The sequence below is a fragment of the Marmota marmota genome, unplaced genomic scaffold (assembly GCF_001458135.2).
Source record: "Marmota marmota marmota unplaced genomic scaffold, marMar, whole genome shotgun sequence".
NCBI classification, from domain to species: domain Eukaryota; kingdom Metazoa; phylum Chordata; class Mammalia; order Rodentia; family Sciuridae; genus Marmota; species Marmota marmota.
This window is the reverse complement of record NW_026000205.1, coordinates 6,828,745-6,895,374: the sequence shown is the minus strand read 5'-3', so window position 1 is coordinate 6,895,374 and position 66,630 is coordinate 6,828,745. Positions and strand designations below refer to the sequence as shown.

The following is a 66,630-nucleotide window of genomic DNA, read 5'->3' as shown; positions in this document are numbered from 1 at the left end:
AACCTTGGTTTTGTTGGGGGTGCTGGGCAAAGAATCCAGGACCTCATGCATGCCAGTCTCTACCACTGAACTACTGCCCTAGTCCTGAAAGTCTTGCTTCCCATGATATTGCTGCCAGTAATTTGTCCTGTGACCCTGCTGGGCACTAAGTCTCAGTTATTTTGTCCAGGTAGCGAGCACACATCATGATACTCAGCCTGAATTCCTTAGCAGTGTCTTTCCTATCTTCTAAATTAGTTGAACCTTGCTCCTTTATTCTTTCAAGCCAGACCAGAATGGTGAGAACTTATTTCCTCCTTTTCAGAAACACACACACGTATCCACTCAAAAGTTAGGGTCACCGACTCCAAATTACAAGGAAGGGGCAACATTTCAATAGGAAAATCCTTTCTTAAATACTGTAATTCAATAGAATGTTTCATTAACAGATAAATTTAAAAGCTCCCTTTTAGTTAGTATCCTCTTTGCCAGCCCAGGCTTTTCTTTCTTTCTTCTTCTTTTTCTTTTTTTCTTGGTACTGGAATTTGAACCCAGGGGTGCTTGACCACTTAGCCCTATCTCCAACCCTTTTTATGTATTTTATTTAGAGACAGGCTGTCATTGTATTGCTTAGGGTCTTCCTAAATTGCTGTGGCTGGCTTTGAATTCTCGATTCTCCTGCCTCAGCTTCCTGAGCTGCTGGGATTGCAAGTGTGCACCACCACAACAGGCTAAACTAGGCATCTTTGTATGTTAAATCCTTCAATCCTCACAAACATTCCAAGGGATGGGTAATATTTATCAGTTTTTTATTTAAGATCAAGAAATTAAGAAGAAAAAAAAAAGAGAGGCTGGGGTTGTGGCTCAGTGGTGAAGTGCTTGCCTAGCATGTGTTAGGCACTGGATTTAATTCCCAGCACTGCATATAAATAAATGAATAAAATGAAGGTCCATCAACATCTAAAAAAATCTTAAAAAAAAAAAAGAAATTAAGGCAAAATCATGGGCCTGAAGCCAAATTGATCATAGATGGCCCTGACCCTTTCCCTAAACCTTACATTCTGACCCTATGCCATCCTGCCTTTTTGATAAATGTCCCTCGGTATTATAGAAATATGAATATTATGCTTCAGTGACATCCTAAGCTGTCATTTTCTACATCCAACCAGTTATCAAGTCTTGTCAATGTTCCTTCTTTTAAATATTTTCCTTCAATTGGTTTCTTCCCCACTGGTTGATGTGAGTGACTAAGAAGTGGTCACAAGTATATTGCCAGGGCTTAAATCTTGGTTCAGTCCCTTCTGTGTGACTTTTAGCTTCTGTGTGCCTCAGTTTCCTTATCTGTAACAGGAGGGTGAATTATAATACTCAATCTATAGGATTATCATCAAATTTAATTCATTTAGGCTGGAGATATAGCTCAGTTGGTAGAGTGCTTGCCTTGCATGCACAAGGCCCTAGGTTCAATCCCCAGCAACACACACACACACACACACAGATTTAATGAGTTAGAGCCTCAGGCAGGAGGATCACAAGTTTGAGGCAAGCCTCTACAATTTAATGAGACCCTCAGCAACTTATCTAGACCCTGTCTCAAAATAAAAATATGGGCAGAGATATAGTTCAGTGGTAAGGTACCCCTGGGTTCAATCGCCAGTGCCCACCCCCCAAGAAAAGATTTTATGTGTTAATATATGAGGCTATTTTAAAATGTCCAAAAGTTTTAGGGAGCTCCTTTAAGTGGGTGGAGACTCTCTTTTCATGTGGCTGAACTTAATAGCCAATAGAATATTGTAGATGTCTTGTTCTGTGACTTCCAAGATTAGGTCATAAAGGGCATTGAGACTTGTATCTGGTTCTTTCTTTCAATCTCTTTTCTGTAGCAGGTCAGCCTCTATGTGGTGAAGACAGTGAAGCAGCCAACTGAGAGACACAAATGAGGATGAACAAGGGTGTCCTGTCAACAACCATAACTATCTGAGCAACCCATCCGGGAAGCAGATTTTCCAGCCCTAATCAAGTCTTTGGATGACTATAGCCCTAGGCAACACTTTAATCATATCTTCCTGAGAGACCCTGAACCACCAGCTAAGCCAGACTCCTGACTTACAGAAACTGTGTGAGATAATAAATATTTGTTGTTTTAAGCCACTAAGTTTTGGGAGTGATTTTCATGCAGCAGTGGATAACTAATATAAATATGTAATAAATTTGGGACAGTGCCTTGTGTATAAAAAACACTGTAAATGTTAAGTTTGCTATTCATGGTTTTTATTAATATTGTTACTGGAATGGCATCATGTACATCTTCTTTTTATAAGAAACACATTGCATTTATCCATTTACTTTATTGTTTGTTTGTTTTGTACGAGGAATTGAATCCAGGGCCTCCTGTATCCTAGGCAAGTGGTCTGCCATTGAGCTGTACCCCAGACCTTTTTACATTTTTGTTTTGAGGTAGGGTCATGTTAAATTGTCAAGGCTCATCTCAAATTTGTGATCCACCTGCCTCAGCCTCCTGAATAGTTGGGATTATAGACATGTGCCTCCTCACTTGCTGCCTTCAAACCAGGGGCAGGAGGACTTGGTTCTGCAGTAACCGCTACTCAGAAGCTTGAACAACAACTCCGGCTGCCTCTCTCACTTCCCTACAAAGGCAGATAACATCCATTGCCCAAGTTTCATTACAGCACCGTGGAGCCCTCCATCTCCTGACAGCAGACAAAGGAGGAACCTGTCTATTCCTGAAAGAAGAATGCTGCTATTATTTCAATGAAACTGGATTGGTCGAGGGCTGGGGATGTGGCTNGGCGGAACTCCATCAGACCCACAGAGTGGACAGGAGGAGGGGCTGAGGGGAAACCCCATGGGGTTTGACAGGACTGGAATTTGATGGGGCAGGAAGGGAAGGGCTTGGGACAGGAAAAGGGATTTTTAGAGTCCCTTGTCCCAGTGGAGTTAGTCAGGAGAACTGGCTGAGATCCAGGATTGGCCAGGAGACCCTGCTGATTGACAGGTGGTTCCATTGGTGCCTGATGTTTCTTTTGCACCCACGGGCTGCTTGGTACTTTGTTCCTAAGTCACCGCCACCGACTTTACATTCAGGCCTTTTTGATGATATAGGGTGGCAAATTTCATCTGCCTACTTCTTGCTGGCTAGGGGCTTGGGGTGGGGTGAGGGGAAGGGGGTGGCTCTGGTGTCGGTTCCTTGGGGAGGCGACTGTAGGGGTGTAGGAGCATCTGGTTGTAGGTCACTCTGGCAATTTCACTCAAGCTAACCTGAGGAGGCAGGGAGCAATCATTAATAGAAATCCTATTACTAACATAGGAGTGAGAATGGGAGTCAGCCATGTAATGAGGGCAGAGTTTAGCCAGCCTGGCCAGGGGTCGTTTGTTGCTGTTTAAGCCTTTCACCCAACCGACAGAGGGTGTCGACATTCTTTTCAACCAATCCAGTTTCTTTCTTTTTTTTTTTTTTAAGAGAAATTTTTAATATTTATTTTTTAGTTTTCGGCAGACACAACATCTTTGTTTGTATGTGGTGCTGAGGATCGAACCCCGGGCCGCACGCATGCCAGGCGAGCACGATACCACTTGAGCCACATCCCCAGCCCTCGACCAATCCAGTTTCATTGAAATAATAGCAGCATTCTTCTTTCAGGAATAGACAGGTTCCTCCTTTGTCTGCTGTCAGGAGATGGAGGGCTCCACGGTGCTGTAATGAAACTTGGGCAATGGATGTTATCTGCCTTTGTAGGGAAGTGAGAGAGGCAGCCGGAGTTGTTGTTCAAGCTTCTGAGTAGCGGTTACTGCAGAACCAAGTCCTCCTGCCCCTGGTTTGAAGGCAGCAAGTGAGGAGGCCAGGGAGAGTCCAACCCCTATTGCTAGAGAGACGGCCCATCTTTCCCTGGAAAGGGAGGTGGTAACAAGCCATGTTAATTCAGCCTCACTGTACAGAGTTAATTGGGGGAAGGAACACAAAAAGCAAAGGGCATGTTGAGGCTTAGATTTTTTGTTAGGGTACCACTGCACCAGGAAAAGAACCCTGGCAGAACAAAGGTTGGGGAAGAAATCTGAAAGAATGATTGGGTCACAGGGTGCTGAACCAGAGGCAGTGTAGCAGTAGGGGAAATTCCCTGATGAATTACAAAAAAGAGGGACTTCCTCAAAGGCTGGAGAGAGGGGTCCTTAGGGTCTAGTTGAGGTGTTGAGAGAAGATCAATGGGAATCGCAGTTAACAGAGTACGACCCAAACCTGCGCAGAGGAAACAGTTGGAAATGTTATTAACTTTGCGTAAATTGAGAAGCTGAAGGCCCTGATATATTAGGGCCAGCCAGAGAAAGGGTCAGCTTTAGGATGGGCAACTGCATCCAGCTGGGGTTGGAGTTCCCTCTCTTGCTCCTGGATGGTTATGTGAATTTGAAGGAATAGTTGTATATAAGTTTTCCATAATCTGATAGGGGCTGAGGGGTGCTTGGCAAAACCCCAAGAATAAAATTTATCATCAACACCAGAAGCCCATTATTATAAGAGCACCTACCATAGGTGTCAGGCCAGCACTTGCAAGATTCCTCAGTTTGATCTGATATAAAGCACAGCATTGCTGAACATAAGTGGGACGAGGTGGCCTGCTTGAACCCAGTAATGTTAAGGGTGACCGCCCGATTGCAGCCAGTGGAAGGGCAATCGCCTTAACCCGTAAACTGAGAGCAAGTGGTGCCATCCTGCTTCCGTGTCGCTTGGGTGTAGAAGCGCCATCTGTGGGTTGGGATAGAAGCTTGAGAGAGATTAAGGATTAGTAAAAGAAGAAGAGGGTTGGAGAGAAAACTTGAGTTTGGTGGGCCTCAGTGTGGTGGAAGTCCAGGACTGGACATTTGGAACGGTGCTTTCTTAAGGCAGGAGACATGGCACCAGGGGGAATGGCCCAGGAACTTGGCTGCCGTTGAGGGAGTAAGTATAACTGTAGGGGGTCCCATCCATCGAGGTTCCAATGATTGAGGATGCAGCTGTTGAAGTAAGACTGCGTCACCCGGTTGAAGAGGGTCCAATTCAGATCCTGGTGTGGTGCTGGGATAGAGGTAACAGATGGCACAGGAAGACACTGGTCTGCATGTTCTCTTAGGAGTTTGTGTAGAAGTGTGAGATAGGGCAGGTAGGACACAAGGGGAGGAGAAGTGACTGGAAAGCTTTGGTTGATTAAGGAAGGGCACCCATGGAGTAGCTACAAGAGGCTAAGGCCTGAGGGGGTTCTAGAGGCTGCCTGAATTCGGGTGAGGGCCAATGGGCAGGAGATTGGGCCAGGACAGCCTGAGTTCAATAGTAAGATTAAAGGGATGATCCTTGAAAGTGCCATTAGCCCTCTCAACCTGACCCAAGGATTGGGTTCAGTAGGGAATGTGGAGCCTCCAGGTGATGTTGAGGCCTTTGGAGACTAGTCAAACAACCTGAGAAGTGAAGGTCGGACCATTGTCTGACTGGTTGGAGGCAGGAAGTCTGAACCTGGGAATGATCTGCTCGATGAGGATGGAGGCGACATTGTCAGCAGTTTTCCTGGAGGTAGGAAAGGCTTCTATCCAACTGTAAGAGAATGCTGTCCCCAAGTCATAAGCAGTTAGATTCTGTGCCAAGGCTTGCCCAAAGAGGGGGGAACTATCCCTGAAGCCTTGGGGTAGGACTGTCCATGTCAGCTGTTGAGACCTGAAGGATGTAGGGTCTTCCCATGTGAAGGCAAAGAGGTAATAAGGGTCAGGATGGAGGGGCACTGTAAAGAAGGCAGCTTTAAGATCCGGGATAGTAAAGTGAGTGGTCGAAGGGGGGATATGAGAAAGAAGAGTGTGAGGGTTGGGAACCAGCAGGTGGATGGTAATAACCGCCTAGTTAATTAGGAAGAGATCCTGTACTAAGTGATAGGCTCCTGAGGGTTTGTGCACCAGCAATATGCGGGTGTTGCAGGGGGAGTCAGTAGGGATGAGGAATCCCTGGGCAAGTAACCCATTCCTCTGGTGATAAACCCATCAGTCTATGATGGGTTTAAGTCCCTCCCTGTGGGTTTTGGTGATGGGAAATTGGGAACACGAAGGAAATTTAGTTTGGGGTTTCAGCTGGATACGGACTGGCTTGTGGTGTGAGGCTATGACCAGCTTGGAGATGTCCCAGACCTGGGGATCAACTAGGTCAGGGGGCAATGGGACAGTAGGTACTGTCAGGTTTTTAGAGAGGGTAAGGATTAAAGGCAGAAGGAGATGGGTGGTAGTATTCTTGGGGTATAGTTGGAGGGTGGCTCCTAGTAATTGGAGAACATCTCTGCCTAGGAGAGGAACCGGACAGGATGGAACGACCAGAAAAGAGTGTGTGAAAGGGTGTCCCTCCAGGGTACAGGCCAGCTTAGTAGTTCGGTTTGGGGAGGAGGGTTTGCCGTCAATCTCCATAACTGAGACCTGGGAATGAAACAGAGGCCCAGAGTGGGTGAACAAGACAGAATAGGTAGCTCCCGTGTCCATAGGAAAGTTATGGACACCCGCTACCTGGAGCATTAACTTGGGCTTGGTGAGGGTGATGGGGGTCCTCGAGTCGGGCTTCTTCAGTCTTCTGTGAGCCCCAATAGTTCAAGAGAAGGGACTGCCTGGCTGGTCATACCCCTGCATGGAGGCACTGAGGAAGGGCCAGCCATGGGGCAGTCACTCTTCCAATGTCCTGTCTACTAACAAGTGGGGCATGGCCTGGAAGGAGGCCTTGGGTTTAGGCATTAGCGAGCCCAGTGACCTTCGCATCCACATTTGAAGCAAGCCGCCCTGGTGGAGAGGAATGCTGGGTCCCCTGTGGAGCTCTTGCTTGAGCCTTAGGCCTCAGGGCCGCTGCCAAGGCCTGGGTTTGGAGTGTTACCTTTTTCTGCAATGGAGCCTACTTGGCTAGTTCAGCTGACTCCTTCCGGACATGATAAACTTTAAAGGCCATCTTCACAGATCTCAGATAGGGGACTGAAGGCCCTCTTCAGCTCGTTTGAGCTTTTTTCTAATATCATGGGCCGATTGAGTAATAATGAAATGGGTTGCTCACACTGTAGCCCCAGAGGGAGTCTCAGGATCCAGTTTAGTATATTTGGTGAGGGCCTCCATAAGGCGGTTGAGAAATAAGGCTCTCATCTGGATCCTCTGTGATTTCTCTCAGCTTATCAAGGTTAACCACTGCCTGCATTGCTGCTATAAGGTCGGCGACCTAGTTGGCCATCTTGATAGTCCCAGTTGGGTTCGGTTAGGGGAATGGCTGCTTCACCTGTGGGGAGAGTCATATCTGTTAAGCGAATTTGATCAGGATGATCTTATGCAGGCTGCTGGATGTGGGCTCACTCATCAGGGGTAAGGGTGGAGGAAGAAGGACATAGACGTCATGCCAGGTAAGAGTGTAAGTCCGGGAGAGGTATCAGAATTCCTTAATATAACTAGAAGAGTCAGCAGAGAAGGCCCAAGGTGCTTTTCAGTCTGGGAAAGATCTTGACGTGACAATGGGATGTGTACTGGGACGATCCCTTCAGCACCAGCCACTTCCCTGCGAGGACAAAGGAGCTTTGGGTTATCTGGTAAGAGGGTCTGGTGGGACCGGGTGTGGGAATTGACAGGAGAAGAGTGGAGTGAGTGGGGGGAGGGGAAGGGTTTGTCAGTAGAAGAGGTGGGCAGAGGAGTCATGGCTGCAGGAGAGGGGGGGGGAGAGGAGTGGGAGGGGATTGGCCAGAGTAGAGGGGGGAGGACAGGAAGGTGAGGCTGAGAGAAGCTCGGGTGGATCTGAGAATGAGGAAGAAAAAGTAGAACAATGGGAAAGTGGTTCCCTAGCAAGGAGGACTTGAGCAGAGAACAGAACGGAGAGGAGAGGGAAGGACGAGAGCAGATCTCAAAAAGCCAGAACGTTTTGCCCACTTCCCTGTCCGGCGACAGAAACTGTGCAATTCAGTGAGGGTTTAAAATCAAAAGTTCCTTCTGGGGCCCATTGTGACCCATGGTCTAGGTCCCACTGGGGCCAGGCCACAGTGGAATAGAAGAGCAGGCGGTTACAGCAGTAGGTCTTGAGTGAGCCCTAACTTGGCAAAATTTGAATGTAGACACCCAAAGGACTTTGGGGTCTAAGGAGAGGACTCTGTTTCCCATGACCTCTGGCACCCTCAGGGGTGGGTGGGAGCAGAAAAAGGCATCCCAAATTCTGCTGGCACTCACCAGAGGCATGGATAAGAGTTGGGCAGGGATTGAGGCATCCCTGCAATTCACTCTGGGGCCCAAATGGATCGGGAGTGGCTCACAGGAGGACTGGGACATCGCCACAGTTCCTGGAGCCCTGAACGGACCCTGCAGGAGTCTATGGCACACGTGACTTACGGATAGATCCCACGGATGTACCCCACGCCTGTCGGCCAGCATGAAGGGAGAGGGAACTAAGGTGCAGCTTAGGAATTTCTTGGTTCCTCTGAAGAGGAGGGTGGACCTCTACCCCAGATGTAAGGTATGGGGGAGGCCCGAAAATGCCTCCCAGGTCTCGGCACCAGATTTAAGGTCAGGCAACAGGCGGCAACCAAAGGAGGCAGATTTAAAAAGGCCACTGAACGAGGCTTTATTAACACTCACTCCCGGGCGGAACTCCATCAGACCCACAGAGTGGACAGGAGGAGGGGCTGAGGGGAAACCCCATGGGGCTTGACAGGACTGGAATTTGATGGGGCAGGAAGGGAAGGGCTTGGGACAGGAAAAGGGATTTTTAGAGTCCCTTGTCCCAGTGGAGTTGGTCAGGGGAACTGGCTGAGATCCAGGATTGGCCAGGAGACCCTGCTGATTGACAGGTGGGTTCCATTGGTGCCTGATTGATGTTTCTTTTGTGCCTGACGGGCTGTTCGGTACTTTGTTCCTGAGTCACCGCCTCCGACCTGACACTTTCTACTTCTATGAATTTGACTATTCTATGTACCTCAAATAAGTGGAATCCTATTTGTACTTTTGTGACTAGATTATTTTATTTAGTAATAATATCTCCAGGTTAATCCATGTTTTAGCATGTGTCAGAATTTCCGTCTTATTTAAGGCTAAATAATATTCCACTATAGGTATTGACCATATTTTATTTATCCATTGATTTGCGGATGGACATGTGAGTTACTTCTACCTTTTGGCTATTTTGCATAATGAACATAGATATATGAGACCCTGCTTTCACCTCTTTTGGGTACATCCCCAGAAGTGGAATTGCTGAGCCATATGGTCATTCTATTTTTAATTTTTTGAGGAACTGCCATACTGTTTTCCATAGCAGCTGTACATACTGTTGTACACCTTGCTTTTTCCACTCAGTAATACATTTTGGAAAATTATCCATGTTCCCATATAAAGATCTAACTCGCTGGTTTTCAAAAATAATTTTTTGAAGTATAATAAATGTACAGAAAAATGCACAAATAATAAATGAGCAGTTTGGTTAAATTTTATGCACTTGGGGCTTGGGTTGTGGTTCAGTGGCAGAACGCTTGCCTTGCACATGTGAGACACTGGGTTCGATCCTCAGCACCACATAAAAATAAACAAACAAGATAAAGATATTGTATCCATGTATACTAAAAAAAAAAATTATGCACTGAATAGGCTACTGACTCACCAGAACTCAATCCAAAATAAGAACATGACCAGCCCCTACTTCATGCCTCTTCCTGGTTGCCCCCAGGTAACCACTGTCTGGATTTCCACCTACATGGATCACTTTGCTTGGTTTCCTATTCTATATAAATGAAGTAATACAATGTGTATTATTTTTATGCCTGCTGCCTTTTGCTTTGCTTTGTTTGTGAAATTCATTGCATGGTTGCAGTAGCTGTAGGTCTTTTATTTGCATTGATCTACAATTTCTTTTGTGTGAACAACTTATCTATCATCCTGTTGGTGGGAGTTTGTCCTTTGGTAGACATATGTTCTATCCAGCTGGGTCCATTGCTGGGTCATGTGCTATGTTCACCTGTAGCAGACACTGCCAACCTGTTGTCCAGGTGGTTGAACCAATTTGCTCTCCTGGTGGAAGTTCCCCTCCTGCACATACTCTAGTGTTCCTTTTAGCAGTTCTGGTGGGTGTGTATTGGTATCGAATTGTGATTTTAATTAGCATTTCCCAGATGACTGGTTGAATTAGGTTTGGTTTATTTGTTTTTGCTCTATCACTGAGCCACATCTCCAGCATCCCCTTTTCTCCTAACCCCAAGGTAATGGATTAGTTGAGTGGTTTTTTTTTGTTTGTTTGTTTTTGTTTTTAATGTGGTGGTGTATGCCTGAAATCTGAGCAACTCAGGAGGCTGAGGCAGGAGGATCATGGGTTCAAAGCCATGTTCAGCAACTTAAATATGTTCATTATTCCCTTGGATTTCCTTTTTTGTGAAGTTTATGTTCAGGCTTTGCCTGCTTTTCTATATGCACACACACACACACACAACTATTTGTCTTTTTTTTTTTTTTCCCCATGCTGGGAATTGAACCCAGGGCCTTGGGCAAGCTAGGCTATCACTACCACCAAGCCACATCCTCAAACCTCATTCTTTTCTTTTGGTACCAAGGATTGAACTCAGGTGCACTTAATCATGAGCCACATCCCTACCCCTTTTCTATATTTTATTTAGAGACAGGGTCTCACTGAGTTGCTGAGGCTGGCTTTGAACTTGCAATCTTCCTGCCTCAGCCTCCTGAGCTGCTGGGATTACAGGCGTGTGCCTCAACGCCCAACCCTCATTCTTTTTTTTATTTAAAAATTTTTTTTTTAGTTGTAGATGGACACAATACCTTTATTTTATTTGCTTATTTTTATGTGGTGCCAAGGATCAAACCCAGTGCCTCACTCATGCTAGGCAAGCGCTCTACCACTGAGCTACAGCCCTAGCCTCCAAATAGGTCTTCACTTTTTTCATTTTTTTTTTTTTTGGTGGTGCTGGGGATTGAACCCAGGGTCTTCTGCATGCAAGGCAAGCACTCTACCAATTGAGCTATATCCTCAGCCTTTGTCTCATTTTTTAATAATTTGGATAATGCATTTTTTTCTTTTTCTTTTACGCTGGGGATTGAATCCAAGGCCTTGTGCATTCGAGGCAAACACTCTGCCAACTGAGCTATATCCCCAGCCCTGGTAATGCTTTTTTTTAAAATAGGAAAACCACAGAAGCATTGTGTCCTCCTCAGTGCATGGCAGGTAGCACATGATGATTTGTCCTTTTGCTGGTGAGGTTAACTAATTTCACCTTGTATTAGTCAGCTTTTTGTCACTGTGACCAAAATACCTGACAAAAGCAATTTAAAAGTAGGGAAGATTTATTTTGGCTCATAGTTTCAGAGGTCTCCATCCATGGGCAGCAGCTCCATTGCTTTGGGCCTGAGGTGAGATACCGCATCATGGCAGAAGGACAGAAGACAATTAGAAGAAAGCTGCTTATCCCATGGAAGCCAGAAGGCAAAGACCCACTCCTTCAATTAGGTCTCACCTCCTAGAGTTTCCACCACCTCCCCAAATGCCATCAAATTGTTAATCCACTGATGGGTTCAGAGCCCTCCAATCATTTCCCGAAAACTTCACCTCTGAACATTGCATTGGGGATCAAGGCTTCCTTCATCATGTAAGCCTTTGGGAGACTTTCCAGATTCAAACCATTTAACCCATCTGGTTTGGGGCATGTCTGCTAGTTTTCTCCATAATACTGTAGTTTTCCCTGTGACTCATGAGTAAGTGTGGGAGGAGGACTCTTTGAGACTAAATAACATCCTATTTCTCTTCCGACTTTCACTGGATGGAGTAAGGCCTCCATCCGGAATCCTTGCTGGGAGCTCACGTTCAACATATCAAACCCATCACAGACTGTAAGCTGGGGCCTCCCCCAGCCCCTAAAAGGGATGGGCTGGGGAGACTATTCAAGGCTGATGATGGCCAGAGGGCTCTAGCAAGATGTGAACTCATGCCAAGGAGGATGGGGACCCACAGAGCTCAGCAATTTGGTGAAAAACTGAGGCTGCTAGGAATTCATGCCCTCATGCCACAAATATGTAAGGATGGCCCGTTTGTACTAAGCACTGCTTTAGGCCCCGAGGCACAGCGGTGAACAAAAGCGCTCCAATCCCAGGCTTGGCAGAGCTGAAGCCGCAGGGAGGATTCAAAAGAGAGACAAACAAGATCTGTGTTTCATTGTCACAGAAGACAACTGGAGCAAGGTTAAGGAGATAGTGACGGGGTATCCCTCCTGGGTAAAACACTCTGCCCCCTCACCCTCTCCCTGTCTCTGTCATCTGCCAGAAACTCTGGCTGAGCCAAGTGCACTAGCAGACGCCATCTGTTCTCCCCAGGACTGGGGCCTGTGCCAGCTCCAGCGTCTGGACTCTTGGCATGGTGCCCCGGAGCCCTGGGGCGAGGGAACTCCGGATGGCCCCACATCAGGCTGGGGAATCCTTCTGTCTGGCCAGATGAAGGGCTTCTGGAAATGGAAGGCCAGTGCAAGCTGGGTGGGCTCCCTGAAGGAGGTGGAGGCTTGCAGGTGGGGGAAAGCCCTCCAATCAGTCAGATGGAAGGATGGAAATAATAACAATAATGGCACATCAGACATGTTCAGAGTACATACTTAGGATTTGGGTAAATACTGGATATTTGTTATCACACCTAATCTAACCCCTTTATGTATGTTATGTCTAAGAGGCAGGGAGTATTTCCCTAATTTTCAAATGAAAAAATTGGGGTTCAGAGAGGTAAAGTCATTGTCCACAGGTCACACCGCAAGTGCCCTGAAGAGCCTGGCAAAGAACCAGCTCTGTGTGGACCCAAACTCTGACTCATGAACATCACCTGCATCACTTGAAAAGCAGCGCAGTGCTCCACCCTGGGTCCCACTTCTTGGCCTCCTTTCCCTGGAAGCTCCCCCTCGGGCTGCCTTCGGCCTCTGCTTCCTCCCCTCCTCTGGGATCAGCAAGGAACTCAGTCCTGCGTTATGATCTGCTGTTTTTGGACCGGTTGTTTACCTTGGCATCTCTGGGCCTCACTTTCTTCATCTGTGAAATAGGAATGAAAACCCAGCTACTGCGAGAATGAATGGGATGATGTAATGTCATACACTGAACACAGGGCTTGGGGCATCATCTGCACTTGATGAATTAGCTGTGTGCTCTTAGGCAAGTTACCTAACATCTCTGTGCCTCTTTCCTGCCCTGTAAAGCAAGGCAATAAATGATAGTGCCTCTCTGGGGTGTTCTGAGGAATAACTGTGAAAGTGCATATGTAAGACACTTAGTGGGCACCTAGTGCACGCCTTGTAGCTGTTATCATTATTTGTTATTATTGGGCAACGGGGGTTGTGGTGGTGGGTGGGGGGGCCAAGCCAGGAAGGCCCTGGAGAATCCGGGGCGCCCCTTCCTCCTACCTGCAGCACTAGAGCCTGGGCGAGGGGAGGAGGGGCTGCTATTTCTTATGCCCCTGCCTTCCCAGGCACCGGCCAGTGGCTGACATCAGCATTCAAGGCCCTCTCCCCGGCCTCCGCGGAGGGGCGGAGCCTGGAGCCCCCGCCCCGCCCCCTGCGGGGCCGGGGCGCTGGGACTCAGCCCAGCGCGGAGCGGAGACCTGGAGCCCCGGCTGGGTCCGAACATCGCTGGGTTAGCACACCGTGCAGGCAGCAGGTCAGAGCGTGTGTCGGTGCGGGGGGCTCAGGAGGTGGGGGCGTCTGACTGTGGGCGGTGAGGGAGGGAGGGAGGGGGCACCGTTCCCCCCCCCCCCCCAGGGTCCTGGCGTTGGAGAGCTGGAGGCAAAACTGTGGCATCGGCTTATAGAGGTTTGGAGTGAGCAGGCGGAGGCTTGGGCCTCCCCCAGGGAGATCATAGGGCGAGAAGAAATATTCTTTGTGGTTGTGTTGAGTGTGATACATACATGTGAGCTGGGGTTGGGGGAATTATGGGGCGAGGCGTACCAGGGAGGACTGAGGTAAACCGGGAGCCGTTTGGAGAACTGGAAGGTGTATGGGGAGTTTTTTTTGGGGGGGGGGTCTTGGGTGCTGGTGGAGTTGGGAGCGGGCAATGAATGTTTAGGGCAGGTGTGCAAAAGAAGAGAGCAGGGAAAATGTGGGCGTGCGTGTGTGGGAAGCCTGTGCGTGTGGAGGTATGTGTGTGGTTTCTGATGCTATGGGGATTAGGAGTGTGCAAGCAGTCACTAGGGCTAAATGTGTAAGAAGGTTGCAAGCCTGGGAGGGGTGTTTTTGGGGAGCTGATGTTTGTGCAAGGAATCCTTTGACAGATCACCTGCAGGGGAGGGGTGGGATTGCTTGGATGGGGCTGTGTTGCAGGGGCCTTGGGAACTCAGAAGTGTGCAGTCCTGGGAATGTGCAGGAGGAGACGGTGCTAGGGTGAAGTCAGGGGCCACTGGTGGTGGGGGATGGGTGTGTGTACTTAGGAAGGATGTGTGAGCCTGGGTGGGTGGTGAGGAGAGGTGAGCCTGAATTAGGGGAGGAGGGAGGGTTCATGGGCAAGTCAGGCATGGTTTGGAATAAGCGTGCAACAGGTATGTGTTTTGCCTGAAGGAGAAGCCCAGAATCGAATGTCCAAACACCTGGCTTCTCTTTATAACTTGGGCCAACCTCTTTTGCTCTCTGGGCCTGAATTACAGATCTGTAAAATGGATCTATAATTCATCTCTTCCTGAGTATCTCCAAAGTCCAGGGTTGGGAGGCGGGGAGGAAGGTAAGTCTTCTTTTTAGTTGTTGATGGAACTTTATTTTACTCATTTATTTACATGTGGTGCTGAGGCTCGAACCCATGCCTTCTTCCACTGAGCCTGAGCCTCAGCCCCAGCCTGGAATGTAAGTCTTTTTACAACTTGTGTTGTCTTCCCTCTGCCCCCAGGAATCCTTTGCCAGAGACTCCTCCAGCCATGGACAGCCCTAGTCTTCGGGATTTTCAACAGCCTCTGCTGGCAGGCACAGCCTGTCAGCCCCCTGCCCGGGAGCCTGTCAAACCTGAGCTAGTGCCCCCATCAAGAGAAACAGCCTTTGCAGAGTCCCTAAGAGGTTGGCAGTTCCCACCACCACCTCTTCCCTCTGTGAGTGGAGGCCTGGGAGAGCCAGGGCCCCCTGTCCTTGAGGTAGGAGCAGCAGATCCTGGTGGGAGCCAGGGGACCGGGCTGGGGGTGAAGCCAGCTGCAGTCAATATTTGGCAGACCAGTGGCTGAAGTCTCACTTCCCAACTGTGGGTGGGCTGCTGGGATTTCTAGTTAGTGTTCTTCCTGTTCTGTCTCTCCTGATTTTCTTCTTCTTTTTTTTTTGGCAGCACTGGGGATTGAACCTAGGGCCTCGCGGGTTCTAGGCAAGCACTCTAACATTGAGTTACACACCCAGTCCTTTTTATTTTTTGAGACAGATTCTCCCTAAATTGCCAAGGTTGGTCTCCAACCTGAAATCCTCCTGTCTTGGCCTCCCAAGTAGCTGGGATTATAGGTGTACACTGCCATGTCCACTTCTAGTTTCTTTATTGGTTTTGTTCCAGATTCATCCCTCCTCTTTCTTCCCTGGTCTTTGCCTTTTTGTTTTCCTTCTGATTTCTGTCTCCTCTGTGCTCTAGCTGCTTCTCTTTTTGGGGGGTTGGGGTAGAGAACTGGGGATTGAACCCAAGGGTGCTTGACAACTGAGCCACATCCCCAGCCCTTTTTATTTTTTTTGAGACAGGGTCTCACTAAGCTGCTTGGGGTCTTGTTGTATGGCTGAGGCTGACCTCAAACTTGTGCTCCGCCTGCCTCAGCCTCCAGAGTCTCTGGGATTACAGGCGTGTGCAACTCTGCCTCTCTCTTCAAAACCCATATATATACCTCTGGACTGTGTGACCCTTTTGTCAAATTCATGTTACTTTTTTACTATTTCTCACTGCTGTACATACTGTCAAACTTGTTCTTTATTTTTTAATGGTTTTCCAATTAATCTAAGAAATTACCCAAAATGTAAACCATCTATCACTATAAATCCTCATCTGTTCATGGTTGCTGGGCTCAGGAACCTGGGAAGGACTCAGGTGGAGGCTCTGCCTTGGGGTCTTCCATGAGCTTGCAGCCAGTGGCTGGAGCTAGACCTGGCACTAGCCGGGGCCTGTCCCTTCCTGTGGTCTCGGGGTATTCCGTGCATTGTCTCCAGCAGCTTTGGGGCCATCAGACCTCCAGAGGGTGTGTTTCAGCAAAGCAGCAGCTGCCCCATCTTTTCCCATCTAACTCAGCCGAGGAAGTCGTGTAGCATTACTTTACCACATTCTTTTGATGACAAGTAAGTCGTGAACCTGCCTAGGTTCATGGTGGAGGGGACCCAGACCTCATTCCTTGATGGGAGGAATACTGAAGTCACACTTTAAGAAGAGCAGATGAGGTGAGCATGGTGGTGTAAGCCTGTAATCCAGTGAATCAGGAGGCTGAGGCAGGAGGATTGCAGGTTCCAGGCCAGCCTGTTATTTAGTGAGGCCTAAGCAACTTAGACCCCGCCCCCTCAAAATAAACAAACAAATAAATAGGCTGGGGCAGGGTGTGACTCAATTTTTTTCATGGTAATGTGCTCCTGGGCTTCAATCCCCAGTACTGGGTTGGGGGAAAGACATGGAATGGAAGATTGTTGTGACCATTTTTGGAAAATGCCACCTGCCACATATAGCATCACTTTAGCTGAAGATTTTGAACACCTTATCAATTTTGCTAGTTCACATTCTATTATCTGCAGCTCTATGCTTGTCATTGTCTTTGAAAAATCATTTTTAGGAACAAGTATTATTATTATTTTTTGGTTGTGGGAATTTAACCCAGGGGTGCTTTACCACCGAGCCATATCCCCAGCTCTTTTTGAGTCAGGGCCTTGCTAAGTTGCAGAGGCTGGTTTTGAATTCACGATCCTGCCTCAGACTTCCCAGCTGCTGGGATAGCAAGTGTGCACCACTGCACCCTGTTTACGAAAACTTATTTTTAGGCCTAGAAGGTATCTTCTTCCAGAAAGCACATGGAGTGGTATTCAGCTGCCTGGATGCACTGATGCAGAGACCATTTGTAATCTTATTAGTTCAAGGTTTGAATTTTCTGAGTGGCAAATTTATCTGCAGGGCAAGAGGGGCCTCCTGTGTTTGTGTAACCAAATTAACCTTGATTAAGTTTTGTCCTTAATTCCTTAAATCTTGTGAGCTATCTGCTGCTTCAGTTTTTGATTTGATGGTGTAGGCCTTGTGCATGCTCCACACCTGCTCTGCTGCTGAGCTACATTCCCAGATTTTTATGATGGGACCTCACTAAGTTGCCCAGGCTGACTCTGAACTTGTGATCCTCCTGTCTCAACTTCCTGAAGAGCTGAGATTACAGGTGTGTGCCACTACACCTGGCTATTTGTAAGATTCTTCCTATAATATACTTTCCATCTAGAAACTGAAGTTTTCAGCAGGCAGTGTCCTAATTATTTAGGACACTGGAGCATTTTATAACTTCCCATCTTTTTGCAAGTTCCTGATGTCTGTCTTCACTTCAGGCACTTTTAACTCAGAGGCTGTAGCATTCTGTTTATGACCCATGACTGGACCTGTCAATCTCCAGAAAATGATGTGCAGGTGGGGCTCTTTCTGAACAGGACCCACAGCTTCTCCTCTAAGGGATCCAGGACAGAGGAGCCCAGAGCCCACCTCTGTGAGCAACTTTCACGCCTCTGGGGAGGTACTACAGGAGTCTTCAGTGGTGCCTCAGGGCAGAGCAGTGGGCAGGGAAGGTGGGTGGAGATGCCCACCCAAGGCTCTCTCCTTCCACAGGATACGTCATCCAGTGACAGCGACTCAGACTGGGACGTGGGCAGCCCCCTCTCCCCCCTTCTGCCCGCTGACCACCTCGGCCTGGCAGTCTTCTCCATGCTGTGCTGTTTCTGGCCCCTGGGCATCGCTTCCTTCTGTCTGGCCCAGAAGGTCAGTCTGCGTGGGACAGGGAGGGTACTGGGCTTAAGGGAACATTTACATCATGTAAACAAGAGGAGCCATGGCCGAAGGCAGCGGGGAGATGGGAGAAGGATCCCCTGAGCCTGCCTTCTGGGGCACACCACTGAACTCCCCTGTGCCTTCTTGTTTTTCTCTATAAAATGGGAATAATTCCTGCCTTGGGGTCACTGTGAGAATCAAGACATATAGTAACATACTTTATCAGTCACGCAGTGTTCCCATTGACCCGCTGTGCCTGATTCACAGTAGGTGCTTGGAGGCATTGGAATGCATGAATTGGTTTACTGGGTGGAGGAAGGGCTGTGGGAAGCAGAGTGGGGATGAGGGACACCTTTGTCACAGTGGCCACTGCCTCTACAGACCAACAAGGCTTGGGCCGAGGGGGACGTCCAGGGAGCAGGGGCTGCCTCCCGCCGCGCCTTCCTGCTGGGGGTCCTCGCCATCGGACTGGGCCTGTGCACATATGCAGCTGCGCTGGTGACGCTGGCTGCCTATCTTGCCTCTCGAGCCCCACCCTAGTTCCCCCACTGTGACCCCAGAGGCTGGTGGCCCAGTGCATCTGTGGGCAGGACACGGAGATTCCTGGTGCTGAAAGCGGAGGCAGCAGCATCCAGAAAGGGGAGTGAGCTGGAGACCCTCTCCCCTTCCTGGCCGCCTCTCACCAGGCAGCAGCAACATGAGAAATTAAACAAGACACCCTTGCAGCCAAACTTGAGTCTGTCATGTGTATGGGGAGGTGGACACGGTGGTGGTGTAAGGACCAGGCAGGTGACATAGGGGTGCAGGGTCCTCACACTGTAGTATGTTCAGTGGTTAGTAGAGGATTGAGCCAGGTCCCAAGTCCTCAGTTCCCCACCCGGCAGCCATGCAACTCGGCCCAAGGGACATCTCTTCCAGCCTCACTTCCTCTCATCTGTAAAATGATTTTCTCTATACATCAAGCTTACATACATCCCTCATAGAAATGGCCACCTGCTCTCTCCCTCTGCACTCTTCCGACACCTGAGTGGCAGAATCAGCACAGCCTGCCTAGGCAACAGAAGTGAGAACGCTGAGGTATAACTGGTCCTGGGCTCAATTAAGGGTCTGGTATCTGCACTCTCGATGTTCCTCATCCACTTCATTCTATGCCAGCCCCCACCACGGGGAGAGAAAACTTCCCTAGTAGCTCAAGACTCCTTTCCCAGGTCCTTCCAAATCAAAGGGACTAGGCTTGGGAAGGATGGGACTCTAGCCAGGTGTAAAGGTGCACACCTGTAATCCAAGCAGCTCAGGAAACTAAGGCAGGAGAATCATGAGCTCAAAGCCAGGCTCAGCAACTTAGCAAGACCCTGTCTCTAAGTATTAAACACAAAAAAGGGCTGGGGATGTGGCTCAGTGGTTAAGCACCCCTGAGCTCAATCCCTGGTACCACACACATACATACACACACACACACACACACACAAAAAAAAAAAAAAGGACTCTAAGAAAAACATGAAAGTGCTGGCACCAGGCAAGCAGGACAGCTGTTTGCACAGAGCTTAGCAGAAGCAAAGGGAGCGCGCACCAATTGGAACTGGCATCAAGTAATAAAAAAACCCTGCCGCTTAAGTCTTCTCACTGTTTAATGCCATTGATGGATTTTGCTAGAAAACAGCTTTCCCAGAGCATCTAACAGAGCACAATTTCAAGCTAAAGATATCTGTGCATTTCCTTCCTGGTTACAGGAGGATGAAGACGCTCCAGGGGGGCAAGTGGGGATTCTGTGAGCTAACTCAAGCATGTGAAGCAAATAGTAGAGGGTCAAGACTCACGAAACCCCCTACCCCAGGGGTTTGCAGACCCAGCCCATGGGGCCTAGTTGCTCTTAAGCTCCCCGCAAACACTAAATACTGCTGGGGAGCAGTCAAAAGGCAAGGATGCCCATGACCTCCAAAACCCTTGGGTGCCACCACCCGACTGGGCATCGTGAGCCTCAACTGCTATTTACAGAGGAGTGATACCCAGCCTGCAGATCTTCCTGGGGTCCCTGGGTTTTATCTAAACAGGAAGGGCTCTGAGACTGGACTGGGGTGGGGGGATGCTTGTTCCTCTGCTAACTAGCTGGTGACCTCGGCAGCTAACTGGCTTCTGAGCTTATTTCCTCATCTTCAAATGAGCCCCACCTCATGGGGTTGCTGGTGGGTTAAAGCAGCACTCGGCCAGATTCCTCCTGTGGCTCACAAGGTCCCACAGGGTCCCTGGTTCATGTTGTCTCCCTTTCCTGCCCTTCTCATTCCACTCACCACACTGGCTGCCTGGCTGGTCCTTGCGGCACTCTCTCCTGTTACACAAGAACTTGTTCCCTTTCCTCCTGCAAGGCTCCCCTGCTTGGTGTCTCCATTCATGTATTACATCTGCCTCTCCCCAAATGACTCTCCCAGTCTCATTCCTTATTTCTTGTTTTTGTCACATTTACCAGCAATTTTTTTGTTTCCTCACCCCACTGCTTCTAGAACACAAGCCCAGGGTCTGTGGTTCACTGCCAGGTTCTCAGCACCCAGCAGGGCTTGATGCAGTAGGTGTTCAGCTGGACACTGAGTGCATACCGACACATTCATCAACACGGGGGACTCCTTTTAATGCTGTCCTTGGGAGGAGGGGTCTATAACCTAGGCCGACTGTCAGGGGCCAAGCCCCTCCCACCTCAATAGAAGCCCTGCAGCTGTGGTGCCGAAGGCCACACAGGCACCCTGGACAGAGAGGGGAGGCTGGGCACTGGCTTTCTCCAGCCTGAAGATGGTGGCGGTGGGAAGGGCGCCCTGTGCGGCTGGCCTCAGCTCTTGGAGTAGCGCCTCTGCAGTGATTCCCGGTAGAAGCGGAAGACGTGCTGTGAGGCGGCCTGGGCGGCAGCCAGGCACTGCTGGAGCTGGCAGGAGAGGCGAGTCAGTGCCAGGGCCTCGCCCCACACCCATCTGCAGCCCAGCAGGCCCAAGAGGTTCCTGGACTCCACTGACTCCAAGCCCCACCCCCAGCCGACCACTCCCCTTCCCACCCCAGGCAAGGCAGGTGGGGAGGGGATTATCTCTAGTGACTTATCTCCCACTTTATAAGCTTTCTTAGTGGGGAGCAGGAGGAAGAAGCTTCAGGGATCTGAGGCTGGCAGCAACCAGACCTGAGACCAATGGGAGCAGCATTCAGACACCCTGGAAGATACCCCAACCTTGCGGAGCCACGGCTTCTCAGAGCTCAATGAGCTGGTCAGACCTTGGGATTTGGAGCCATGGTGTCAAGAGACCTCCAATCTTTACTGCCACATGTTCCTAGGTTTGTAGGAAGGGCCAGGTTGGAAATGCAACCATCTCGCCCCATAGTTCCAAGTTCAGTACCTTAGAGACCCTACCCTCTGAGCTTGAAGCTGAGGGCCCTCAGAAGCTCTGCCTCCCACTTTCAAACCATGTTCCACCTTTTTTCCTATCTCACAAATTGGGCTTCCCTCCAAATTTCCACCAAGGTTTCCATGGTTACAAATATTGAAGCCCCTACCCCCCCCACCGGCTTTCACCCCACCCCATGCTGGTACCTCGGCATCAGAGTAGAGCCCCTTGGTGGTGGACATCAGTAGCTTCCGTTCTACACTGTCTAGAGCAAAGGTCAGGACTGCTCGCGCCTCCTAGGGACAAGAGGTAGAAGGTAGCTGAAGTCCTCGAAGCCCTGCTTCCCCACATCTCAAGTGCAGCTGTTTTGTCTAAATATTACTCTGATCCTGGGTAACAGTTATCTCCTTTGTAGAACTGGCCCCCATGCTTCTGATTCCAACCAGCTGCCACACCTGCCACTTAGAGGAGCCAATGCTAGTCATTTACCGGGCTCCTTTCCAGCAGCCAACCCCCTTTCTAGGCTCCATGCTCTGCAAGGGCTGGAGACCAGTGGATCATATTCTTTAGACTCTCTCGCTGTTAGTTCAACCAGTAAAGAAAATCTCTTGGGAAATGGGGAAGAGCATCTCAGTCCTCATTCTGACAGTAGCAGCTGCTGTAATAGCCACAGAGGTGACGGGTTCTGCACTTCAGCATCCAGGATTGAGGCAGGACATCTTTTGAGCATCAAGAACCAACTGCGACAATGTCTCCAATAGTACTGCAGCATTCCCCTTTGCCTCTCAAGACTCCTCCAACATTGTCCTTACCCATCCCTATATTAAATACCTCCATCCTAAGTACCCCGAGTGTTGTGTGGTTTTCCTGACTGGCTAAGACCATGAGAAAACCCCAAAGAACAAGGACCTTAGGGCACTGCAAGCCTGAGTGGGTAAAGAAAGCTTTCTAGCCTTTGGATTTTTTTTTTTTTTGGTACTGGGATTGCACAGGCCAGGCAAGCGCTTTATCACTGAGGTACGTACATCTCTAACCTGTCCTCCATCCTCTTAATATGAAAGGATGGAGCTGACAGAGGCTACCTCGGCCTCAGGAAAGATGCTGGCCAGAGAGAATGAAGCCAATATACAGAAAAAAAGCAGGGATGAGAAATGAAGTAAGGAAATCTGTTTGAAGTTCTGGTTTTAACTAGACCTCTGTTCTTTTAGGGTTTGGAAACAAAAGCCAACACATTCTTGTTTGGCTTGTGCATGTCTTGAGTTGGGTTCTAGCACTTGCAGCTGAATGAATCCTGACGAACAGAGCAGGGCCTGCCAACTGGGGCTGAGGTGCGTGCGCCAACTGACTTGGAGACAGTGAGTCCTGGAGGAAGGCCGAGAGCCACCCAGCCATAGCCCTTCATACCTACCTTTTCTTGCTTGGCTGTGGGGTCCAGCACCAGGATCCCATCAGAGTCCAGGGCACAGGTGACCCCGCAGAACAGGGCTCGCATGGGCACACCTGCATCCACCAATGCCATGCAGGCAGCATTCAGGCAACAGGCCAGGAGCTGAGCCCAACGGGAACAGTTAAGAAGAACACCTACTGGAGAGCTGGCAGCTGAAGGATCACGGCAACCTGTACCTGCTAATGCCCATGGCAGACCTCACTAGCAGATCCCAGAAAGGCAGCATGGCGGGGGATAAGCAGCTCTGGGATCAAGTAAGCCCTGTTTCACACCTGGCTTTGCTATCTTTCAGCTGTGATCTCGATCAACTGACTTACGGAGTCTCAACCTCATCTCTACATGGGAACCCTGATGATATTAACAAACGCATGCTAAAAGCACACAGCAAGTATCTTCAGGGAAACAGGGTCAGAGGGGAGAAACCTCCCAAGGTGACATGGGACAGGCACTGGCAAAGCCAGGCCCAACACTGAGGAATCTGTAGTCATCCTTGACACCAGGTGATGGAGTCAGGGTGGAGGGAGGAGCCGTCACAGGCTGGAGCTGCCTCAGTTTCCTGTTTTTCATCCCTAGGCTTAGCAGAGCGGAGAACGGCTTCAGTTTTATAATCAATCAGTTCTAGCTCTACCACTAACAGTCACTTCCCCTGGGCTTTAGTTTTCACCTCTTTAAATGAGTTCTTAACAGGTTTTCCCTCCTTCCATCCACACAGTGCCCGCCTAAACGGGCCACACACCAGCAATGCCCTCTAGAAATGCCCATTTCTGGCCTTCATCCTCAACCTCACTTGCCTAAAGCACAGGAATCTTTCAAAGGCAGAGGTTCTGATCCCTCTGCCCTGCCTGCTCAGGGTTCCCCGAGTGTCAACAAACTGGACCCACATTAAGGGGCAGGCTGGTGATCACTGGCACAGACTTGGAGGTCAGGCAGGCTTAGGCGAGTCCTGCCTCTGCTGCTGTCCACCTGTGTCCTTAGGCAAGGCACTTCCCTTCTCTGAGCCTAAGTTTCCTCATCTGAAACATCTGTCAAAGTCCTTGGGCCCAAGTCCTGGACGAGCCACTTACACAAGGAACATGAAAGCATTTGATTTGTGTGCTGAGGATTCAATGAGTTTAAGTATATAAGGTGCTCAGAACAGTGCCTGGCACACAGCAAGCGCTTAAGGTGTGTCTGTCTCCTTCTTTACCAGCTGGTGCCTGCCAAGTGTCTGGTGTTACAAAGCCACCAGAAGAGATTCTGGAGTACTTCCTGTCAGAGGGTGGACAGGGGAAGGATACGGAGCCTGCATCGCTGACTACCTGGAGCACCACCGTGATGGAGGTGCGTGGGTGCAGCGCTCCTAGCACCACCGCCTCACATGTGTTCCTGATCAACCGCTCCCGGCTCTTCTCTGCTACACCTAGGGAAATTGAGGGGAGGTTGTCAGGCTCCTCCCTTCTACCTGGTTCCCCTTCCACTTGCCCCACGACCTGGAGGAAAGCCCTGTGAAAGGGGTCTGCAGGTTCGTCGTGGGATGGCACAGGAACCTGCGTGGACGACAGGATTAGCAGTGGGAAGAGTGCGGGCCGACTGCCACCCACCCCCCTGGCTACCATCAGCACCCAAGGAAGGAATACAGCGGAGTCTTGTGCTGCGGCTCATGTCCATGCCCATGCCCACCGGGCCAGGCCAGACCACAGGGAGTGAAAGGAGACAGGGTGAAACGGCAGAAAAACAGGTTAAAAGAGGAACTGGAGACAGGGAAGAGATGGGGGAAATTGACAGACGCTGAGACACAGAGGCAGGTAGAGAAAGACACGGAAACAGCAGCGTGGCGACCGGCGGGTGTGGTAAAGACTGGGGAAAACAGGCAGGAAGGAGGAGGCTAAGGTCCCAGTGAACTGGACCTTTAGAGGTTCAGCTGGGCCCAGTTACCAGGCAACCCGATCTTTGGTCTCAGGATCACTTCGAGCGTGGCCTTGTTGAAGATCTCTTTGCTGACCTTCACCTCGGCTGGCCCATACACACCCGCCAGGACAGAGGTATCACCTGGGAAGACAGCAAGGGAGGCTTTAGTCACACCTTCCCTGCTTCTGGGTCCCAATTTGCAGCGATGGCTGGGGTTCCCCATGTCGCCCCTGCCATCTGTTGGCAGCAACTCAAGGACCCACTTCACTTCGGCCTCCACTTCCTCATTTATAAAACAGGTTGACACCAGCATCTCCCTCACAGTGTTTTTGTGAGGAGTAAATCACTGAAGCTTGGGGTGCAGCTCAGGGGTACAGCTCTTACTTGCCTAGCACATGCAAGGCTCTGGGTTCCCTCTCCAGAATCTCTCTCTCTCTCTCTCTCTCACACACACACACACACACACACACAGCACTTCACTCACAACTCTTAGAGGACACCGCCTGGCCCACGTGGAGCACACAGGAGACTTTAGCTCATATTATCAACTGACCCCCACCCGGGAAGCTCAGTGTTTAATCTCTGCAGTTTCTTGTACCTTAGAACCATCACAGAGGAAAGGAGGCCTATGTGCCATCTGTCTCCCGCCCCCCCGCCCCCCACCCTGTCTGAACATGAGGCTGAGGCATATTTCAGTATCACCGAGGTTCCTTGCCTGCTTCTATTTAAGAAACAAAAATCAAACTGGACTATAGATCAGTGCTACAAACTGCAAATAAATATGTGGCAAGGAACAAGCTCACAGGCAGGCTCCAGGGGGACGGGGTACAGCAGCCACTCGCACAACTGCCCGAGGCAATGCTTCTTCCATCCTTCACCCCCACAGGCTGAGCAGACGGGTTAGAAAGAACTGGAAGAACCCAGTTCAGGTCCCTACACTTCTGCTGCTTCTCAGAGTTACAGAGAACTGGTTAGTCAGGCTGAACCCAGTCCTCCCCCGTGGGACTAGGGTCTGCACAGTCCACCTTTCTCCATGGTGGCACTAGATCATGACTCTCCTGTCCTCAACAAGAGGCTTGGGTAAGGAGGCAAGGAAGCGGAGGAACCAGCTCACTGTTCTTAGGTCTCCCTCACCCCAGGACTAAAAACCCCATTTTCCAGCTAAGAGTGGGAAAGAGTTAGAACTGGGGAGGGGGTGGTGGTCTAGGCCCCATTGCCTACTTTTTTTTTTTTTTTTTTGGGTATTGGGGATTGAACCCAGAGGCGCTTAACCACTGAGCCAGAACCCCAGCCCCCGATGCCCTTTTTTATTCTGACAGAGTCTAAGTTGCTTAGGGCCTTGCTAAGTTGATGAGGCTGACCTCAAACTTGTGATCCTCTTGCCTTAGCCTCCCAAGTCACTGGGCCCATCTCCTTCTCTTGTCAAAAAAAAAAAAAAAAAGCTGCAGGACGAGGAATTCTTAGTGGACAAGGAGGCTAGGGAAGACAGCTAGAGCAGAAGGAGGCAGGCTGGGAAGCCATGTCCTTGAGCCCCACCTCAGGCTCCTCTTCCTCTCACCTTGTTTCCTCAACATTCTGCTTCTCTCAATCAGTTCTGGGGATATCAGAATTCAAAGATATCATCCTCCTGGTCCCATAGTGTTTGGGTCTGAGAGGTCCGGGTCAGCGGCACAGGACCTAGGACTGTCCACTGTTGCATCCCAGGCAGCTCAGGTGGAGATCTGCGTCACCCTGCCTTTCTCTTTTCTGAGCTTCTGGGCTCATCTGTGAATCAAGCTGCTGCTTTTTCTTTGTGGGGGAGGGGCAGGTACCTGAGATTTTACTCAAGGGTGCTGGACCACTGAGCCATATCCCCAGCCCCATTTTGTATTTTATTAGAGACAGGATCTCACTGAGTTGCTTAGTGCCTCAGAAAATTACTGAGGCTGGCTTTGAACTTGTGATCCTCCTGCCTCAGCTTCCTGAGCCAAGGGATTACAGGCATGCACCAATGCACCTGGCTAATCAAGCTTCTTAAGGAAATCAGAGGCAGAAAGATTGAGGATGGGAGTGGGGGGCTTCTGGTAGGTGTGGGGAGGGCTTCACCACGGGCACGCCCTAAACCTCTCTGGTTTCTTCCTCACTGCTGAGTGTGGCGGGACTTCATCCTACTTAGGTGTACCCCTTCCTCTCCATCCTTCTCTTCCTCAGAATCCCTACCACTGAACAGGTCTCTGGGTTCTGTCAAAATGGGGACATAGAGGGTTTTCTCCGGGAAGATGGAGTCATTAATATACAGGTGATTTGCACCCTTAATTCGGCGGACACAACATTTTGTTTGTATGTGGTGCTGAGGATCGAACCCGGGCCGCACGCATGCCAGGTGAGCGCGCTACTGCTTGAGCCACATCCCCAGCCCCTGCACACTTAATATGGTTTGCACCTGGTATTTGAGTGTTAGTCCAGCTGGGGTATCTGTGGGTTCCAACTGATGCTGCAGATGTCTTTCCCTCACTGGCAAGCAGGCTGAATGCACCAGGCTTCCATAGGAAGGAGCCCATCTCAGGGAATGGATATTCAGGGAATTCCTTTCCCCTTCTATCTCTTCTCCCAAAGACTCCCTACTTTCCCTGACACTATGCCCACCTCCCTCCCTCCTGACTTCTTCCTCTAAGCCCATTACCCTCAAATCTGTCCCTGGGTACTCAGTCCCTGCCACATAGACCTCTGACCTTTTTATTATTTGCAAAATGAAAGACTGGACTCAAACATAATAGTTTCCAAACTTCTCTGACAACTCACACAAATGTGTATAAATGGAATGAAGACAGCATAAAACAATTCTACCCGTTATTGCTTTGATGTGCTCTATGGTTTCTTCTCTATTCCACTTAAAAAATAATACTGGTTGCAACCCAATAACGCAGTAGTTCTCACCCTGGGTGCATATTTGAGTCACTAGGGAGTTTAAAAAGATTCCTATGCCCAGGCCCTTCTCCTAAGGCTTCTAATTTAACTGCTCAAAGGTGGGGCACAGGCACTGGGAGCCTCAAAGTTCCCCAGCTAATTTTAACATTCAGCCAAACCTGCAATCTACAGTGTAAAACCATGAAGCTCTATGGGGGCTGGGGTACAGTTCAGTGATACAGCATCTGCCATACATGCACAAGGTCCTCAGTCTGATTCCCAGAACTGCAAAACAAAATACCCACAGGAGCTCTAGCCCAGCTTCTAAACATTGGCCTGCAATCAGAATCACTGCATGACTTTTTTTTTTTTTTTGAGAGTGGAGAGTGGAAGCTTTATTAAGGGACAGCAGAAAAGACTTCTCCCCGGAGGAGGAAGGGACGGAGGAAGGAGACCAGAAAGGTGGAATCTGTGGAAGCGTGCATGACTTGAATTAAAAATAAAATGCTTGTTTTTGCCAGGTGAGGTGGCACAGGCCTGTAATCCCAACTCAGGAGGCTGAGGCAGGAGGATTCCAAATTTGAGGCCAGCCTGGGCAACTTAGCAAACAAAAAATAAAAAGGGCTGGAGATGCAGCTCTGTAGTGAAGTGCTCCTGGGTTCAATCCACAGCACTGAAGGGGGGAAAATGCAAGGCCAGACTAGGTATGTGGTGAGTTCTGGGGATCTGCATTTTTATAACTTTGCCAGAGAGTCTGAGGCCAGAAGTACTTAAAACACACCGTTTGAGTGTCTGCAAGGATTTCCATTTGCTCTAGGGCTCTGTGGGTTTGGGTTTAGAATGCTGGGCTGCTTTTCTTTCTCTGTTTTAAAAACAGGGTCTAACTATGTTGCTCAGGCTGGTCTGGAACTTCTGGGCTCAAATGATCCTCCAGAGTAGCAGGGACCACAGGGGTAAATGCCACAGTGCCTTGCTTCTCGTTCCTTAGGTTCTAAGAAAAGTCAGGCATCTGAAACCAGCCTGAGAGGTGTGCTACAGGGAGGCCTGAGGGGGAGGAATGGCTAAGCAACTGAGGGATTCTCTTCCTTAGAAACCCAATCTACCCTCACAGGGGGGAATGATGACCTTTGCTCCAGAAGAATCTGCCTTGAAGCCATATTCTTACCCAAATAGAAAACCCCTCGTTGGGGTTTTCATTCCTGTTACTCTAGATGGACTGTTACACCTGAGCACTGGAGCCCTATCCTCTTATCTTCTCCAGGATGTGGCTCCAACAAGTCTCCCCTCACTCCACCCCACAATCATCCCATTTACTTGATCCTGCCACAGCAGAACTCCTGAAGTATTGTCTCCACTTGCTGCCTGTTCTTCCTTACCTTGACCCAATGGCTCCACTGCAGCATCTTGTCAGTGTCACCAATAGCCTCCAAATTATTGACCCTAACATGATCCAGCCTCTCAGAGTGAAAGAGCTGGGCAGTCCTTACAGCTCCAACACTGTTCTCTCTTGGTTCTGGTTACCACCCTCTTTTGGTTTTCCCCTGCCTCACTGGCAGCTCCTTCTCAATCTCCTTTGCTAGCTCCTCATACCCCATGAGCTCAAAGTTGGAAGGGCCTGGGGCCCATCTCTTTTCCATCGCTCAATTGATGGGGGTGGGAGTGCTGAAGGTATTTGTCAACCCAGGTTAGGAACATTATCTTCAATCTGAAAAATTATTTACTTGGTTTATTTAAAGTTATTAAAGTAACCCGCCGCGGTGTAATTATAATTGAGCCTGAGGTGTTGATGTGCTTGTTGAAGGGATATTTACGTAAATGAACATATCTGCCTTAATAGGTGATGTAGGTCCCCAGGATGTGTGTGTAGGAGGTAGGGCAAAAAAACTACTCAAGGGGGAATATTTTCCTTGCTGAGGTTTTTCCCTATTCTGGAATATTCGCTCTTATGGGGTGGTCCGCCCCTGTCTCATCCTGAGAATTACCTAACAGGGTGAAGGAAACGTTCGAATCAGGAGGGAGAAATGTGTATCCCGCTGTATCCACAAGTATTCACTCGGATAAGAAGTTCTGCATCGGTGCGGGCATAAACCAGCTAATATCGCAAGATGGGCACTCCATTGTAAAGTACACCACAGCCGTTCTTCAAAATAAATACGACCTAGGTATACGTGACTCAGACAATTCCAGTTTAAATTCTTACCTTGCAGAAAAGAAGCAGAGCCATCCGGCCGAGACAGCAGGTTCTGTTCACAAGCAAAGTGCCGGAGGCTACAGCCGGGACCTCGAGGGCTGGACTCTGTTCCAGCCTCACTGCAGACCTTGGCGTCAGCCTGTATCGCCCCCTCCATCTCGCCGGAGCCCACGTGCCGGTACCGGCACGGTAGTTTCCGCACCGTTGTTTCCGCACCGTTTCGCGCCGCGCGCTTACGTACGTACAGACTGCGTACCCAGTGCGCACGCGCTCGTCCGGGGCCCACTCAGAATCGGCGCCAGCACGTGTCTCAGCGTTTACCAACAATCTGGCTCCGCCCACTCCCACCTCCTAACTCTAGCAAAGCCATTGGACCATAGCAAAAAGGGGGCGGGCCTTGGCTTGGGCTCAACCTACCCAAGGTCCCCCGGCCCTACACCGATGAGGTTCCCGTCAGGTTGTCCTCTTCTCTGAGAGTTATGGGAGTAATTAAAATGAAGTGATCAGAATAACTTTCCGGAATATGTATTGTCTTATCCACCCATATATGTGTCCTGGATGCTGTTTATCGGAAGCAAGTGTTCTTTTTCTCAGGGTATGCTGGCATTTGAATCAGGCTTATGGTGGGGCAGCCCCGAGTCTGGCCTAGGAGAGGGGCGGATCAACAAGGGCTTGTTAGCCAAGATGGCGGTAGCGATCTCAGTGGCTAGGGTCTGGGGGCCTAGACGAGGCCTGGGCCAGGCTACCCTCCTGTTGCTGCGGCAGCCTATGGCTCGGGGATTGGCTAGATTTGTGAGTACCGAGGCCCCAGGCGGTTTTTTCTAAGGGGTATATGGGGGCGTAAAGTCTATGTTTGGAGTGTGGGTTCTCTGCAGGGTGTGAAGGAGGGCAGTCTCCAGTCACGGAGGGAAAAGCAGTGGGAGAATTGGAGAGGACACTTAAAGGAAGAGCTTCCATCTCCTTAGGAAAGGACAAGCGGGGCAGCTCCTGTGTGGACCCTGAGGGCCGGTGACACCTTGGAGATTGAGATGGGGGTTCCTCCTCTTTCCCTCTCACTGGGGTGGCGCCTTCAAGGGTCGCAGGAGAACTTTCCCCTCACAAGTTGGAGAATGAAACTGACTAAGTAAGGCGGAGAATTCCTTCTGAGTAAAAAGTCCTGTTGAAACAGAGAGAAAGAAGAGCTCAGATCCCTGTCACAAGCTTTTACAGGGCTTTGCATTTCTTTGCTCTTTCTCCCCAGTTCTAATTTGAAAGCCGATTACGGAGAAACTCGTTTGATTCCTGTGTCCTCTGATGGAAAGTTAAGATATGTTGTGGATATTGTGCACAGGAGATGATCAGTATATGTTTGTTGAATTGATGAAGGGAGAAAAGCGGGAGAGAGGTTCAGACAGGGCCCTTTGCCCACGTTTCTCGAAAACACTTGAGAAAGCCTTGTTAATTATCAAAAGGGTCTGAATTGCTTTTGGTACATGCTGCTAAGGGGAAGATCACACTGCAAAAAGATGTAGTTGAGTCCTGGGGCTAGAGCTTGCCTAGTATGTGCAAAGCCCTAGGTTTGATTCCCAACCATCACAAAAGTAACAACAATAAAAAGTAGTCGGAGGGCTGGAATTGTGGCTCAGTGGTAGAGCGCTTGCCTAGCACGTGCGAGGCCCTGGGTTCGATCTTCAGCACCACATAAAAATAAACAAATAAAATAAAGATATTGTGTCCAACTACAACTAAAAGATAAATATTAAAAAAAAGTAGTTGGAAGCCTGTATTTAGAGGGGGGAAAAGCAGTGAACTGCAAGATTTATGAGCTAAAATTCCAGATGAGACAGGAATGGTTATGTGGGTAGTTTCTGACGCTACATCACGTGGGTTTGCATCTCGCCTTGTCACTTTCCAGTTGTGTGACCCTGGACGCGGGCCTGAACCTGACACCTCTCTTGATGTAATTTTCCTTACTGTAGAATGTTAACAGTGATCACCTCCCAGGGTTGTTGTGAAATACATAAAGAGCTAAGAATTGGACCCTACACATCATAAGGGCAGTAGGGTGTTGTTAGTAAGGGTGGAGGGAAGGGACAGAAATTGACCTTGGAGATTGAGAGAGCAAAGAAGGTGACTCTGTGGGAGTGCAGGCTGGATTGGTGATGCTCTGGAAGGAATCTTTCAAGATCTTCTGAGATTGTTCCTGGCAGTCTTGTCCCCAATTCATAAGGCAGGGAAGATGAAATCTGTAGGAAGGAGCTCTTGGTAGGAGGAGAAACAGGGTAAGAGAGTAGGTCAGGAATGAGGCAGGAGTCCCCAGGAAGGAGGTCATTTGATGCAGGTAAATGCTGAAGGGTGACAGGAGTAGGTGGGGGAATGGGGGTAGGACAGTCTCCTGTTAATGGCTGTTCTCTGTGGCTTTTTTTTTTTTTTTTTTAAAGAAATCAGATCCTCCACAGCTGATGGCAGTCCCAGGAGCCCATTGGTTGAGCAAGTGGGGCGGGAGGCGAACAGGAGGGCAAACTAGGGAAAGGTCATTTGTGACTGATTAAATCTGTTCTCCTCCTGGCTTAGTCTTCTGTTGCCTTTCCTTTTCTCCTTTGTTTATTTTGGAGAGGGTGGTGAGAAGGAAGTTTCTGCTTTTCTTTTTTTTTTTTTAATATTTATTTTTCAGTTTCGGTGGACACAACATCTTTATTTTTTTATGTGGTGCTGAGGATCGAACCCAGCGCCCCACGCATGCTAGACGAGCGCATTACCGCTTGAGCCACATCCCCAGCCCCAAGTTTCTGCTTTTCATTGATTTATCTACTTTAAATTTTATTTTATTTTTGGTGCCGGTGATTGAACTCAGGGTCTTGTGCATGTAGGGCAAGCACTCTACCAAAGGAGCTATATCCCCAGCCCTAAATTTTATGTTTTCTTAGAGTCACTTGCCCTTCCCCCACCTGTTTTTATCCCACTTGTTCTGAGATTAAGAATCCCTATTTTTTTGAGTGAAGGGAAGGGACAGTAGTAAAGATTGCAGACCAGGGCTGTCCAATAAAACTTTCTTTGATAGTGGAAATGTTTTCTATTTATGCTATCCAGTACAGTAGTCACTAGCCACATGTGACTACTGAACACTTTAAATGTGGCTAACAAAGCTAGGTGTAGTGGCACATATCTATAATTCCAGCTACTAAAGCCAGCTTTAGCAATTCAGTGAGACCCCGACTCAAAAAAAAAATTAATAAAGGGCTGGGGATGTGGCTCAGTGGTAAAGTGCCCCTGGGTTTGGGCCGCAGTACTGCAAAAATTAAATAAAAAAATAAATGTGGCTAGCAGATTGAGGAACTGAAGTTTACTCAATTCTAATGAGTTTAAATGGCTGGTGGCTGCCATATTGGAAGGTGGAAAGTACAGCTTTAACCAGGTGGAGGTGAAGAGTGTCTTGGGAGGAGGTTGGGAGGTTTTACTGTAATAGATGGATTAAAGTAGATTATGAGGGCAGGAGGTTTCGGGGAGGGATGGGGCTGCCTTTCTTTGTCCCCTGGCTTCTTGCCTCTCCTCTCATCACCCCTTTCCTGAGCACCCTGCTGCCCTTGAGTGCTTGCCTGATTTCCTTCCCTCTGCTGCTATTATAGCAGATGTTTTTAGTGGTTAGAGAGAAAAGGAAGAAAACTCAGACTGACAGGTAGTCATAAGTCAGTTTTGCAACACCACCCCAGGGCTGGGCCTGTTGGGGCCATTTCACCTCTGAGCCTCATTTGGGAATGAGTAGAGTCCCTACCCTGCTGGAAGTCGGGGAACAATTGGAGCGCAGTCTATGCTCATTACCAGTAAAGTTTCTCCAGCCCAGCTGTTCTGGGATAGCTTGTCAGGCTCCAGTGCCCTATGCAATAGCTCCGTGTAGTAGGTACGCATGACCTCTGATGGAGGGGGACTCACCCAGGTCCTGTAGGAATTCAGTGAGCACAGGCACTTAGATTAAGTGCTTCGTGTGGCGCCTGTGCGCATGGCTAGCTCTGGCTGTCCTGGTCTCCAGGGTGCCAGACTTGGGGCCTTTGTCGTTCCCCAGTACTGAAGCATTCCACTCCCCTTGCCTTTGTCCCAGCCCTGCGTGTCCAGCAGCCTGGCTCAATTCCCGTCCTCCAGGAAGTAATGCTGCTGCTCCCTCTGGTCATAGCCAGTGAGAGTTCCTCCTATGATGCAGGCAGTGGCTTTACCCTACCTTCCACAGCCTGTGAGGCAGATATTGTTCTGTCCATGGAGAGGCACGCAGGTTCAGGGAGAGAAGTTCCTGCTCAGCGTCACGTGGCTGGAAAGCCACAGAACCAGGATTTGGAGTCAGGCAGTTTAGTCTACCTTGTCCTGTGGCTCACCATCATACCATCTTTCCCCTCGTGTTTGTCATCCATCCCTCCCTGTCTCCAGCCTTCCCTTCAGGTCCACCTTGGGGCCATTGTTCAGTATCTGCCTCTTTGACCAAAATGGTCAGCTGGTACACCTGCTAGCTACTGTGTTTGTCAAGCACTTGTGCTCCAGGCACTGGGCTGGGTCATGTACACATCAACTCATTTCAACCTCACGGTAGCCCAGGAGGATGTGTACAGGAGAAACAGGCTCCTGAGGCCTGCTTGATGCTGTGCCTTTGACTATGGTGCCTGAGGGAATGACCCCACAGTGGCCTTCCCAAACTTGTTGGGCAAGACCAGGCCATTCAGCACAGGTGGCCAGGGCTCACCTGTAGTTCTAAGACTTTTGGTAAATATGTGTAGCCTCTGCCATCATAAGCCACTGGCCACTGGGCCAGCTGCCCAAACTGAAGGAAAAAAATGGGTGGGGTCATATCCTTTAGTAGGCATTTTAAAAATTTTCTTTCTTTTTTAGTTGTAAATGGACACAATACCTTTATTCTATTTATTTTTATCTGGCGCTGAGGATCGAACCCAATGCCTCACACGTGCTAGGCAAGTGCTCTACCATTGAGCTACAACCCCAGTCCTAGTAGGCATTTTTTAAAAATATATGGTTTTTAGTTGTTGATGGACCTTTCTTTAATTTATTTTTATTTATACGTGGTGCCGAGAATTGAACCCAGTGCCTTAGACTTGCTAGGCAAATGCTCTGCCCCAGCCCCCTTTTAGTAGGCATTTTGCACCCCATCCATAATAAGTGATTCCTCAGGCTTCAGCCATGAGCTGAGCCCCTTGCAGAGCTCACTGAATCCTACAAGGAACCATGGGGTGTGGATGGCCATCATTTCCACAGGCCCTAAAGGAGCCTGGAATTCATGGTGGGAACTCAGCTCTGGGATCAGGGGCTCACCAGGACGCCCTACAGAAGCTTTCCAGACTCTAGGCCATGGTCCTGCTCTGACACCCTGGCCCTTCTCAGCCCTCAGCCCCTTCCCTTCTGACCCCTGCCAGCCCCTAGTGAGACCCTGTCTCAAAAGTAATAAAACATTCCTCCCCAACATCAGCCCTGAGGCCCGTTCTGTCAGTGCGTCCTTCACTTCCCCTGTGCTTCAGTTTCTCCCTTGACCACGTGTGTTGGAGTCACCGCCTGGTATCACAATTTAATTTCAGGTACAGCCAGTCCTCCTCCTCACGCTACTTTGCCCATCTTTTTCCCAAGGTGCCCATCATTTCCCTTTTTCCTCCCTTTTTTTTTTTTTTTTTTGTGGGGGTCGTCATTGTTTGGTGCTGGGTTGGAACCCAGGGCCTTTTGTGTGCTGGGCAAGCACTCTGCCACTGAACCGTATACCCACAGCCCCTGCTTTCCTACTTTTTAACCTTCCCAGGCTTTGTTTTTTTCTCTAATACCATTTCTTTCTTTCTTTTCTCCCTTTTTTGTGGTGGTGATTGTGGTGGTGATGCTGGGGATCAAAATTTTTTAAACACACAGTACCCCTCCATCCCAGACCTGCGCTGACCCCTTGTGTGCATGGACTAGGAACTTTACACATAGCTCTCTGCAGGCTTTTCACAGGGAATTCAAAGAGATGAAGTGTTCGCAGAGAGCCACGCAGTAAGCTCAGAAATTGGAATCCAGGTTAGTCTGACTCCAGAGCCACTAACTTAACTGCTCATTCATCCGTTCGTTTGGTAATTATCCATCAAAAGCCTGTTACGTGAGCCAACCTGGACGCCACCCCTGCCTTCCTGGAACTTGCATGTGTGAGAGACGGACACAAAACAGAGGAATCTTCCAGGTCCACGTAAAGGCCTAGCCGTGCCCAGTGCTTGGAAGAGGAGCAGGTGCTGCCTTGTCAGAGGGGAAGGCATGTCTGCCCGTGTGTCAGGCCCCAACCTGCCCTGCTGCCAGGAGTGTCATTTCCTCACCGCCACAAATGCAGATAATTGCACATACATTGCATGCTACCCCCAGGAAACTTGGTGGCTTGTTCGCTGCAGTTAAAGGAAGGGAGGGGGACACGTGAGCCCCCACACGTGAGATGCAGCTCATGGTGAGCTGGTCCTCCTCTAGCTCCCCCTGAAAGTGAAGCCACAATTGCTGACCTGGGAGGAATCCAGGCAGCGGTGGAAAGGAAAGACGCAGATGTGGAAACTGAGCTGGCATTGGGGTTTAGAGCTTGGGTTTTGAGGTCTGGATCTCAGGCCCCAGGTTAGAAGCCCAGTCTTAATGTAAATTCTGATTTTTTTTGCCCATTGCAGACTGGTTACCTCCCCAAGCCTCTCCTCCCAGGCAATGAGGAACAAGCCCACCTCACAGGTGCCCTGAGGACTTGCTGAGGTGGTGCAGGCAGAGCGCTAATTGGTCTTCCTCCTGCGGGGCTCTCAGGCTTTCCCAACTCTGCCTCTTCTGGTCTGAGGAGTGTGACCTCCCCACAGGGCTCCTTGCCACTTTCCAGTTTCCGGGAAGAACACCTCATGCTGTGCTCTTTGTCTTTTGCATATTCTGTCCCCATTGCCCAGGATGCGCCCTCCCTGACTCCTAGTTGTCCTGCAGGCTCAGCTCCAGCATCACTCCCTCAGAGAGGCCTTGCCGGTTCCACTGTGCCATGAGAAAGTACCACTGGGTAATAGGGCTCCCCTCGGCTTTACTTGTCCAGCATCTGTCTTCCTGCTAGTAGGTAGCAAGGACAGATATTTAGGGTTCCCAGAACCCTGCACAGGGCTGGGAACAAAGCAGGTGCTCAAATATTTATTGAATCAATCAGTCTGAGCTTGCAGGGGAAGCCAGGCCTGGCTTCAAGAAGGTAGCAAAATGTGTGGTGCAGTTGGCCAGGTGATGGGAGAGGAGGCTACTTCGTCAGGGTGAGCAGCAGTGTGATAGAAACCATCATAGTCGGCATTTTTCTTGAACATTTACTATTTTGTAGATAGTCTACTGAAATATACATGATCTTCTTTAAACTTTGCAGCACTCCATGAGGTGTTTTCCATTTTATAGAGGGGAAAGGAGACACATGAAGAGGGGAAGTCCCTGTCCCTTGTCAGCTAGAAGGACATTCGAATCCCGATAATCTGACTCTTAAAAACTCAACAACTTAAGCTCTATTCTGGGTTGTCCTCCCTGGTATGTGGCGTTGGGGTCAGTAATGGGTCTGTCAGGGTGTCTGAACATGCCTGTGGTAGGAGTGGGGGACAGAGGGAGACTTGTGGCCAGACTGGGGAGATCTCAAAAGCCAGGATGAAGACTTTGAGCCTGTGATAATGAGAATGGCAACAGCTGCCAGTTCCTGAGCAGCCTGCCATTCAGACTACGTGATTTCATTCTTACAATAGCTCTGTCGAGTGGATGTTCCTGTTTTGTTCTAGTGCTGGAGAATAAACCCAAGGCCTTACACACGTGAAGCACACACTTTGCTGCTCGTGGATGTCATTTTCATCCTGATTTTTCAGATGAGAATCCTCTATGGTATTGTAGTAATTTGGCCAAGGTGTCACAGCAATAGAGTAGAGCAGGGTTCACACCCTGTGCGCCAGACCCCATGGGGCTGTGCAGCTTACCCATCATGCTGTCTTGTGGCTGCTGGTGTTGAGCCAGCCGGAACCTCAGTGCGGCTCTTGACTCAGTACCCCTTCCGCCTTCTCCCCAGCACCCTCTCAGGCAGCAGCAGCAGCAGCAGCAGCAGTTCTCCTCCCTGGACGACAAGCCCCAGTTCCCAGGGGCCTCAGCAGAGTTTGTAGACAAGCTCGAGTTCATCCAGCCGAATGTCATCTCCGGGATCCCCATCTACCGTGTCATGGACCGCCAGGGCCAGATCATCAACCCCAGCGAGGACCCCAATGTGAGGCTGCTCCCTTCCGCCCCTCCCCGCCATGTCCAAGTCCCTTGTTTGTTTCTTCTCTGGTCTCATATGCCCCTATCTGTCTGTGTCTCTGTTCACAGTTGCCCCAGGAAAAGGTGCTGAAGTTCTACAGGAGCATGACACTGCTCAACACCATGGATCGGATCCTCTATGAGTCCCAGCGACAGGTGCGTGGGGACAGGCCTGGGGTGGGAGTCAGAATTATCCTGTACTTGTGCTTTGGACCAAAGGACAACTCCCAAGGAGAAGAGAGGAATGGAGATGTTTTTAGAGTTCTTGGGATTCTCTCAGGGCTCTTGAGGAAGTATGGGAGGGGTCTAGCCCAAGGACAGAGAGATGGATGTAGTCATTAAAAACTCCTGTATGTGTGTGTGCCTGCCTGGGCTCATTGTTCTGGGAGAGGCCAGAGAGGAGAAGGCCCAATGGCCCTTCCTTGGGAGAGCTCATAGACCTGAGAAGCAGGGTGGACCCTCTGTGCTTCCCGCAGTGTCCAGGGGCCACTCAAGGCCTATATCCAATGTGTCAGTCTTTTGAAGACTTAGTGTCAGAGGACTGACCCAGTCAAGCCAATGTGCACCAACAGGGAATTTATTGATTCAGCGTCATGTCCCCAGGGCCCTATTTGCAGGCTTAGCTGGATCCAAGGGCTCAGAAGTTCTCAGACATCTTTCTCTCTTTTTCTTTTGCCTTGGCCTTCTTCATTCTTGAGCATGGGTGGCATTTTATCAGGCATAGTGCTATGGCTAGTGGTCAGTACTGAGCAGCTCTAGGCTCACGGACAGGTGGCAGAGGGAAAGGAATCAGTACAGGCTCTAGAGCAAGCCTGTGAGATCCAAGTCCTAATTCTGCCCCTTTCTAGCTCTGTGGCTTTGGGAAGGCTGCTTTATCTCTGAGTGCTACCTCAGCATTGCAAAAAATGTAAATAATTTTTTTTTAAAGGGGATAATGCTAGATGCTACCCCATAAGGCTGGGGTAGGAATTCTGTGAGACCCAGCATGTAAGGCCCTTGCCCATTGGCTGACACTGAGGCAGATTACCATGACTTTCACAATTGAACCTATGTATACTAGGATTATGTTTAGCTGTAAGTGACAGATTCCTCCTCACTCCAAAAAAAAGCCTTAGCAAACAAAATCAAAAGCAGTAGCTTAACAGATAAAGTAGTTTGTCACTTGGATTAAAAAAAAAAAAATCAGTGTACAGGTGATTTGAGGCGGGTCTGATGTCACCATGATATCAGTGGATACCTGGCCTCCTTTCACTGCTCTGATCTAATGTCCAGAATGTTGGCTTCTCCCTTCTTCAAGGTCCACTCATGATCCAAAAAGGTGCCAGACTTACCTCTATTGTATCTCACTTCAGGCAGCAAGTAGAAGGAAAGTGGAAGGTCAGATATGGCACATCTCAGCTGCCATTTCCCCACCCAAACGATTATAGAACTTTCTAGCAAGTCCCTCTCAGTAATATCTGCTTTTAGTTGCTACCTGCAGTGTCCCCTCTTTCTCTTTCTCTTTGAGGTTGAAACCAGGGGTACTTTACTACTGAGCTACATCCATAGCCCTTTTTATTTTTTTAAATTTTGAGACAGGGTCTTGCTAAGTTTCTTTGGGTCTCACTAAGTTGCTGAGGCCGGCTTTGAACTTGTGATCCTCCTGCCTCAGCCTTCTGAGTCACTGGGATTACAGATGTGTGCCATTGTGCCTCTCTTAACAGAGGGAAGAGGGTTAGGCACCCAGTAACCTTAGCCACTAGCCTGAGTCCTGTGTCAGGCCCCTCTCCATACTGAACTGAACAGCTACCATCCTCCCACTCGGTTGGCATTGGAAGACTAGTTAACCTTTAATTGGCTCCCCACTTAGAAGAAAGCACTGTTTTGTTTCCCAACAGCACTTGAAACCAGGCCCAGGAAGCACATGGAGGTGGGCTTTGCTGAGCCCCAAGGGGGGCTTAGCAGGGGGTGGCCTTAGGGGGCCACCTCAAGCTCACTTCGTTCCACCTTCTTCAGTCCTGGGTGATCTCATCTCCATCTTACACCGGGAGTTCCCTGTTTCTCCAGACTTCTTGGAACTCTAGATCTACTTGGCACTTTGCCTTGGATGTCCCACAGCAAACTCAGCCTGTCCAAACTTGACCTTGGCATTTTTCTCCCAGACCTGCTCTTCTTCTTCTCCCAGTCCATTTATCAGGGGTGGGTGCCACAAGTCACCCCTTGCCCAAACTGAAAACCTTTATCTCATCCCTTTCCCTGCCCTTCCCTTGCCAGCTCTTTCTCCTCTTAGCCGCTGTCTCTAGGTCTCACCTGAGGAATCATTCAGCTTCTCAGCAGCACCACTGGGTACCCAGTCCCTTCCTCTCTTTCTGTTTCATTGTTGGCGAGTTGGCCTTCATCCTGTGCTTGTTGCCTCACATTCACAGGATGGCTGCCACAGGTCCAGGCATCATGGCTCCAAGCTAGGCAGGAAGAAGAAGGGGGCGGGGCATGAGTGATGCCAGCAGTAGAGTCCTTTACCCAGAGAGCACAAGCAAACTTGAAGAGTCTGGCTACCAGGGGGCCGGGAACCTGAGCGTTCTGTTCCAGGGCCTAGGGCTGGAGGGTTCTAGAGAAGGGGGCTGGCTTGAGCACCCTCGGCACTGCTAGCTCAGCTTTTGAGGACTCCTCTGTCTGCCCCTCTCCCTGCCTGCTAGGTGAGGCCACTGCCCCCAGTCTCCCGCTCCCTTGTGGGCCCTGGGTCCTCCATGTGCCACACACAGTGGGGAGAATCTTGAACACCTGTGTGACCGCACTGCGCCCTGGGGCAGGTGCCACAGTCACTTTGTGGTCTGGGTGTCGCCTCCCTCACTGCTCTCCCCTGTGTCCCTTCTGGACTCATCGTGGCCTTTGTCGTTCTTCTGCCTGGAGCTGCATCTCCCCTCTTCACCCAGGCTGTCTCCCTGCATCCCTTCTTCGGGCTCTTGTCCCAGAGACCCCATCACCCTGGCTCTGACCATCCTGGCAGTTCCTCTGAAGGTGGGAGCCCCGCGTGGCCTGGCCTGGGGCCAACTTTGTGAAAGACTGGATGAGCGCCATCAGAAGTTGGTACGATTCTCATGGTGGTCATTGCCCAGTGTAACCTAGCCTGGGCCTTCGGGCCCCCTCCACTCTCAGGGCCGGATTTCCTTCTACATGACCAACTATGGCGAGGAGGGGACCCACGTGGGCAGTGCAGCCGCCCTGGACAGCACGGACCTGGTGTTTGGCCAGTACCGGGAGGCAGGTATGTCTGCCTGGGGCCCCTGTTGTGGTCCACAGTTTTGTTCTCCCAGGTGCTCTTCCAGGGGCAGCATAATGCCACGAAGGTCTAAGAAAACAGAGGAAGAGCTTTCCATGCTGTCAGGCCAGGGACAGGACTTTGGGGAGCACGCATCCCCTCCCTGAAGGCCGAGAAGCGTGGTGGTGAGACTCTGCTTCTCCCCACTCTTTACCAGTCATCTGAGCCACGGTTGTGCCACTTCTGGAGGAGAGTCGAGGGCTCCTGGAAGGATGCAGTAAGGTCGGCATGTGCTGTGGACCCCTGTCCACCTGGTGTAGGGCTCTCCGGGCCTCTCCCAGGCTCTGCTGTCCTCCAGGGAGCTGGGACAGATGGGAAGATGGCAAACATGGTGATGACAGGGAGCTTGACAGATGCCAGCTGGGGAGGGCGAGTGAAAAGAAGGACCAGAGAACAAGCCTGAGGGAAATGGCTGAGCCCTGGCGAGTGCCCGGAGCGGGGCCTTAGCCCAGGGAGCAGCAAGAGGGCACTCTAGAGTGGTTGCTAGCGTAGGGCCCCCACAGGGGTATCAGTGAGCATGTGCCAGGGGCAAATCTATACCTTCCTCTCAGGCAACCTCAGGCAAGTTACTTGACCATGCTGTGAGTCTTGTTTCCTTGTTTGTTTATTTATTTATTTATGTATTAGTTCTGGGGATTGAATCCAGAGGGACTTTACCACTGAGCCACATCCACAGTCCTTTTTATTTTTTATTTTGAGACAGGATCTTGCTAAGTTGCTTAGGGTCTTGCTAAGTTACTGAGGCTGGCTTCAAATTTGTGATCCTCCCACCTCAGCCTCCTGAATTGCTGAGATTACAGACATGTGCTGCTGTACCCAGCTGTTTCCTGCTTTATAAGGGAATGGTAACCCCAAATGTTTGTTGAGAGGAGTCATGGGGCAGTTGGTGCAGAGCTATTAATACTGAGCCTAGAACAGGGTGAGCATTCAGAGTTGGTGGATAGTGTGACTGGGGCCTCTCTCTGGAACATCTCTCCAGCATGGAGGTGGAACCAGGTGAGGGTGGCCATCTACTTCCTTCAACTGGACATGAACTAAGGTGAGGCAAATGGCTTGTGATATTTGAGGTTCAGTGTCATTCACAAGGAAAATCAGGTTTCCCAGACACTGGGCAGCTACAGAACGGTTTATGCCAAGGCTGTGGTGCTGGGTGAGGAGGCAAGGCGACTCCCCTAATTCCCAGCTGACTTGCCTTAGTGAGGCCCATTGGCTTGGGTGAGTCCGCTGTCCACTGTGACATGGGAGGAAACATAGTCCTCTTAGAAAAAGCCAGCTTCATTGAGCTCTGGAAGGCAAAGGTGCTGTTTGTTTTAAATTTCCTACTACATGGGAATTGTCACAGAGTGCAGGCAGACTGTGGCCCCTCTGCATGAGGCAGGCATCCTGTTAACCTGTGAAAGCCAGGCGGGTCACCCACATCGGACAGGTTGTGGGTCTAGGCTGTGTGCCTTCTTGCAGCAGTCTGATCCCGTGACAGCCTTTGCATTTGCTGTGTGCCACCAGTGCCCTTCCAGGGCTGTATATAGAGCTCCTCCTGGGGCACAGCAGGGAGTGGCACTCAGTGAGGAGGACAGTGAAGAGGCAGCAAGGACCAAGGTAGAGCATCATCTCCCGGGGACCTGCAGTTTCCTGGGTGCTGGGCCTGAGATTATATATGTATATATATATATATATATATATATATATTTTTTTTTTTGCAGTGCTGGGGCTAGAACCCAGGGCCTCATGTATGCTAGGCAAGAGCTCTACCGCTGAGCTGCATCCAGCCCTGAGGCTGTAATTCTAACACCTTCCTGCCTCCTGCCCAGTACTTCTTATGTAGAAGGGCCTGGGACCACATTTTAAGATGTCTGGTGGCAGCGCTTGGACCATTTCCCGTGCTCCACAAGACCTCCTTTTCTCCTCCAGCCTGAGAGTTTTCTCCCCTAGCGGTTGCTGTGCAGTACGGCCACATAGCGTGCAGATTAGTATTATGCCCATTCAAACCTCTATAACAGAAGATAACTAAGGAACTAGTACTAAAGGTGAACGTTGAAGTTGTGCTAGACTAAAGTTTCAAGAAGGGCACAATTTCAAAGCTGATTGTCCAAGCAGTCTGAGCTGTGTTCACCATCGCTGTCCCAGGGGGCATCCACGGAGCGGATAAACAGAGCTACTCCCTTGCTTTTCTCTGGCACAAAATTTTTTTAGTTGTTTGTGGACCTTTATTTTATTTATTTATTTATTTATGTGCGATGCCAAGAATCGAGCCCAGTGCCTCACACATGGTAGGCAAGTGCTCTACCACTGAGCTACCGCCCCAGCCCCTCTGACACAGTCTTAATTTGAGTTTTGCCTTAGGCCCCCCTCTGTTCTGCCACTTGGTGGCGTGACATGGAGGCAGTTGTGGTAGCGCTCTGGGTCTGTTTCCTCTGTGAGAGGATGATCGTGCCTGCCGTGTGGGGATGCTGTAGTATTCACTTAGTGACTGTATAAAGACGCTCGGAACAGCCCTTGGCTCGTCGTATTATCTTCCTGTGTTTGCAGTTGTTATTCAAGGAGGACGTTCGTCCTTTGTGTACAGGGGGACTGCCATGTCATGTAATGTGACCCTATTGTCATCTGAAGAAAGGGTTTGGCAGTAAAGGAAGGGGTTTGGGAACCATGGTATCAGACAGCTGCGTCTCGGTGCTCATACCCTCAGGGCCAGCCATGGGACATCTGATCCACAGCACTGCTGAAGATAGGGGTATGAGGTTGTCCCCTTGTCAGGTAGAGCAGAGAGAGTCCTTGCTTGTTTTAGGATAGTCACAGATTCCTGCCGTCCTCTAACTTAGCAGGCAGGGCCCCTTTCACCAGAGTGGTTCCCTTTGATAGTGAGCTGGGCATCCACCAGGGGTTTGTTTGAAAAGAGGGTTTTACTTCCATAAATAGGATATTACCTCTCTAGAACAGAAGATATGAATGGGTGGCATGTACTTTAAGAATTGTATTCATGAAAGACACCTAAAAAATACCACAGTTTCTCATTGAAACAAACATCCTATAATACCAGTGATGTGGGAGGCTGAGGCAAAAGGATCAGAAGTTGGAGGCCAGCCTTAGCAACTTAGCAAGATGTTGTCTCAAAATAAAAAATAAAAAAGCTTAGTGGTAGAGCACCTCTGGGCTCAATCCCCATTACCAAATAAATAAGTAAATAAATAAAAGTCTCTTGGGTATAGCTTAATGGTAGAGTACTTCCCTAGTATGCACGAGGCCCTGAGTTCCATCCCTAACAAAAGAGAAGGGCTGTGGGAAGGAGAAAGAAAGAGCTAGTTAGCTGAGTTTCTGCCACCTTTTGAAAACCTGGATTGTCATCTGAACATTGGCCTCCCCCTTGACACACCTCTGCTTTCCCGTCTCCCATGAGTCATGTCTGCAGCTCCTGCCGGGTCCCTGTGAGTTCTGAATTTGCCTTTCCTGCTCTATTCTGGTTCCTTTTTTTACAGACAGGGATACAGAAGCCTGGGAAAGAAGAGGCCCCCACTGGGTCACCCACAGGGTTGGTGTGATTCCCCCAAACCACTCACCAGGCTAACAGCTGCCTTTTCTCCACCAGGTGTACTGATGTATCGCGACTATCCCCTGGAACTGTTCATGGCTCAGTGCTATGGCAACGTAAGTGACCCAGGGAAGGGGCGCCAGATGCCTGTCCACTATGGCTGCAATGAGCGCCACTTCGTCACCATCTCCTCTCCACTGGCCACCCAGATCCCTCAGGGTGAGGATGCATGCCCTGACGCTCATGTGTGCAGACCCATTCACACCCTCTGGGCCCTGTCCCTTTCCCAGCCCTCACGGGTGGGCTTGTGTGTGAGCTTTCCAATGGTGCTGCTCTCAGACCCTGGCCTGTGCTCTGGACTTTCAAGGTACTTTTCATCTGGGACCCTTTTGAGAAGGCCCCAGTAATGTCCTCACCCCATTCAGCAGCCTTGAGCCAGCATGACCACAGTCTAGGTTTCCCAGGCTTCCGCCCGCCCTGACCCACTGCTCCTGGGGGAGCACACAGGCCAGAGTGCCCCTGCGTGTTCACCAGGGTCCAGGCTCTGTGCAGGTGCTTGGCTTCTGTTGTCACACTGCAGTGCCATGGGGGTAAAGGTTATTATTTGCTATTACTCTTGTTATAAAGAGCAAGAAATTAAAGTCAAGGAGGGAAAGTCAAGTGACGTGCTAAAGGTCTCCTGACAGGTAGGGAATAGAAGAGCAGCTGGAACCGTGGACCATGTGACCCCAGAGCCTAGGTTCTGTCTCTACTCCTTGTTGGCCTCAGTCCCCAATCAGACACACTCCCAGAGCTCACTGGGTACCCTAAATCCCCTTTATACAGGTGGATGGAGACAGCGAGGGGTGGGAGAGGACTGCGGATGTGCAGGGTGGGTGGGCCTTGTAATCTTTACCTTTTGCAGGGACTTTGACCCTGAGTGCTCTGGGAGCTGTGGGTTGGAGAGGATTCTGTCATGGGGTCACTTTGCCTGGCTCTCGTTTTAAGAGTCCTCTGGCTATCCCTTGGATAACAGACTGCGGGGCAGGGCACCAGTGAGGTGGCTGCTGGTTAACTCAGGCATGAGCAGCCAGAGGCTTGGCCCTGGGGTGAGAAGGGCTTGGATTCTTGTTATATTTTGAAGGGGGTAAATGTGGGGGATGACAGAGTATTGAGTCAGGGATGCCGAAGTTTCTGGACTGAGCAATTGGAAGGTGGTGTTTGGTGGCAGAGAAGCCGAAGACTCAGGTGGGCAGGCTCTGGGGGGTTCCTCTCTGTGTCTAGTGACAGCTAGTCTGAGCCCAAGTTCTGGTGGGGCATGTGCGAGAGTGGTGTGTGTGTGTGTGTGTGTGTGTGTGTGTGTCTGCTCCTGCTCACCGCCCTCTCATTGCTCTGCAGCCGTGGGGGCAGCCTATGCAGCCAAGCGAGCCAATGCCAACAGGGTTGTCATTTGTTACTTCGGCGAGGGGGCAGCCAGTGAGGGGGATGCCCACGCTGGCTTCAACTTCGCCGCCACCCTCGAGTGTCCCATCATCTTCTTCTGCCGGAACAATGGCTATGCCATTTCCACGCCCACCTCCGAGCAGTACCGAGGGGATGGCATTGGTAAGGCCCACCGCCGCCTGCCTGCGGACAGAGCCCTGGAGGCGCGCGGCGCTGTTCCCCACCCCGTGCTCTGCCTCGCTCTCCTCCTCGCTCTGCCTTCATTTCCTCGCTCTGGACCTGGCTCCGCCTCACTCCCTGCTCTTCCCTCGTGCTGCACATTTTCCTCATCTGAGCCCCGGGGCCTCCCTGTCCCTGCAGCGGCACGAGGCCCCGGGTACGGCATTATGTCAATCCGAGTGGACGGCAATGATGTGTTCGCTGTGTACAATGCCACCAAGGAGGCCCGGCGGCGGGCTGTGGCAGAGAACCAGCCCTTCCTCATTGAAGCCATGACCTACAGGTGCCTGCCTCTCCCGTCGCCACCCCCACAGTCCTGACAGCTACCATCTGTAGCAGTTCCCTCACTACTGCCCCTAGAATGTGGCTTCCACACCCGGGGGCCATCCCCCTCCCTGCCTTTGCTCCCTTTCCACCCCTTACTCCCTAGTCCCCCCATCCCTCTGACCCCTACTCCAGGGGCCCCAAGTTGACCAGGGCCCCTCCTGGGCAGGATTGGGCACCACAGCACCAGTGATGACAGTTCGGCGTACCGCTCAGTGGATGAGGTCAACTACTGGGACAAGCAGGACCACCCCATCTCAAGGTTGAGGCTCTACCTGCTGAGCCGTGGCTGGTGGGACGAGGAGCAGGAGAAGGCCTGGCGGAAGCAGTCACGCAAGAAGGTGAGGGGCCACTGTCACTTAGGCCGGGCGTGCTGGGGGGGCTGCTGTGCTGGTGGGTAAGCGCTCTGGGATAATGGGGTGCTAGGATCTGGGGTTGTCAAGCTGAGAGACTCAGAGGGTAACCCATTGTGTCCCCAGGTGTGGCTTCTGGCATGAGGCTGTCACTTGGCCTCAGCCACATCTTGCAGTATATCCTGGGCAAGCTGTCCTGCCACTTCCTCACCTCTGGAGAGGGTACTGGAGTGCCCCGTTTAGAGGGTGGCCTGAGGATGCGGCAGCTTAGTCCCTGAGCAGTGGAGATCCGCTCAGAGACAGTCTGGCACAGTTAACTTCACCACCTTTGTCTTCATCCTCTCCATTGTCCAGATGGGAACATAGAGGTTCAGCAGCTAACCCCTGGCTCAGGGTCCACAGGGAGAGGCAGGGCCATGGGGAGGTGTATGCCTCCCACCCTCTGGTGTCCCCCAGGTGATGGAGGCCTTTGAGCAGGCCGAGCGCAAGCCGAAGCCCAGCCCCTACCTGCTCTTCTCGGACGTGTATCAGGAGATGCCCACCCAGCTCCGGAAGCAGCAGGAGTCCCTGGCCCGGCATCTCCAGACCTATGGGGAGCATTATCCTCTGGACCACTTTGACAAGTGAGATGCTCCCCAGCTACTCCGATAGGTACCACACTCTGAGCTGAGGAGGGAGGCCTGGCAGGACGCCCACCCCCACTGCTTCCCCAGCCAGCTCTAATAAATTACTGGTGGCTGGGTTGTGCCTCAGACTGTGGGGGTGGCTCCTACTCCCCATCCCTCCCCTCCAGGCAGCTCCACTTGGGGGGCCATGTTTGCAGCAGTTGCTGAGACTTGGTCAGCTCCTCTTCACCTGTTACGGCGCCTCCTCCCAGGGGCCAGCCAGCGTGCCTAGGAACCAGAAGCTCCTCCTCTGGTGGGTGGGGTGAGATGGCAGGGTGGCCTATGGAGTTTACTCAGTGACAGTTGGTCAGGGGAGTAAATAAACTCTGCAGCTCTGCCTGTGGCTCTTCAGCACCTCTGGTCTCTGTTACCTGGAGTTTGGGGGACAGGGGAGGGTCCAACATGACTAATCTGGGACACACCCGGCTTCTACACATTAGATACATAAGGACAAAGCTGTTGAGATATTTGCTTCCCCTGCAACTTTCACAGGCTGGAGGGTCAGGTTTGGCAGATAGATGGGGTGGTGGGAGGCCCTCCAGAGATGGTCCCCTGCTGTCCCATGGGATAGCTCAAGCCTAGTGTCCAGTAAAGTGACCAGGATACCTATCAGATCTGCCACTCCAGGAAGGGGTGTGTCTACAGTGAAGGTCCAAGGGCAGCTGAGCTCTGCTTCGTTGCACCCCGTGGCCCCACAGATGCAAAAACCATTTGAGGCCTCAGAGTGGGGAGTACATGTTTTTCAAAAACAAAAGGTAGGCAAAAACAAGCCTCATCCTTTCTGTCCAGTCCCCTGGACAAAGAGTGCCCAGGAGTGGCTCAAGCAGTCCAGGATCCAGGACCTGCACCCTCACACCAAGACCTGCGGGCGGGGGCAGACCAGGTTAGCCCCTTCTCGCAAGGCTCAGCACTGTGGCTGCAGCTCCTGCAGCTGTCTCCAGAGCCGAATGCTGTCTTGGGGGCTGAGGGGCCGCACCAGCAGCAGGTCTCGGAGTGTACAGGGGTCTGTGGTGCGGTCTGCCGGCCAGGCTGTGAGGAAGCCTGGGTGTGTCCGTGGTACTAGACCCAGGGCTCGGAAGCAAAGGCCTGTGTAGACATCATCGAACGGGAAGGGTGCCACGCGGGCTGCCGCCTGCAGCAGCCAAGGAGCCAGGCGCCCCGCGATGACGTAGCCACCCCCACTCGCATAGGCTGGGTAACCACCTTCAAAGAAGGACCCGGGCACATAGAAGGGTCCCCCAGGCTTCCTGAGGGGCTTGGCCTGGGTGAAAACCTCACCCAGGTAGAGACTTCGGGCCCAGGTGGGCGGCAGGGCCTGCAGGTGATCCAGCAGGGCGGGCATGTGTACAAAAGCATCGTCCTGAGCTTGCAGGACAAAATTCACCTCCGGACAGTGGTGGCCCAGCCAGGTCAGCAACAGCAGGTCTTTGAGCGTCCGGTTGTAGGGAACGTCAAGAAAATCCCAGAGCAGCAGGTCATTGTAGCGACGGCTCTCCCAGGCCACCAGTGAGCGCAAGTCAGGCCCCCCCTCACCCACTGGGGACCCCAGCAGGAAGAGCCGCCGAATCCCAGGAGCTGGACGGCCCCACGTCTCCCTCACGGCCTGTCGTTCTGCAAAGCGTCCTGGTTCCGACTTGACAGCCAACAGCAGGAAGGGGACGTTAGTGTCTGAGCAGCTGGCTACTTGGCTGCCTTCAGGCAGCCACTGTGGGAAGCTCCGGCAGGCTGCTGACAGCAAGAAGCGACGGAGGTCCTCAGGGTAGGAGGTGAAGTCTGGGATCTCAGCAGCAGCAGCAGCTCCCCAAGCCTGGCAGCCCCCTGCCTCAGCACTGTTCTCACTGGGCAGGGCTCTCAGCCGCCACTGCTGCTGGTTCCAATAAGCTGAAGGCAGTGGGCCAGTCTGGCCCAGGCGGGCTGAGAGATTGGCAGGCAGGGTGGGCTCAGTGCTGGCTGATGTGGGGCCTGACAGCGTACCCCGGGGTCCTGGGTAGGCCTTGCTAAGCCGGGATTCGGAGGTCCACTCGATGTACACTTTGAGGCCCAGGAGCGTGAGCAATGCTGACAGGCAGAGCAGACACTTGGGGCAGCGCATGACCTGGCCCAGGGAAGGGGCAGCCGAGGGAGCTGCAAAAGGGAGTCACAGGGGAGCTACAGCGGTGTGACCAGCCTCTAGAGAGGGCCTGGCCGGGCCCCAGGCAAATTGCCTCAGTTTCTCACTGTCTTAGCCAACCCTGTAATGGCTTCTCTCATTCTCTGACCCCAACAGGTCACCCCCAGCCTGCCAGGGACCCAACTGGACTGGGGACTTTCCCCTCCATTCCAATCCCATTCTTTTTCCACCTTCCTAAAAGCCCTGGAGGTGACCTAGTCCCCATTTCCACTGGCCACCATTCCTACCTCCTCTTCTCTCCATTCTTCCCAGGAATCAGGATCACTTGATCCCCAGCTGGCTGGAGGGTTCCTTTCACTTCTCAGAAACCCAACCTCCCTCTCCCAGCAACACTACTCCAGGGACAGGGTTGGGGGACCGGGATCTGTCTCCTCTGTACCTTTTGGTCTGGCTCCCACCAGCTCCGGCGCGGCCGGGCCTCTGGTCAGGTTTTCTCGGTGCTGCCCCTGCCTGAGTGTCGTCAGGCTGCCAGCCCAGCCCAGCCCAGCCCAGCCCAGCCAGGGCGGGAGCAGGAGGCTNGGGGGAAGGTGCAGGGGTGGCCACAGCAACAGATGGGACCCTGTGAGGCCCAGGAGGGGTGGTCCAGGAGCCTAGGGGAGAGAGTCCAGGAGAGGGTGAGGCCAAGGACTGGGTGGTGTCAGAATGACCCAGAGGGAAGCCGAGTCCCAAAGAGGAAAGATGGGGAGGGAGGCCAGGGGCTGGCTTGAGGCCACAGCCCAGAGGCGGTGTGAATGTGCTGAGTGGGGATGGATCGGCCGCCAGAGATAGGCATGTTTGCTGCTGCGCCTGTAGTCGGGGTAGGGGTGAGGACTGGCCTGGCAGGGAGGAGGCGGGACATCAAGAGGAGAGAAAGACAGCCAGGGAGACCTCGGCCAGGAGTCAGGAAGAGAGAAAAGAGGGAGACAGAGATGAGAGAGCCAGGAGAAGATGGGGAAGGTGCCCTGGAGGGCGTGGAGCAGGGAAATGGACATGGGTTGGCTAGGAAGCCCCTGCAGGAGCCGAGGTTGAGGGCTGTGGGTGGAGGACTGGGAGCAGGAAACCGGAAGGTGGAGACTGACCCTGGGAGAGGTGAAGGGAGCCTGTAAGGAACCAGCAAAGAGGAACAAGGAAGAAGGACCAGGTGAAGGGGAGCTAAGTGAAGGGCAGTAGGGGTGATGGGGGAGCACACCGGAAGCCAAGAGAACCTCCCCCCTCTTTGCCTAGGCCACCCACCCGAAGGGAGGCCTGTAAGCAATTCCTAAGGCTCTCACCCAGTCCTGGGGCCAGCTGCCCTGGTGCCTGCCCCTCCCTCGCTGCAGTGACTTCAGCATCACTCATGTCCCACCCCTGGGACTAGAAAAGGTGTCTGCCTGTGTTTACACCCCTGTCCTCCAGGGGCCTCTGCTGTTGGGACTGCGCCAGCTATCTAGGGAGGGAATAGGTGGGGCTTCCTTGTCCCACTGTCTCCTGGGACCTTGGGGCTGACCTCTTCACCCCACCTGGTTTGGAGAGATACTGTCCAGAGTTTGTCAGGAACCCAGTCAGCAGCAGAAGCTTGTTATCTGTCCAGCTCTGATTTCCTCCCTAAGGTTTGAATAATGGAACAGCTGGAGGAAGAGAGTGGGGTGGAAGTGGTGAATGCCAGTGGAATAAAAGCTACTTCTAGGAGAACGGCCAGGGGCCAGGCAGGGCCAGGCAGGGCCAGCCTGCCTCACCTGGGGTCAGGAGAGGAGGTCAAGCCCCCTGAACTCCTGCTCATCTCACACAGAGGTTTTGGGCCCCTCTCCTGGGGCGTCATTCTGGGTCCATTGAGGAGAAACCATATAGCAGTTGGAACAGGGAAAGTTTGATATAACTAAACTTGGGATTGAAGAAATGCAGGATTAGTCTGTTAATAAGAGGTGTCTACTTGTGGATTGCAGTTGAAGGTAGCCGTGCAGATCCAATTTGATCACTCCAACCTGGTGTGTCTGTCTCCCTAATTAAGCCTTTGGATTCCTTGCCTCTATATTATGCCAGGGCAGTTCTAGTCTCAGCCTCTTTACTGTAGGCTACTTTTGGGTCCAAGTTCCAGTCATCCAACCAAGAACTGTTAGAACCACCCCTGTTGCACAAAGTAACCCATTAAATCAGGCATCTTTGGTAAGTGTGCTCACCTTGCAAATGTCAAAGCCCCAACTAGTGTCAGAACCACCCTCATTGGTCTGACACACTTAAAATCCATTCTTGCACACATTTCCCAAGTTTCTGACTATACATATATTTGCAGTCTTGTTCTATGGTATGTAAGCTGTTCCTTCCTGTGTCCTGGTAGGTACCTGTTCCCCTGGAGCAAGCTGAGATTTGACCCTTGGCATTTATGGATGTGGGGCAGCAGGGGAACACTTGTAAGTCTTAATAATGGATGCCCCCTTTCAAAGTGAGGATCCCAAGTCATCACAAGTTTTCCAAGCATAGGCAGGATGATAGATCCCTTGGCACTGGTAAAGGAGTCTCTGAGTAACTTGACGCTTTGAGATGGGGTCCAACAGATGACCATTATAGCTTTTGGTGCTATAATGAAACCTCTCTAGTTCTTAGATGTGACATATTGGGCTTGTCATTATCTGTAAGCACTTAAAGGCATTCCCAAGAATCCATCAACATCTTACTGTTTAGAATTGTCCCAACTGTCACAGCTTTCAAGCCCAGCAGCCACCGGGGCTCCCACGCACGTGTTTCAGTTGTCAGCTCATCATGCTGGATCACCATAGGTGATGCCAGGGCTCTGATGCCACTGTGTTCTGGGGCATCCTGTTTCCCATCAGCAAGGAGCTTAGGGCTATGCTTAAGCCCAAAGCTACAACCAAACCAATTCCAAAACTCTATTTGGGAGTCTGTGTCCTGAGAAACTGCAGACAGATTCTGCATCCATCTGGATCCAATCAGGAGAGGAAACCACACAGTAATTTCAACAGGCAAAGTTTAACATAAAGAATTATTGATCTCAGCAGTGAATTGGGATCACAAGGAATTCATTGGTAAACTGCCTCCGAATTGACCAGAAGCCCATCCGGAGTGCTGGGGAGTTATTCACAGAGAAGCATCGACGGAGGCCCCTGTGAGACCACTGGTGGAGGGGGCGGGCACCAGAGGAGGCTGTGGACCACAGGCTCTCCAGGAGCTGAGTGCGGGGGAAGCCACCAGCCCAGCAAGACCAAGACCTGGAGCAGGTAAGCTGTAGGTACAGCAGAGCACTGGCCTCTCCTCCTGGAGTGTTCCTCCAGCACCCTCTGGCGGGAAGTCTGTCCTGCCAGTTGGCAAAGGAAAATATTTTAAAGGCCCAGCTTCATTTTCACAGAGCAGGCAGAAAAGTTGAATTTGGAGCTCAAAATCAATAAATCAATTACTGGCAACACTGTGGGAGTTCGGGTGGTACTGGCCTTCAGTAAGTGTGGGCCAGGGATGCTGGACATGCTGCTGTAAGCTGATCAGTCCTGCACTGGGGAGAGCCACTGCTGTCAAGTGCTTGCAGCACCCCATGTCAGGGTCCCTGCAAGAGACGGCCACATACTCAAATGTGGAACAGCTTAGGAGAGGCCTCTTGACAAGGCTGAGCCATGCGTGGGGCGAGGACAGCTTCCTGTCCTACTGATTGGGAGACTCTACCTCACCAGGCCCTAGAGGCAGGGGAAGGAGCAGTGTGTGGAAAGGAGTGCCTGACAGGGTGACAAGAACCCTGACTGCCAGCCAAGGGCAGCTGGGAATAAACACCTGACCTCACGCCCTCCTTCCCTCGGACCTGCCAGGCCCCCTTCCCTGCTGCGTGATCCCCATTGCAAGTCAGAGTGTGGGCACCATCACACATTCCATCAGCCTGCTGCCATCCACGGGAGAGCAGAGTGGGCTGAGGTCAGGCAGGGTTGGGACTGGCCGAGTCCTGAGGCTGCTCCTCCAGCCTCAGCTACAGCACCTGGTCCTCATCCATCCCCAGGACCTCACAGTTGGGCAGCATCTCCTCCACCAGGATCCGAGTGAGGCCTGGGTAGGACACAGCTGGGAGGTTTGAGATGTCCAGCCTGCGAAGGTTCCTGAGGGAAAGAAGGGCACTGCATGAGGACAGCATGTGTGTGCTTACAGTAGCTTTTTTTTTTTTTTTCCCCTGGGGGTGGAACCCAGGCCTGAATGGCTAGGGCTAGGCAAGTGCTCTACCACTGAGCTACAACCCTGATCTCAAAACTTTATTATAGTAAGCCCATGAAATCCCCTGGTTAAGTATACATGGTTCTGCATCAGTGTAAATACCATGACGGCTTCATTAAAAGAAAACCATCATTTTAATTCTTCCACACGTGTGCTGCAACTGCTCATCCATACCTACCCCACAACCTTAGGGTATAGGGACAGCCCAAAATTGCTCCCTCCCCACTTTCTCTCCAGCATCAGGGTTGGGTGGGAGATGCCCTGGAGCAGGGCCCAGGCTGAGCTGAGGTCTTACTGGAGGTGGTGGAGGCAGGCGAGGCCCCGTTCAGAGATGTGGGGACACCCTGATAGTGAGAGCTCCTGCAGTGAACCGGCCAGCAGGTAGAGGCGGCTGAGACACCAGTCGTCCACATTGGGGCAGCGCTGCAGTGACAGGGACTGGAGCTCCTTCAGGGGCACTGTAGTGGGAGAAGGCAGGAGGGTAGCAGGGGCTGTCTGGAGCCTACCACCAGAAAGGGAGATGTGGAGGCCCTCCGACCCCTTCCCTTTCTGCCCCCTCACAGAGGTTGTCCAGGCCGTCGTAGTTGATGGCACAGCCACTGGCGTCCACAGCCTGCACAGGCACTGTCTGTAGCTTCAAGAACTCAAGGAAGAAATGGCCACGCTTATCCGACCTGATCCACTCATGGTCCTGAAACCTGCAGAAGAGAGGGAGGGAAGCCAGGGGTGGCAGTGCAAGCCTATAATTCCTGCAACTGAGGAGGGTGAGGCAGGAGGATCACAAGTTCAAGGATAGCCGGTAGTTTAGTGAGGTCCTCAGCAACTTAGCAAGGCCCGGTCTCAAAAAAATAAAAAGGGCTATATATGTAGCTCAGGGGTAAAGTACCCCTTGGCTCAATTTCAGTACCAAAGGAGGGGGGAGAGGGAGGGAGTATTGATATTGATGTTTCCAATTCCCCAGAACCCTCCCTTGCCCCTATGATAAAGCGACTGCACTAACACACTTCCTGTATACACATCAGCCTGTGCTGAGAGCCTCACCGCGAGGGCCATGTTGGATCTCATGACAATTCCAACACAGATGGAATGCTTGTCCAGGCTCACACACCTGGAGGCTGAGAGGCCTAGGGAATACAGATAACATATGAGCACAGAGCTGGGTGCATTAGTCCTTGTAGATGGGCAATGGTTATAGGCATTCCAGACTGTCCTAAGGAGGTTGCTCAAGGAAGTGCTCAGACTAGGTCCGAGTTGTTTATTTTTTAAAATTTTTGCAGTACTGAGAATTGAACCTGGGGCGCTTCATTACTGAGCTACATCCTTAGCTCCTTTTATTTTTTTTTTAAATATATATTTTTAGTTGTAGACAGACACAATACCTTTATTTATTTACTTTTATGTGGTGCTGAGGATTGAACTCAGTGCCTTCAATGTCCTAGGCAAGTGCTCTATCACTGAGCTACAACTCCAGTGCTTTTTTTTTTTATTTTGAGACAAGGTCTTGCAAAGTTATCCAGGCTGGTCTCAAACCTGCAATCCTCCTGTTTTGGCCTCCTGAGTTGCTGGGGTTTCAGGTGTGCACCACTGTGCCTGGTCAGGTAAGCGTTTCAAATGGAACAAACATGAGGATTAGATGAATCTTCTGGGAACTATTTTTCCAAAAAGAAGGAAAAAATATCAGGAAGGAGGAGAAAGGGAAGGAGAAACAAATGGGGGAGAGGGAGCGAGAAAAAGAAAAACTATTTTCTTTTTGAGATGAAGTCTAGCTATGCTGTTCAGGCTGGCCTTGAACTCCCAGGCTCACGCAATCCTCCTGCCTCAGCCTCCTGAGTAGGTGCTGAGACTATAGCAGTGACTAACCAACTTTATTGAGGACATGTTATGCAAGGCCTCATTATAGATGTTTAGACTACAGAATTCCAGCCCTTACTGTAAACCTTGTTGATTAGCTACAATCATCAATCACATTTTATAGATGACACAACAGAAGCCCAGGAACAGGTCCCACACCCCACAGCCACTAGGTGGCAAAAACTGGTACACAGGAAAGCCCATTTGACTGCAGAGGCTGGTCTTGGAACCCTGCTGCCCCTCCCAACCCACAACAGAAACCTTTGCTGTCATACTTGACTGCACCTCCCTGCTTCAGGACAAAGAAGGCTCCTGCGATGTACGGGCCATATTTCTCCTGGATGTGGGCGAGGGATCTGCCAAGAAAATGGTAGTAAAGGTAAATCCTGAGAGCACCGCACCCCTCGCCATGCCCTAGTGCGCTGAGAGGGGCAGAGTCCAGAGCACTGGGCAAACACACCTGGCTGTGAATTTTTATTGAATGACCATTAAATACTGGGCACTGGGGGCACAGTGGTGACCACAGCAGATAACCATCCCTGACCTTCCTTTTTGAGCTATCTGAAAAGAGATAGATGACGCTCCAGGAAATAACCACAAATGGCAGAGTACCAACACAATGACGAAAAGAAGTCATGGTGGACACCCACAGGGAGTGGCTTGGTCAGGGGCTTGACTGGTGGAGAATGGTTTAGTTTTAGGTGTTAAAAGACAGTTCTGGGGGTGGGGCTGGGGCTGTATGTAGCTCAATGGTAAAATGCTTGCCTTGCATATGTGAGGCACTGGGTTTGATCCTCCGTACCACATAAAAATAAATAAAGATACTGTGTGTTTATCTGCAACTAAATAAATATTTTTAAAAAATAAAAAATTAAAAATACTGGGGCTGGGGTTGTGGCTCAGTGGGTAGAATACTCGCCTAGCACGTGTGAGGTGAGTATAAACAAAATAAAGGTATTGTATTGTAACTAAAAAAAAATAATAATAAAAAAGACAGTTCTTGGAGGCAGTGACATTGGGCAGACTTGAATAGTGAGAAGGAATGAGAAGGTCAAGGCCAGGGCCTGCCAGGCCTAAGGAGCAGAGTAGCCAAGCTCAGAGGCTTGAATTTCAATGGCTGGGTTCATAGCAACAAGGAGGCCTTGTAGGTGGGAGTCCCTGGGAGGGGTCTCAAAGCTCATGGCAGCCAGGTCTTAGGGCCTTGGAGATGGGGCTTTTACTTTAGTTAGTCAGAAACCACTTGGAGTTTTAGGCAGGTGGTGATGGTTTGTATTTTACTTTCTTGTGGGTCCTTTGGTTGCTTTGTAGACTGTAACTGAGAACATATTAAAGGTCAAGAGATGACCACAGTGACCTGACATTATAAACAGTGGAGGTGACCAGACCTGGAATATTCTAATGTTGATGCACTGAATGTGGAGGGCGGAGAAGCTAAGAGTTAAGAGGATTCCTTAAAAATCAGTCTGAATGTCAGTAGCACCAGTTCCTGTGATGAGGAAGGCTTAGAGGTGAGCAGGTTCTTTTAAGGAGAAATGAAAGGTTTTATTCTAGCCATGTTAGGTGTGAGGCCAGGTAGATCCCCCAAGTGGAGCTGTTGGCAGCAGGTGCCTTGAGGAGGGTGTGGGCGGGATATGAAGATGCAACAGTGGTAGGGAAGCCCTGGTGCTGGCTGGGAGCAGCAGGGCAGGAGTGAAGCTCTTACTGGTGAGGCCTGATTAGCAGGCAGGGTCTTGCAGGCTGCAGGTTCTCACCGATTTTCCTTGTGCACCTTCTCTATCTTCCTCTGGAGCAAGTACTGTCTCAGAGCCTCCACATCGTAGAAATGGTCAGTCAGGAACTGGAGTAGTGTCCTTCTCTCCCTCTGACTGCCCTCCCGGGGCACTGCCCCACTCAGACCATGGATGCCCCTAGTACCTCCATTATATATTGGGGCCAGCAGGCACAGGAACTGGGGAGAGGAAGAGGAAAGAGAGGCTGGGTCTGGAGCTGGACCTCCCCTCCCTTCTTGTTCCATGAACCTCAATCCCTTGCTTCCTGAAAGTTCTCCTTTCAGAACTTCCCAATTCTGAGCTGGGGATGAAGCTCAGTGGTAGAGCACCTGCTTCATTGGCACAAAGCTCTGGGTTTAATCCTTAGCACCAAGAGAAAAATATAAAACTCTTTGGGATTCCAAAAATTTCCCCATATTCTTCCTTTATTTTTTTTAAAAAGAGAGAGAGAGAGAGAGAGAATTTTTAATATATATATATATTGTTAGTTTTCGGTGGACACAACATCTTAGTTTTGTATGTGGTGCTGGGGATCAAACCCAGGCAGCACGCATGCCAGGCAAGCGTGCTACCGCTTGAGCCACATTCCCAGCCCCCCAAATTCTTCCTTTAATCAACCCTAAATTTTCTCCTTGATTTAGACAAATATTCTGTTTTTTTCTAAATTCTTCCACCAAGTTCTGTTTTTCTCTAAAAACCTCAATTGTCTGACTCCTTTAATTTCTGACAAATTGCCCGTTAATTTTACCAATTCTCCCTGGAATCTTCCTGATTGACCCTTTTCTTTCCACTGAAATATAATCTTAATTAATTTTATTATTTTATTTTGTTAGTACTGAACAAAGTTCAGTTAGTATTGAACCCAGGGCCTTGGGGAGTGCTAAGCAAGCACTCTATCAATGAACCCCAGACCTCCCTTTTAAATTTATCTCTTTAATTTACCATGGACAGAGCACTTGGGCGCTCCCTAAACCCGAGAAGACCAAAAAATGTATGTGCCTTTAAGAGAAGGTTTGAAAAATGGAGGTGCATGCCCACAAGAGAAGCCCCCCCAACCCTTGATTTCCCTTTCAAAGCCTCCTCTGCACTACTGGGGGTTGAACCAGGGGCGTTCTGCCAGTGAGCTACATCCCTGGTCCTTTTTAAAATTTATATTTTGAGACGGGGTTGCTAAACCCCCAGGTTGGTCTCGAACCTCTGATCCTCCTGCCTCAGCCTCCTCAGTCGCTGGGATCACAAGTGTGCACCCTCTGCGCTGGGCTAAAATTTCTTCTGTAACCAAAATCGCTCATTCTCCCTTTTGTCCAAACCTTCCCGTGTGTGTGTGTGTGTGTGTGTGTGTGTGTGTGTGTGTGTATTTGTGCGCGCACACACGCACCAGGTATCGAGCCAGGGGCGCTTACCCACTAAGCCACATCCCCAGCCCTTTTTCATATTTTTAAATTTAGAAAAAGGGTCTCGCTTAGTTGCTTAGGGCCTCGCTAAATTGCTGAGGCTGGCTCTGAACTCGCGATCCGATGGCCTCAGTCTCCTGAGCCGCTGGGATTACAGACTTGCGCCACTGCGCCCGGCTCCTCTAAAAACTCTGAAACTGACAATTTTCCCTGAATTCATTCCTTGATTTTTACCCAATTCTTTAAATTCTCTTAACGACTATCGCAAATCCCGTAATTCCCCTCAGATTCTTTTCACTGGAACTCCCAAATTCACATCTTCATTCCTAACTCTGTCCTCATGGTACCACTGGTTTTTCCACCAAAATTACTAAATCTCCATGAATTTCCCTCAAATTTATTCTCCGGGCTCCACCCTCGAACCCAATCCCTAACTCTCAGGCAAAACATTCCCAGAGCTCTTCTCCGCCCAGAACCCACCCTCGCATGCTCATTGGCTCCTTGTGCGATCAGTTGTACCCCTCAGTCCGATTGGCTAGGCACACATTCCCATTGGTTGCCCTCGCCAAGTCCCCTCCCACTTGCTCCCTAAAACTCCGCCGCCGATTGAGGCTCCGGGGATCCTTCCTGCCCTCTGCCCCCTGCCCCATAGCCCCTGAGGTACACTCCCGGTGTGAGACCTAGCCCCTAGCGGGAGATGCCTCTGTTCCCTTATACCGGGCTCCCGAGGGTGACAAAGGGCCCGAGGGTGGAGGCTGTAGAGCGGACTTCAATTTCGGGAGCTCTAGGAGGCCCGGTCACTTACCGACCTGGGCGCTGCCATCTTGCCGGGCTTACGTAGTCGGAAGGGGCCGGTCTTTTCTTTTCCCGCCCCCCCCTTTTCAGTCGCAAATGCCTTCTCTTGTGGCCACACCCTCTTAAAGGCACATTCTGATTTTTAGCTTACTCGCTTTTAAGGATTGCTTGGAGTACTTTCTCCACGGACCTGAAAAATGGAACTCTACATGTCCTTCCCTAGGAAAGCTGGACAGTCCTTCCTGTCCCTAGAAAAGCTGTACATTCACTTCCTTAGACTGCAGCTGCAGTTCCCTGATTTCCTTCTCTTCAGAATAATTTGGCTAAAAAACAGATTGTGTCTTTTTTTTTTTTTTTTTTTAAAACCGGAGTCAAGCTAGGGGAAGGTGGAGTGGGTGATGAGGTCAGACATAAGGGTAAGAAACTGAGATCAGATCTCAAGACTGATATTGTGAAGTGTTCAACCTATTTTGGAGGTCAAGCCTAGATCGCTTAAAGATTCAGTGGGAAGTCTTGTGTATAGAAGTTTTCATTCTCTCATTCCGCAGATACTTCCTGAGCACTACTGTGGGGTGTTAAGTACTGTTCTGAGTGCTGAAGTTACCTTGGTGAGCAGGACCAACCCAACTTCTCTCTCAGGGAGTCAGCATTCCAGCTGGGGAGAGGATAGATAAGAAGCAAATGAATAAGCAAGATCAAGTCAGATAGTGTTTGATAAGAAGTAGATAAAAACAGTGTTTTCATAAATATAATAGGCAGTGACTGGGACATGGAGCCATCAGCAAAAATGCCTTTCTGAAGAGGTGACATTAATGATGGAAGTGAGTCAGGAGTGGTGGGCATGCCTTAATCCCACCAACTCAGGTGATTGAGGTAGGAGAATTGTAAATTGGAAGTCAGCCTCAGCAGTTTAGCAAAATCCTTTCTCAAAAAAAAAAAAAAAAAGAACTGAGGATGGGCTGGGATTGTGGCTCAATGGTAGAGCACTTGCATATATGAGGCACTGGGTTCAGTCCTTAGCACCACATTAAAAAAGAATAAATGAAGGTATTGTGTCCATCTAAAACTAAAAAAAAAAAAAAATTAAAAATTGCAAAAAATCTAGGGCTAAAAAAAAGGCCAGGGACTGGGGGTGTAGCTCAGTGGTAAAATATCTAGTACCAAAAAGAAAAAAAAAAAAAAAAGGAAGTAATGATAAGGAAGAAAACAGCCATTCATTCCAAGGTCTAGGGGAAAAGTGTTTCAGGTAGAAATAATAGCTAGTGTAAAGGCCCTTATGTGGGAACCAGCTTGCAGAGAGAGGTAGAGACTGGGTCAGAGAGGTGGACAGAAGGCTGACTGCAGGCCCAGTAGGATTTTATTCTGTTCCCAGTGAGGAGAGTGTCAAAATCTTATTTACGTTTTGTAAGATCATTTCTGCCAGGTGGAAATTGGATATAATAGGTTGAGGAACGAGCAAAGAGGCTATTGCAATAGTCTAGGCAGTGATGATAGTGAGAAAGGCTCAGATTTTGAATCTATTTGAAGGTCATGCCAACAGCCTGAGAAACTAAGAAGATTGGGGTGTCCCTTATGGAGATGAGGAAACTAGAGAAGCAGCAGATTGGGGAAGGTGGAGATGATAAGCTGAATAATGCTCCCACCTCCAAGATATTTATGTTTTGTGATCCTTGAACCTGTGACAGTAGTTCTTTATATGGGACTTTGCAGATGTAAAGTAGAATCTTTTTTTTTTTTTTAATTTTTGTTTTAGTTGTAGAAGAACACAATACTTTTATTTTATTTATTTATTTATTTATTTTTTTTTGTGGTGTTAGGATTGAACCCAGTGCTAGGCAAGTGCTCTACCACTGAGCCACAACCCCAGCCCTAACTGAAGTAGAATCTTGAGAGGGGGAGATTTTACGAATAATCAGTAGGACCAATATACCCACAAGATTCCACTGGGCAGGTTGGAAGATCCGAGTCAGTAGGAGACAGGATGGTGGAGGCAAAGGTTAGAGTGAAGGAAGGAGGGGCTGTGAGCCAAGGAAGGCCGTGGCTTCTGGAAGCTGGAAAAGACTTGGGAGTGGATTCTCCCCTGGACCCTCTAGAGAGAACCAGCCCTATGCACCAGTCACTTTAGACTTCTGATCTCCAGAACAGTAAGAGAATAACTGTTTTGTTTTTTTTTTAATATATATGTTTTAGTTGTAGGTGGACACAATACCCTTATTTTTTATTTATTTGTACATGGTGCTGAGGATCGAACCTAGGTCCTCACACATGCTAGGCAAGCGCTCTACTGCTGAGCCACAACCCCAGCCCATAACTGTTGTTTTGAGCCACCAAGATTGTGATAATTTTTCACAGTGTCAACAGGAAATTAATCTTGTCTGGTAGTTCACATTTGAGAGTTCTGTTCTGGCCATGTTGACCTTGAGATGTCTGACATCCATATGGAGCTGCTGAGTGGGATCTGAGCTCAGGAAGGAGGTCGGGACTGAGTCAGGGACTTGGGAACCATTGACTTCTCAGTGGAATTTTATAAAACTTTGGGTTTGAAAGAGAGGCAGAGGGAGGCCTGTAGAACTCCCTAGTCTTTTCCACAGCAAGGCCACCCTGATGCAGGCAAGTCCAGGGCCAGCAACATTGGCCACTCTGTTATGGATAGTAGTCTGGACACTAAGGGACCCTTAGACAAGCCCTGGGATGGCGAGAACCAGGAGACAGGTCAAGACCACCAATCTGTGGGCACATAAGACGTCAGGTGATGTAATTTAGGAAAAGGCTGAGAAGGAGGGACTGGAGAGGTGGCAGGATGCAGGAGAGGCAGGACAGACAGTATCCACAGACACCCAGCACCTGTGGGTGGTCTGGTCTGAGAAGAGGCAGGAAGGTGGAGTTTGATCTCCCAGAAAGGCTGTGGCTGGACCGTGTGAGAGCTGAGGTAGGAATTCAGGAGGGAAGAAAAAAAACCCCACAGCCAGCTGATTCTCAGTGAAGAATGGACTTTGGGATGCCTCTGCCAGCACCCCCCACACTGCCCTTTCCTCCCCCAACCCCATGACTCCCCAGGACACTGAGTCACCCTGAACCTTGCTACTTCCTCCTCCTAGCAGCCACTGATTAGACTATGGAGCTGTGGATGCAGCTGAAGCAGGCGGGACTGGAGCCCCCTGGGCTGGGCCCACTACCCCAGGCCCTGAGGGGACCCCCCCCAGAGGGGAGCCCTGGACAGACCCTTCTGTCCCCAGGGGAGGAACCTGGAGGTGCCAAGGAGAGTCTGCTGTGGATCTGGGAGGAGCTGGTGAGTGAGGAGGGATTTGGAGGGACAAGACATGGAGAGAGAGAATGAATAAGTGAGTGAGTGACGGTGGTGAGGTAGAAAGGGCCAGAGGCTGGAAGACAGGAGCTGGGAGACAGGAATGAGAACTGGAGGCAGAGGTGGAGGGAGAAGCAGAGACATTGCGAGGGGAATGGAGACAGAGACAGAGAGGCAGGTGCAAATCAGAGATCCTGGGACAGAGAGGCAGACTGGATCTGAATATGAGGGGTGGGGGGAGAGATGTGAAGAGCCACGGCAGGAGTACAGACATGGGCAACAGAAATAGATACAGACAGGGAGAGACCCGGACATGGAGAGACACAGAGATGGGCAGAAAAGTGGAAGCAGACAAGAGAGACAGAAATGGAAAGAGAGACTGAGATCAAGAGACAGGAGGACAGGCAGGATGGCACCCAGGAGCACAATGAGGACCTGCCCAGGTGCTGTGGGCCAGGACTGGACCTGGGACCTGCTCCCACCCTAGTCCTGGTGGGACCCCTTGCCCTCTGGTGTGGCATGCCCCTGACACCCCTTCCTGCCCGCAGGGAAAGCTGCGCCGTGTGGATATCCAGCTGCTGGGCCAGCTGTGCAGCCTGGGGCTAGAGATGGGGGCACTGCGGGAGGATCTGGTGGCCATCCTGGAAGAGGAGGAGGAGAGCAGCGATGAGGAAGAGGAGGAGGAGGAAGAGCCCCAGGGGAAGCAGGAGGAAGGATGCCCGGGGACCTCCTTCCCAATCCCACGCCTCCCTGACTTTGAGATGACTATCTGAGATGCTTTAGTTTGATGCACAAATGAGATATATATTTATGCAAAGGAGAGGGGAGATTTGCAGGTCAAATCCAGTTTGAAGCCAGTGGGCACTCCAGAGCTGGTTCTTTCTCTGATGATGTCTGGGGATGAGATGTAGGCGTTGGCCTATGACTGTAGGCGGGTTTGAATGCGGGTGATGTGGAAGGTGTACAGAGACGCTGCAGAAGAGCCTCAGGTGTGGCCGTGGAGATGCGAGTCTTTACAGATATGGTGGAGATGTTTGCAGACTAAGTTGAAGATCAGTACCATCCAGTGTGGTAGCCACCAGCCAAACATGGCTGTTGAGCACTTGACACATGGTAGATTCACATTGGGATGTGCTTTGTGTAAAATATGCACAAAATGTAAAAGATCATGTGGTAAAAAGAAGGTAAAACATCTCAATAATTTAAAATATTGATTATATGTTGAAATGATAATATTTTGAGTATATTAGGATAAAATATTATTAAAATTAATCTTGCCTATTCACTTTTTATTGTGGTAAAATAATAACATAAAATTGATTGGGTTAACCATTTTAAAGTATGTGGTTAGGTGGCATTAGTAACATTCTTGTGGTTGTGTAACTATCACAAGAACTCCCTTCATCCTGCAAAACTGAAACTCTAACATTAAATAGTAACTCTACATGATCCTGTCCCTTCTCTATGAACTTGCTAATCTAGGTACTTCATCCAAATGAATCATACAATATTTGTCTTTTTGTGTCTGCCTTATTTCACTGAGCATGATGTCATGTTGTAGCATTTGTCAAAATTTCCTACCTCTTTAAGGCCGAATATTATTACATATACATAATATATTATATAATATATAATAATATATTACACTTATATCTATATATTACATATATAGGTATATATGGTATATAGGTATATATATACCTATATATAATACATATATATGGTATATAAGTGTGTGTATATATATAGGTATATATGAAATATATTTTATATTGTAATATATATTGTATATATATTACATATATAGGTATATACATATATATGAAGGTAGGTATGTACCTTTTGTTTATCCATTTTATCTGTGTTTGGACACTTGGGTTACCTCCAATTTGTTATGACTATTGCAAATAATACTGCATAATATGAATATGGTGTACAGATGTCTGTTCAAGTCCCTGATTTCAATTCTTTGGGGTGCACACCCATAGTGGTATTGCTGGACCCTTAGAAAATTCTGTGTTTAGTTGCTGAGGGAAGTAATATAGTGCTTTCCACAAAACCAGCACCTTTTTAAATTCCCACCAGCAGGGCTCAGGGGTTCCAGTATCCCCACATCCTTGCCAAAATTTATTATTTTCTCTGTGTTTCTTTCTTTTCTTTTTTTTTAGTAATAGCCATCCTAATGGATATAAAGTGTTATTGTGGTTTTGATCCATATGATTTGTGTGATGTTGGGTGTATTCACCTGTTTCTTTCATTTCTTTTTTTCTTTCTCTTTCTTTTCTTTTCTTTCTTATTGTGATGCTGGAGATTGAATCCAGGGTCTCTGGCATGTTAAGTGAATGCTCTACCACTGAGCCACGCCCTCAGCCCCACCTATTTCCTTTTACATTTTCAAGTATGGTTGTTAGAACATTTTGAATTATGGTATAGTGCCAGGCACTGTCATGCACACCTGTAATCCAGGGACTCAGGAGGCTGAGGCAGGAGGATCTCCAGTTCAAAGCCAGCCTCAGCAATTTAGCGAGGCCCTAAGCAATTTAGCTAGACCCCCATCTCAAAATAAAACATAAAAAAGGACTGGGGAGAGGCTGGGATTGTGGCTCAGCAGTAGAGCGCTCGCCTAGCATGTGCGAGGCCCTGGGTTTGATCCTCAGCACCACATAAAAATAAAATAAAGATATTGTGTCCAACTACAACTAAAAAATAAATATTAAAAACAAAGGGCTGGGGGTGTGGCTCAGTGGTTAAGCACCCTGGGTTCAATCCCTGGTAACCACTCCCCCCAAAGTTACAGGGTAATTCCTGCTGCATTTCTGTGTCCAATGTTAAAAATAGGATGTGGGTGGGGGCAGATGAGCATGCAGGATTTACAGACATGATCCCAGATGGGTTGCAAATGTGTTGTTACACCTCCACCTGCTGGAGATGTACAGCATCTACAGACAGCAGCCCAGAAGCCCCTGGGCTTGTGATTCTTGACCAGGACTGGGGTGGGGATTTAGGTAGAGTGCTGGTTTGGGTATTGGTGTCCCTTCTGAAGCTCATGTTGGAGTTTAATCTCCATTGTGAGATATTAAGAGGGTGAAAACTTAATCCAAGTTTGGAGGTGAGGCTTTGGGGAGGTGATTAGGATGGAAGCCATCAGAATAGTAGTAGCTTTAAAAGAAGAGGGAGGAAGACGAAGACACAGGACACATTTATGTGATTTTCTGCACCACCTCAGAACTCTTTCAGCCACAAGGCTATCACCAGATGTGGCCTCTCCACCTTGGATCGGAACTTGAGCCAAAATAAATTCCCTTCCTTCCTTCCTTTCTCTTTCTTTTTTTTTTTTTTTTTTGGTATTAGGAGCACGCAGCAGTGTTCTGTCATTGAGTGACATACCCAGTCCATTTTTATTTTTTTTGTTCTGAGACAGAGTCTTGCTAAGTTGCTGAGGC

General features: G+C 50.1%; 6 protein-coding genes and 2 long non-coding RNA genes across 16 annotated transcripts in view; 5 read left to right on the top strand and 3 right to left on the bottom strand.

Moving 5' to 3' along the window:
- Positions 1-2,130, top strand: part of LOC125612608 — a 2,774-nt gene extending 644 nt beyond the window's left edge. The window contains exon 2 of the long non-coding RNA XR_007343082.1: positions 1,866-2,130. This is a non-coding gene — a long non-coding RNA (uncharacterized LOC125612608). The remainder of the gene's footprint in view (positions 1-1,865) is intronic.
- An 11,300-nt stretch (positions 2,131-13,430) lies between these two features.
- Positions 13,431-18,644, top strand: Tmem91 (transmembrane protein 91). Of its 4 annotated transcripts, none has more exons than XM_048790849.1 (4): positions 13,431-13,635; positions 14,851-15,046; positions 17,761-17,910; positions 18,301-18,644. In XM_048790849.1, the coding sequence occupies exons 2-4, from the start codon at positions 14,879-14,881 to the stop codon at positions 18,457-18,459; spliced, it is 477 nt and encodes a 158-aa protein (XP_048646806.1). In that variant the 5' UTR covers positions 13,431-13,635; positions 14,851-14,878; the 3' UTR covers positions 18,460-18,644. The 4 variants fall into 4 exon arrangements, with proteins under 4 accessions (XP_048646806.1, XP_048646805.1, XP_015352295.1 ...); XM_048790848.1 differs by having other exon boundaries at positions 13,442-13,635; positions 14,851-15,088; XM_015496809.2 differs by lacking the exon at positions 13,431-13,635 and having other exon boundaries at positions 14,753-15,088.
- A 1,877-nt stretch (positions 18,645-20,521) lies between these two features.
- Exosc5 (exosome component 5) lies at positions 20,522-29,970 on the bottom strand. 3 transcript variants are annotated; one of them, XM_048790846.1, is made up of 6 exons: positions 29,699-29,970; positions 24,640-24,753; positions 24,003-24,124; positions 22,687-22,833; positions 21,485-21,574; positions 20,522-20,830 (listed from the first exon to the last, which is right to left on the bottom strand). In XM_048790846.1, the coding sequence occupies exons 1-6, from the start codon at positions 29,844-29,846 to the stop codon at positions 20,738-20,740; spliced, it is 714 nt and encodes a 237-aa protein (XP_048646803.1). In that variant the 5' UTR covers positions 29,847-29,970; the 3' UTR covers positions 20,522-20,737. The 3 variants fall into 3 exon arrangements, with proteins under 3 accessions (XP_048646803.1, XP_015352294.1, XP_015352293.1); XM_015496808.2 differs by having other exon boundaries at positions 22,687-22,827; positions 24,024-24,124; XM_015496807.2 differs by having other exon boundaries at positions 22,687-22,827; positions 29,699-29,965.
- A 354-nt stretch (positions 29,971-30,324) lies between these two features.
- On the top strand, positions 30,325-48,097 carry Bckdha (branched chain keto acid dehydrogenase E1 subunit alpha). The gene is made up of 9 exons (XM_015496805.2): positions 30,325-30,481; positions 37,716-37,907; positions 38,009-38,095; positions 41,075-41,183; positions 44,818-44,979; positions 46,138-46,344; positions 46,543-46,684; positions 46,895-47,066; positions 47,535-48,097. The coding sequence occupies exons 1-9, from the start codon at positions 30,374-30,376 to the stop codon at positions 47,703-47,705; spliced, it is 1,350 nt and encodes a 449-aa protein (XP_015352291.1). The 5' UTR covers positions 30,325-30,373; the 3' UTR covers positions 47,706-48,097.
- LOC125612607 lies at positions 34,708-35,866 on the top strand. The gene is made up of 2 exons (XR_007343081.1): positions 34,708-35,238; positions 35,631-35,866. It is a non-coding gene; the product is annotated as an uncharacterized LOC125612607 (long non-coding RNA).
- Positions 48,098-48,465: 368 nt separating the features above from the next.
- Positions 48,466-50,431, bottom strand: B3gnt8 (UDP-GlcNAc:betaGal beta-1,3-N-acetylglucosaminyltransferase 8). 3 transcript variants are annotated; one of them, XM_015496806.2, is made up of 2 exons: positions 50,293-50,431; positions 48,466-49,867 (listed from the first exon to the last, which is right to left on the bottom strand). In XM_015496806.2, exon 2 carries the CDS (start codon positions 49,833-49,835, stop codon positions 48,648-48,650), a length of 1,188 nt encoding a protein of 395 aa, XP_015352292.1. In that variant the 5' UTR covers positions 49,836-49,867; positions 50,293-50,431; the 3' UTR covers positions 48,466-48,647. The 3 variants fall into 3 exon arrangements, with proteins under 3 accessions (XP_015352292.1, XP_048646800.1, XP_048646801.1); XM_048790843.1 differs by having other exon boundaries at positions 50,141-50,427; XM_048790844.1 differs by having other exon boundaries at positions 48,466-49,891; positions 50,293-50,414.
- A 2,406-nt stretch (positions 50,432-52,837) lies between these two features.
- Positions 52,838-59,942, bottom strand: Dmac2 (distal membrane arm assembly component 2). 2 transcript variants are annotated; one of them, XM_048790845.1, is made up of 7 exons: positions 59,894-59,942; positions 57,677-57,873; positions 56,201-56,281; positions 54,636-54,772; positions 54,370-54,532; positions 53,845-53,962; positions 52,838-53,181 (listed from the first exon to the last, which is right to left on the bottom strand). In XM_048790845.1, the coding sequence occupies exons 1-7, from the start codon at positions 59,909-59,911 to the stop codon at positions 52,879-52,881; spliced, it is 1,017 nt and encodes a 338-aa protein (XP_048646802.1). In that variant the 5' UTR covers positions 59,912-59,942; the 3' UTR covers positions 52,838-52,878. The 2 variants fall into 2 exon arrangements, with proteins under 2 accessions (XP_048646802.1, XP_015352289.1); XM_015496803.2 differs by having other exon boundaries at positions 53,167-53,962.
- A 1,838-nt stretch (positions 59,943-61,780) lies between these two features.
- Positions 61,781-64,702, top strand: Erich4 (glutamate rich 4). The gene is made up of 3 exons (XM_015496804.2): positions 61,781-62,027; positions 62,982-63,172; positions 63,736-64,702. Exons 2-3 carry the CDS (start codon positions 62,999-63,001, stop codon positions 63,958-63,960), a joined length of 399 nt encoding a protein of 132 aa, XP_015352290.1. The 5' UTR covers positions 61,781-62,027; positions 62,982-62,998; the 3' UTR covers positions 63,961-64,702.
- Positions 64,703-66,630: the final 1,928 nt, after the last annotated feature.

What these genes read in the sequence shown, in the direction of transcription:
- Exosc5 (XM_048790846.1), bottom strand. Translation starts at nt 29,846, where the DNA reads ATGGAGGGGGCGATACAGGCTGACGCCAAGGTCTGCAGTGAGGCTGGA. An exon ending in CTCTGCTTCTTTTCTGCAAG is followed by an intron (nt 24,754 to 29,698) that starts GTAAGAATTTAA and finishes CTGTCTTCCCAG; the next exon opens with GTGATACCTCTGTCCTGGCG. An exon ending in ACCAAAGATCGGGTTGCCTG is followed by an intron (nt 24,125 to 24,639) that starts GTAACTGGGCCC and finishes CAATTTCCCTAG; the next exon opens with GTGTAGCAGAGAAGAGCCGG.
- Erich4 (XM_015496804.2), top strand. Translation starts at nt 62,999, where the DNA reads ATGGAGCTGTGGATGCAGCTGAAGCAGGCGGGACTGGAGCCCCCTGGG. An exon ending in TGTGGATCTGGGAGGAGCTG is followed by an intron (nt 63,173 to 63,735) that starts GTGAGTGAGGAG and finishes TCCTGCCCGCAG; the next exon opens with GGAAAGCTGCGCCGTGTGGA.
- Dmac2 (XM_048790845.1), bottom strand. An exon ending in GCCTGCCTCCACCACCTCCA is followed by an intron (nt 53,963 to 54,369) that starts GTAAGACCTCAG and finishes TCTTTCCCTCAG; the next exon opens with GAACCTTCGCAGGCTGGACA. An exon ending in TGGGGATGGATGAGGACCAG is followed by an intron (nt 53,182 to 53,844) that starts GTGCTGTAGCTG and finishes GCCAACTGGCAG; the next exon opens with GACAGACTTCCCGCCAGAGG.
- Bckdha (XM_015496805.2), top strand. Translation starts at nt 30,374, where the DNA reads ATGGCGGTAGCGATCTCAGTGGCTAGGGTCTGGGGGCCTAGACGAGGC. An exon ending in ATTGAAGCCATGACCTACAG is followed by an intron (nt 46,685 to 46,894) that starts GTGCCTGCCTCT and finishes CCTCCTGGGCAG; the next exon opens with GATTGGGCACCACAGCACCA. An exon ending in GGAAGCAGTCACGCAAGAAG is followed by an intron (nt 47,067 to 47,534) that starts GTGAGGGGCCAC and finishes GGTGTCCCCCAG; the next exon opens with GTGATGGAGGCCTTTGAGCA.
- Tmem91 (XM_048790847.1), top strand. Translation starts at nt 17,521, where the DNA reads ATGACCCATGACTGGACCTGTCAATCTCCAGAAAATGATGTGCAGGTG. An exon ending in CCTTCTGTCTGGCCCAGAAG is followed by an intron (nt 17,911 to 18,300) that starts GTCAGTCTGCGT and finishes CTGCCTCTACAG; the next exon opens with ACCAACAAGGCTTGGGCCGA.